Raw genomic sequence first — 60,629 nt, 5'->3', positions numbered from 1 at the left:
AAGTGCTCTCAGAAAAAAAGAATCCAACATTGGTGATTCAGCATTTTCAAGAAATACTTTGGTAAGTCCATTAATTAGTTAAAGCCAAGGAATTGTAAAAGCTTCCTATATTATTTTGCACATGGAAACTCAGAAGGAAATTTCATTAATTTTGATGCAATTAACTCTACGTTTTCAGTCTTAATCAAAGCTGAAATTGTTCACATTATGAGATGAAGTGGTCACAACAGCCATTTATCTTGGATGCTGTGCCAAGGTCTGAAATACAGTAAAAGGCAGCAGTCTAGGATCCAATGACTATAATTTTGATCACAAACAATTGACATGTATTTTGTATTTAAATAAAAGTAATCTGTGATAACTACTCAGTATAGATTCATCATGCTGCATCTGAAAATGAGTTAGGTGTAGTGGTTTAAGATGTGGGCCTAAAAACCAGAAGACCATGAGTTCTAATCCTACCTTAGGCAGGAAAACCTGGTTGGATGACTTTGGGCCAGTTACTCTCTCAGTCCAGTTTGCATCACAGGGGTTTTGTTGTGGGAAAATAGGAGCCACAAGAATTATGTATGTTTGAATTATAAAACAAGAATTATGTATCTTTTTATATATAAGCTTAGATAATATATATATATATATGTTTATATATAAAAAGGGGAATATAAAAATGTAATAATAAAATAGTAATAATGTACAAATTAGATATTTTTAAAAATATAGACCTATGAATTCTTGCATCTTGTATTTTGCCACTAATTTATTCTGCCACATCACATTCCACAAGGAGAAAGGGAGAGGTTACTTTCTCTCATTTTACTTATCTTCATTCCATATACTCTCTTCTTAAGAGTTCCACTTCCCATTTTTATTCCCTTGATCAGGAGCTGTGAGCCTAAATCTAATGAACTTCCAAATACACATCCAAGTATGAACACTTATGGTAATATTTTATTTTAGCTAAACAAAAGCTAGAATAGTTAATCACTGAAGAAAAGCTAGAATAATTCCTGACTTGGGGCAGATAGCTGGTTAAACAAAGACTGAATAGATGTAACTTGCTAAAAAAAGAACCTAGGACAAATGTTCAAGGAAACTGAAGACACTCAGGCTTTTAGTGTTAAAGTGTTTTAGATTTAATCAGTTGAGTCTAGTCCAAAATTATATTACTAGATCAGAAAAACAATACATAAAGCTGCCTATCTTGTATATATCTCACACTGGCATCCTAAAACCAGCACAACGTCCAACAGGTCAGAAATTATTGGAGTCTGTCTTCAAGGAATAACAGATCATGTTTGGATCACATATTTCATCTTGTTCTTTTCTGTACATATAAAGCCTGCTGCAACTTTATACAGAGGTGTGTGCATATATTAAATACTGGGGACAAACTAAGAAAATGGTGCTTATATTTTCAAAAGCTTGTTAAACCATCAATAGGAAGAAGTTTATCCCAATTATGTGTCAAACTTATAAAATTATTCAACAATTTTATTACAGTGATTTAAAATAAAACAACTGCAGTTTGACTGGATGAGAGCAACAGACACATTAAGAATAAAATAGGATATAATGATCAGAAGGGCTCTTAAGAATTCTCGCTGCCTGCTCAATTATAAGCATATTAAAATCCTGTGAAATCATCTTCTAGATTTTGAAGTGAATTAAACCAATTTGTAGGTATACTCAAGACATATTTATGAGGTGGGTTCATTTTAAAAAATTCAGAAAGATTTTGAACAACAGCTCAAGCTACAGTTCAAAACTATTTTTTAAATCCATTGATACATATTATCTAGTTTATTTTCAATCTGAAAGCAGAGAACAATTTAAGAAAAAGTCCCTAAGCCTGTTTAATGAACCTTTGGCATCATGATTCAGTTTTAATATTGATATAGAAAAACCTATTATATCTGGGACAGCAGTAACCTCCAGGTTAAGATAAGAGAGGGGGATATCTGTTTCGTACTAAAAACATTCCTGGGGAACCCAAAAGAATACTAATATAGAGAATGACTTTTGCTTAATACACAAGGGCCAAGAAGAAAAGGCTGCCCATCTTGCTAGATAGCACAAACCATTTAAATAAATACTAGGGAGACATCTATTCAAGGCCCAAAAAGAGACTGGAGACATAACAGTTTTTAAAAGGAAGCAACTGAGAGCCATAAGATATTCTCATGTGCTCTATAATTACCAATCTTACTTCCAACTTGAGAGGCAGTGTCCAACTGCAAATATTTCAAAAGTTGCTCCTTTGTCTATATTTATATATATTGTGCTTATGAAGAGAGCCAATCTCTATAGTAATACAGCTTTAAATTCTAAAGTAATACAGAAAAGAGATCAATACTGCACACTGAAATCTCTCCACTTCTTCTAGGTTTCCTCCAAATGCATTCAGGATCCTACATAATAAAGGGAGAGACAGACAGAAAAGTCTTTGAGATTTTGTTCACCTGAACTTTGAAGAATTTTGTATCTATAGGTAGTCAACTTACAATCACAATTAGGACTGGAATTTCTGTTGTAAGTTGGTGCACTCATAAAATGAATCATGTGACTGGACCTGATTTCACAACCATTTTTACCATGGTCATTAAGTGAAACATGTGGTCATTAAATGAATCACAGTTAACCTGGTTCCCAATTGACTTTGCTTGTTGGAAGATCACAAATCGCAGTCTTCATGTGACCGCAAGATGCTGCAACTGCATCCCACGTGTGTATCGACTGTCAAGCGCCTGGATTGTGATCACCTGACTGGGGGGGGGGTGTACTGCAACAGTTGTAACTTTGAGAAGAGTTTGCAAGTCACTTTTTCTGAAGCTGTCAATAACTCTGAACCACTTTTAAATGAACGGATGTAAATATAGGGCTACCTATATCAATTCTTGCCATAATCTGTTGTATGAACTTTATGCAGCAAGATAAACAGGGAAGGAATGCTACAGTCTTTCCTGGAGCCTCTAGTAAACATGAGCACATTTATCTTCCAAGATTAGATGATAGGGGCATGTTCCAGATACTGTAGACATAGAATCTACAAGAGCATGTTTATAAATGGAGAAGTAGCTTTGCACTTTTTCTTGCAATATATCTGGATAAAAATTGTCTCCAGTGACTGCACAACAAGAAATGAGACACCTCTTGAAAATGTACCTTCAGCTTCCTTTTTTCTGTCCCACAAAAGATAAATCTAAATATACATGAGCCCTTCTATTAGTCTTACCTATATAGGTTTGGGCAAAAACAGTGCAAAGCTTCCAAGTAGAAATACCAATAATGCTGACCTCTGACATAATTTAATGAATATTCAAACTGGATTCAAATACCCCACAATTTGGGGTCATTGCCAGTGAGATGAAAGAATGCTCATTTTCTCAGGCAATCTGGTTGCAAACCTGGGCCCAATTTGTGGTCATTCCAAGCCACACAGGAATGGGAATCCTTGTAGTCCTTATTGCCTTAATCGAGGATATTTCCCAGGATTCTCTTGCCTGAGGAATGCACAGCGCTGAATGGCTCAAAACCTTTTCCTATTACATAGGTACAAATTATAACAATTAAATATATGAGTAAATAAGTCTCTGAATATAAAATAGGGACAAAAGCTTCAAAGGTTCAAGAAGTTGGGAATAAAGAGAGCTAATAAATTTCACTCTCCATTCTTCAGCTCAGAGAGGCGATGCTTAAAAAAAAAAAGAAGCGTGCTCATGACAAAAAACAGGGTTATAAATATAAAAAGGAATCCATTGTCAAGCACCAGTAACATCACCAGCTTTCTGCAGGCAGGATGAGCTCAGAATTTCCCCCAGAAATAGACATTTAATCCAGGAAAAATGGGGAACGTCATTTTTAGCACTGCGACTATCTGGGCTACTCCTTGGATGGTAATGGAAAGTTATCCTTCTGTCAAAGAACAGCTTGTATTGAATGAAGAAACTCACAGCTAACGGCGAAGTCATCGAGCTGGTATGAACCAAATGCTTCATGAACTCAAAGATGTGCTCCCAAATGAGTTGGAGTTGGAGCCTTGGAGTTTGCCAGTAAAGCGAAATCTGTATGTTCAAGGTGCTACAGAGTCAGATAAGCTTATCTCATTTCTTTTTCTTCTTAAAAAAGTGGGATATGAAGACTGTCTGTTTGGCTTCTGCTGTGCTAGAATCCATTTTGGGGTGGTCACTGCAATCCTGCTGCAAGCTACTACTCCATAATGGCCCGGTACAGTGCAGGCTCAATGTAATCCTCACGATAGCGCGAGTTGATCACCCTCTGTCTTTTTCTCTCTTGTTTGACTTCTTTCTCTGTGAAGATCTCTGTGAAGCGCATGTCAGAGGCAACAGACTGCAAATCAAGTAAGGACAAGAAATGTTAAAAGGACAATGGAGAAAACTGGACTAGAGGAGATAAGTGATAATGATTCTTCACAATTTTCCTCATGCATAATAAAAATTTTTACTGGAAAACAACAGAGGGTAGATTTGGGGACTCTAATTATCCAGTTTAAAGTAGAGTACGTAATATAGATGCACCTCAAGTCCTGAGGCTCCAAGTGGTTGTTTACCGTTAATCTGCAAATTTGCAGAGTTCAATAATGAGCTCAACAAACAATATTCTGAAAATCTATTTTTCCTTTCCTTTGAAAAGACTTTTGGGACCTTCAGTTTAATAATTTTATTATATCTTTGATGCACCTGGAAGTGTCCCAGTGACAGAAGAAATGTCTAATACTCAAAGATCAGTTTCCTACGTGGGAACTGATGCTCTCTTGTGCGAGAAGAATTTCACGAATCAAAATCTACTGTTTTGACTTACCAGCCTTGACTTGACTCTTTTAGGAAGTTCTTCATCAAGTGTGTACACATCATCCCTTTTTGCCATCAGCTGGGATCCATCTTCAAACTCCACCTAGAATCAGATCAATCAGGTGGCTGTCAGATAAATATAGGCATCAATTACTATCTCTCTGTCATGCAATTCAATACAGAATGTTTTTCTGGAGCAAGATCCCAGCCAACTGACATGCAATTTCGTCTACATCATGAAAGAGGTTGTCAGATCAGCTGCTAATAACAGAAGAGAATATCTAGAAACTAGTTTATATAGCCACAACTATAATGCATGAGAATTAACATCGCTTTACACAAATGTCGATATATCAATCAATGTATCTTTTGGAACAGTCCAATTATATGTTATCTTGTTCATGGCAGGCCAGAATACAACCTTCAGGGATGTCAGAACTCCCAACCTACAGAGTTAAAAAGAGAGAAAATGAGAAGATCGATCTCATTCCTCTTACTTACCTGGTACATCTGGATGACATGAGAAGCCACAAATGTAGCTCCATAGACCTGGCCATCTGTCCATCTCACTTGAACAACTTCTCCTGGAGGTGGAGGACCAAGCTGGAGGCAATCTCGACTCTGTCCATGTTGGATAAAGTTTGAGAAATATAATCATCTACTTGAATAGCAAACAGAAGAAACATTGTCCAAAATAATGGACACTGGAGAAGCTTGCCAATTGAGCTGATACATGGCAATGAGGAGAGCAGAAAAGTGTCTGATTTTTACCAAGTACAATTCTGTTAACATCAGGAGTTAGTTGCAATTTTATCTTATAATCAGAATATTCCTGTCCTGAATAGATTACAAGATATACAAAACTATCCTTGTTCTGCAACTACTCATTTATTATATAGATATTTGTATGAACATAAAACAAGTAAAGATCTGACAACAGAATAGAATCTTCATCTGGAATTATTTTTTTCTCTAATGAAAGAGAGGGAAGGAGAAAGGGAAGAGATTGCTAATTTAGGAATCAAATAATCTATGCTATATTTAGCTTTGCATTATGCAGCTCAAAAGTATTGTCCGGATGCTTTAGAGATTTGACCCACTTCAGCAATCGGGGACTTTATGTTTCCTAGAACTGTATATTTTCTGGTGCAATAATTTTTTTACTGCAAAGCATACCACAATATCTTCTGGATATAAGTTATCACTGAAGGAGCCATCGTCAAAGTTGACCTCATAAAATGTTTCCTTCGTCAGATTGATCACTTCACACTGATAGAAACGTCCATTCTTGTGCTTGCTTATCACAGGCTGCCCCACAGCAAGATCCTGTAGACTGGCCTTAGCACGCTAAAGGAACAAAAGAGCTATAATCAATGTTATATTCAGAATATAAAACTTGGTTTAACAACATGGAATACTTTGAAGGTTGTGGAAATGCAAATGCTTCCTATGCATTATCTGGAAAGCACGGAAAGATTGTTTTTACATCTCTTTGGCAAAGCTTTTAAAGATTTTTATTATGTCTTTATATTTTTATTGCTAATGCAAACTATATACCATCAACTTTTAATGAAGGTATAAATAGAAGGTTCAGTAATATTAATAAGAGCAACAAGACTAGGAGATGCTTTGAGCAAACGTTTTAATATAAGGTACAAAGCAAGCATTTCCATTATATAGTGTGTATGTGCGGCCTCCTGAACACTTTTACTATTATCTTTCCACTGGCTTACTATTGATTAAGTAATAGTAATATTGTACTTAGGTCAAAAACTGAACCGAATATTAAGTCTCTATTTACTTACTTCTGCTTGAGATGGAATTTTATGTCGAAAGCAGGTAATGAAGACTACAAACGGCCAGTCGTCTGGCTGCATCATGACTCCAGCTGCCTGGGCGCAGCTGACATGGAAAGATGTAGGACAGCGGCCATGAGAGCACTGCACGCAACAACCAGCGATTCTCTTCCTTCTCTTCTTGCAGAAGACACATTTCTATGAAGAGACAAGTTTAGCACTTCAATCAAGGTAAAGTTCCAAAGGTATCAGATGCTTAAGACACCAAAAGACACACAGGCCTGTCCAATTCAGATGCAGATTGGTTATCAGGCACTGAAGTCACGAACTACGACATGAGTTTTTATTTTCAGGAAATCTGACAAACCTGCATTCCCTGTGTATTTCAATAGTACTTACAATCTGCTTCAATGGTCAGGTATTTTGTTTAAAATGAATACTACTACTGTACAATCTTATGAGGAAGAAAAAATGCATGCTATTTGGTTACTACACAATTACACAATATGTAATTACATTTCCCTGTAGAGTCTTGTAGGAATTGTCTTTACTCATATACTAAAATATATGACTATATATGGGAAGCCTCTGTATGCTTCCTTTTGTTCATAGTATATTACAGCACATACATTGGGTAAAATCAAGGCCCTGGATGTTTTTGTAATTTCATTTTCCTTTACATAACGGGAGAGGCTTTGTCCTATCCTGTGTTATTTAACATCTATATGAAACTGTTGGAAGAAGCTATCCAGAAAGTTATATAGGGTGAAGTGTCACTTTATGACTATTTTTGCCATGCATAATGAAACCATGCAATGGGATAAATAACACTGGCCTTCTTTACTGAATTATTGTACAGACAGGCCATGTGCTCTAAGCTATTAATGTACAAGTACTCAAACCTACAAGTTAAGTTACACTCCTTATTATACTGCATACGACTTTTCTGAATCTCTCACCTTCCAGATATGCTGGGCTCCAACTTCCATAATTTTGGGGCACCATGACCTTTGTCCCCACAGTCTTTTGTCCAATACTTTTGAATGGGAACAAGTTGGTAAAAGCTATATACAATCATCCAAAATTCCACCACTTGCGTTATCAAAAATTATCTAATCTGAAAAGATTTTTCCTATGTTCTCCGGGTTCTGATTTAAGAATCTCATAAACGCATAGAATAAACATGTATGAATGAATTCAAAGTACTGTTTATTTTCTTACCAGTCGGAAGCGTTGCAGTGGGATTTTGCTGACATCAACTGGACTACGTTGGGCAATGTTTATAAATTTGGCCTCCAGAACTGCCACAGCACACATAACATGTACCCACCTGAGAAAATTCAGAAGTCTACTTAAGTATTTAGTAAATGTTTATTAAAAATTGGCTGCAGGATATGAATAACCAAAACTGATATTGGTAAAACAGCTCAAAAAGTAAACTTATGAACAATATGACCTCCCCCACTCTCAATACAGCTGCATAAAGCATTTGAAAAAAGTGCTTTGCAAAAACATTCAGCACAAAAACAGCCACATACTCTGGAAGGCTGTATGCATGAACAGATAATAGACTTTCGGCAATGTGGCTGTCTATGCACACAGTCTTTGCAGCAGTTTATGAAAACTACATAGAACGTGGTTGCTTTAAGTATCTGAGGAGGGGATTTTTGCTTGCAACAGTAGGCATTGCAAAACATCTCAGATGAATGCAACACTTTACACAACTAGCATTGCATCTGATCAGGGGAACATCACTAAATTTTTGCTTATTATGAGTTGATGTCTATTAGTCCAGGGGTCTTCCATACTTAATTATCACAAAAACTCACTTGTTATCGTTGGCTTTTTGAAGTGCACCTCCACGAAGTGAGCATAAGCAGCAATCCTGATAAGACAAAAGAAAATCACATTTACTTATTTGTTCGTATTTGTGTCCTGCTTTTATTATTTTTACATAGTTCTACTCAGCAGACATATCCAACACACCTTCCTCCTCTTATTTTCCCCACAAGAACTACCTTGTGAGGTGAGTTGGGCTGAAAGAAAGTGACTGCCCCAAAGTGACCTAGATGGCTTTCATAGCTAAGGTAGGACTAGAACTCATGGACTCTGGTTTTCTAGCCTGGTGTCTTAAGCACGAGACCAAGCTGGCTTTCACGTTATTGAAATCACACCAATTAATACTGTACTATTATAGCACTACATTTTATACTATTTTTCTGAAATACATAAATATTCTGCAATGACAACTATACAAGTTAAATAATTATTCTGTGCATTAATTGTTTTTGTCTTACAGAAGATCTCATAGAAGAAACTAAACTAGTTCTATAGGAAACGAAAGGCTAGTGCTAGGTAGAATGCATTTTATTAAGTCTGTTAGGGACTCACATAGCAGAAAACTATCCACAACTATGCGGAAGTGATGTAGGACATGTCTTGATGATTGTTGAAAAGCCTATTCTATCCTATCTAGCAAGGTGATACTTCACCAATCATGCATGACAGCAGAGTTGCACATCAATGTCTGCACCAAATGAGCCAAATATACTTGCAAAATATTATCTCCTAGTAGTATTCCATTCCCTAAAGTGTCTAAAACAATGATAAACATTTTTTTAAAAATAAAATGTAATCTCAATATCTGCGTAATTGTTTGATTCAGGGAAGCTACCTCCAGTAGGGATTGCTAATTAAGCCAGCTTGAAGAGGTTTTGGTATCCCAGGACTAGATTCTGGGATACTGATGAATACATTTAATAATCAACCACACTATTCGTTTAAAATATTCCATGAAGTAAAGTCGTATCAGAAGCTAGCTCTTCTATTTTAATGAAATTCTTTCATACAAATAAATCTATTTCAATAACTATCTCACAACTGCAAACTTTCCAATGCTGCTCATGTATGAAAACAAAAGAATTTTAGTAGACACTGACACACCTCTTCTAAAGCATTGGCTTTGCATCTAGAACATTTCCAGTCTTCAGTTGCCTTCTCTGGGGCTACTCCATAACAACCTATAATAAAAATAAAAATAGAAGGTTTGTAGGCTAAGCAATAAAAATCAGCAATGTTTCAATTTTCATATCCCATTTTATTTTAACAAATATTAATAATGAATTTATATCCACAAAATAAATTTGACCAGTCTTGGAAGACCCAAAGAAACAATAGTACAGAATATCACCTTAAGCGTTATACCATCCACTTGAAACATACTAACAAAAAAGCAATACTGATCTATCCATAACCTGATCTCTCATTTAAAAAAGAAATTTCAAACCTCAAGCCATAAAAATGGTCACGATGGGTCAAATCTGTCTCTGGGCCCTGTCAATTCAGTGAACTTTACAACAGAAAAAAAAATTGTTATTATAAATTAACTCCAGACATTAACTATTATTACAGTGTTTTGGGTCTTTGAATTTCTTTTACTGCTTTAAAGTATTAGTGATATCCAAAGCATTAGGAAAGGAACTCATCCAAGCTGCTTTGTAACTGGCATTCCAATGAGATTTTCCCCTCTGTTTACTTCTATTATGGGCTAGTTTTCCAGTGACAGCATCTTAATCTTCACATAGCATGAAAAATACAGTGGTACCTCGGTACTCAACTGCGTTGAAAGTCATCAAATTTGGTAACACATTTTGACACCAAATTTTTGTCCCAGTACCCATCATTTGTTTGGCGCTCAACGCAAAAGCTAGAACTTGTCGTTGTCAGTTGCCTTGTGACTTACTACATTATTCCTTGTGGGGAAAAATTGTTTGGTACTCATCAGTTTTGGTACTCACTGCGCCTCCTGGAACCAATTAGTGTTGAGTACTGAAGTACCACTGTATCTGGAAGGACATATCTTGTGTTTATTGCACTTTAATTGTAGTCTTCACCCATGGTATTTTCAGATATTTTCATATGAATCGGGTGGACATTAAAGTGCAATTCCTTAACTTTTTTCTGTGGTCTTCCTTACAGGTAAAAAAATAACCAGGCATAAGCTGCCCATACTTACATTGCTCCCTATGGGAAAGTGGAAGGGTAAATAGTAATATTTTATTTGGGGAGTAAATGGACAATCAGACCTAAATTATACAGTACTCACTGGCATGGACCCGGACCTGACAGTGGTTGCATGTGATCAGAATACTGGTCCCATCTTCCTCCAGATATGGGGTAGAGAGATTGACATCTGTGCTACAGCCAGTGGTAGTAAAGCACATCTCAGGGATGAGGGGCTTAGTTCTCATCTTGCCATTAGCAGCATTTGGAACTGCTTGTAAGCTCTGACTTCCACAATCTGCCTGCCAATGAGAAATTACACATTTTAGAAAAGAACAGCGATACAGAAACAGAAAGAAATATATGATCAGGAAAGCATTCCATTTTTGTTTGCATACTGAAAGAATTGAAATAAATATTATTTCACTATGTTATGCTTAAGGTAAAAATGATTCCAAATCAAGTGCGATATTTTTCCTTCCAAAGAGATAAATATTTCTGCCAAAGAAATAATCAATAGGACATTTTTTTTCATGTCACAATAAGGGAAAAAAATTACGTTTGACAAAATTGATATAAAATAATCCAAATCTTCAAAATTAGATACTATGTTCATCTCAGGCACACTTCTGCAAATATGATTCCAGCCCTAAGATTTTTTTTAAATTATTAAATATGTTATTCCCAATAACATCAAAAATAGTCTTGATTTGTTTTAAGACTTCCTTGTTCTATTGAAGAACTAAAAAATAAATTGTAAATTTTTAAACTGTTTTAAACAAGCAATTAAAATACCACACTAAACAGTTTCTGTGCTGCGCTATTTAGTGAGGGAAAAATGGATAAGTAATAAAAGAATGTAAGAAACAGAATACATTTGTTTATAGAAAATATATTTGAGTTAGTTAACTATATAGATACTTTTTGAAAAAACTATTAACACCTTAACCACCATGGATCATTCCCATCTGAGATGAATGTGACAACTACTATCTATTATTACCAGACAGTTTCCCGTCTATGTATTAACCAGGCTTAATCTTGCTTAGCTTCCATAATCAGGTACTAGAATATGTACCGTATATACTTGAGTATAAGCCGAATTTTTCAGCCCACTTTTTGGGCTGAAAAATTCCACTTCGGCTTATACTCCAGTCAACAAAAAAAACTTACCGAGGACTTGTGCGCGGCCGAGGCTTTGGTGCTTCCGGGATCGCCCGCACCTCTCCCAAGCCACCGCCGTCCGAGACCTGCCGAAGTTTGGGGAGGTTTGGGGAGGTGCGCGCGCACCTCCCCAAACTCCGCGCCTTGCCTGCCTGCTTCTTTCCGCAGCGGAAAGAAGCAGGCAGGCAGGGCGCGGAGGAACGGAGACTTGCCGACGTTTGGGGAGGTTTGGGCGTCTCCCCAAACCTCGGCAGGTCTCCGTTCCTCCGCGCAGACCTGCCGACGTTTGGGGAGGTTTGGGCGCCTCCCCAAACCTCCCCAAACCTCGGCAGGTCTCCGTTCCTCCTGCCGACCTTTGGGGAGGTTTGGGCGCCTCCCCAAACCTCCCCAAACCTCGGCAGGTCTCCGTTCCTCCTGCCGACCTTTGGGGAGGTTTGGGCGCCTCCCCAAACCTCCCCAAACCTCGGCAGGTCTCCGTTCCTCCTGCCGACCTTTGGGGAGGTTTGGGCGCCTCCCCAAACCTCGGCAGGTCTCCGTTCCTCCGCGCAGACCTGCCGACGTTTGGGAAGGTTTGGGCGCCTCCCCAAACCTCCCCAGGTCTCCGTTCCTGTTTGGGGAGGTTTGGGCGCCTCCCCAAACCTCCCCAAACCTCGGCAGGTCTCCGTTCCTGTTTGGGGAGGTTTGGGCGCCTCCCCAAACAGGAACGGAGACCTGCCGAGGTTTGGGGAGGCGCCCAAACCTCCCCAAACAGGAACGGAGACCTGCCGAGGTTTGGGGAGGTTTGGGGAGGCGCCCAAACCTCCCCAAAGGTCGGCAGGTCTGCGCGGAGGAACGGAGACCTGCCGAGGTTTGGGGAGGCGCCCAAAGCTCCCCAAACAGGAACGGAGACCTGCCGAGGTTTGGGGACGTTTGGGGAGGCGCCCAAACCTCCCCAAAGGTCGGCAGGTCTGCGCGGAGGAACGGAGACCTGCCGAGGTTTGGGGACGTTTGGGGAGGCGCCCAAACCTCCCCAAACGTCGGCAGGTCTGCGCGGAGGAACGGAGACCTGCCGAGGTTTGGGGAAGGTTTGGGGAGGCGCCCAAACCTCCCCAAACAGGAACGGAGACCTGCCGAGGTTTGGGGACGTTTGGGGAGGCGCCCAAACCTCCCCAAAGGTCGGCAGGTCTGCGCGGAGGAACGGAGACCTGCCGAGGTTTGGGGAGGTTTGGGGAGGCGCCCAAACCTCCCCAAACAGGAACGGAGACCTGCCGAGGTTTGGGGAGGTTTGGGGAGACGCCCAAACCTCCCCAAACAGGAACGGAGACCTGGGGAGGTTTGGGGAGGCGCCCAAAGCTTCCCAAACGTCGGCAGGTCTGCGCGGAGGAACGGAGACCTGCCGAGGTTTGGGGAGGTTTGGGGAGGCGCCCAAACCTCCCCAAACAGGAACGGAGACCTGGGGAGGTTTGGGGAGGCGCCCAAACCTTCCCAAACGTCGGCAGGTCTGCGCGGAGGAACGGAGACCTGCCGAGGTTTGGGGAGGCGCCCAAACCTCCCCAAAGGTCGGCAGGAGGAACGGAGACCTGCCGAGGTTTGGGGAGGTTTGGGGAGGCGCCCAAACCTCCCCAAAGGTCGGCAGGAGGAACGGAGACCTGCCGAGGTTTGGGGAGGCGCCCAAACCTCCCCAAAGGTCGGCAGGAGGAACGGAGACCTGCCGAGGTTTGGGGAGGTTTGGGGAGGCGCCCAAACCTCCCCAAAGGTCGGCAGGTCTGCGCGGAGGAACGGAGACCTGCAGAGGTTTGGGGAGGTTTGGGGAGGCGCCCAAACCTCCCCAAAGGTCGGCAGGAGGAACGGAGACCTGCCGAGGTTTGGGGAGGTTTGGGGAGGCGCCCAAACCTCCCCAAAGGTCGGCAGGAGGAACGGAGACCTGCCGAGGTTTGGGGAGGTTTGGGGAGGCGCCCAAACCTCCCCAAAGGTCGGCAGGAGGAACGGAGACCTGCCGAGGTTTGGGGAGGTTTGGGGAGGCGCCCAAACCTCCCCAAAGGTCGGCAGGAGGAACGGAGATCTGCCGAGGTTTGGGGAGGTTTGGGGAGGCGCCCAAACCTCCCCAAAGGTCGGCAGGAGGAACGGAGACCTGCCGAGGTTTGGGGAGGTTTGGGGAGGCGCCCAAACCTCCCCAAAGGTCGGCAGGAGGAACGGAGACCTGCCGAGGTTTGGGGAGGTTTGGGGAGGCGCCCAAACCTCCCCAAAGGTCGGCAGGAGGAACGGAGACCTGCCGAGGTTTGGGGAGGCGCCCAAACCTCCCCAAAGGTCGGCAGGTCTGCGCGGAGGAACGGAGACCTGCCGAGGTTTGGGGAGGTTTGGGGAGGCGCCCAAACCTCCCCAAAGGTCGGCAGGAGGAACGGAGACCTGCCGAGGTTTGGGGAGGTTTGGGGAGGCGCCCAAACCTCCCCAAAGGTCGGCAGGAGGAACGGAGACCTGCCGAGGTTTGGGGAGGCGCCCAAACCTCCCCAAAGGTCGGCAGGTCTGCGCGGAGGAACGGAGACCTGCTGAGGTTTGGGGAGGTTTGGGGAGGCGCCCAAACCTCCCCAAAGGTCGGCAGGAGGAACGGAGACCTGCCGAGGTTTGGGGAGGTTTGGGGAGGCGCCCAAACCTCCCCAAAGGTCGGCAGGAGGAACGGAGACCTGCCGACGAGCCGCGGCCACACAGGGTATTCCTGTGTATTCAGGCTTGCAAAATGGCGGATCGAGCCTCTGCTGGCGGCAGAGGCTTGCAGAACGGCGGATCGGCTTATACTCGAGTCAATAACTTTTTCCAGTTTTTGGGGGTGAAATTGGGGGTCTCGGCTTATACTCGAGTCGGCTTATACTCAAGTATATACGGGTATATGGTTTATTTTTTAAGAAACCATGCGCTTATTAAGAGTAACGTGACAGATGCTGTAGAAAATCAGTCCCGCTTACTATGGAAACATTGGAACCAGGATTATACTAGCAATAATCAGTCTGAACACACTTACACAAACCACATTCTGTCAGTGCTTCTGTACTATGTAGGTCAGGAGAAAGAATAGTCTGCTTACCTGGTAGGTTTGGAAGAGCATGCACACTGCACAATAGGGGGTCTGCTGAGCCATGGCAATATTGTACTCCTTTTCCGCTTCAAAGTTGGGAGGTCGATTCTGCCACAGCTGGCTGAGAGGCTTGGCCCAGGCTTCCATCTCTTCAGTTTCTTCTTCAGGTGTTAACTGCTCTGACATTTCTGCAGTAAGAATCACAGCGTCAATCAAAATTTAGATAAATCATTTCCTCTTTTCTCCAGGCTGTCAAAAGAGCAGGGCTTTTTTTGTCATAGAACGCTCAGAAAGGAGTTCCGGCACCTTTTTTGGATGGAACCTTGTAGGGTAGGCAAGGCGGGTTGTATGACATGTGTGAGTTCCGGCACCTTTTTCTTTTACAAAAAAAGCACTGCAAAAGAGTAACAGATGTAAACTACGGGAAATATAACAACGTTCCTCATTTTTCAGCCATGCCCGCCAATGTTTTCTTCGTCTTTATTAGCAACCTTTACAAATGCTGCCTTTTACAGTGTATAAAAAAGTTCAGCTCCACACATGGCTGCTAAGCCCACGCAGTGAGGGGGGAAAAAATTATCTGATCCCCTGCTGATGTTGTACGTTTGCCCACCGACAAAGAAATGATCAGTCTATAATTGTAATGGTAGGTTTATTTCAACAGTGAGAGGCAGAATAACAATAAAAAAATTCAGAAAAACGCATTTCAAAAAAGTTATAAATTGATTTGCATTTTAATGAGTGAAATAAGTATTTGTGTCCCATTCCTGTTTGCAGATCCTCTCCAAGTCATTAAGGTTTCGAGGCTGACATTTGGCAGCTCAAGCCTTCAGCTCCCTCCACAGATTTTCTATGGGATTAAGGTCTGGAGACTGGCTAGGCCACTCCAGGACTTTAATGTGCTTCTTCTTAGGCCACTCCTTTGTTGCCCTGGCTGTATGTTTTGGGTCATTGCCATGCTGGAGTACCCATCCACGAGCCATTTTCAATGTCCTGTCTGAGGGAAGGAGGTTCTTACCAAAGATTTGATGGTACATGTCCCTGGCCATCGTCCCTTTGATGCGGTGAAGTTATCCTGTCCCCTTAGCAGAAAAATACTCCCAAAGCATAATGTTTCCACCTCCATGTTTGACGGTGGAGATGGTGTTCTTGGGGTCATAGGCAGCATTCCTCCTCTTCCAAACACGGCGAGTTGACTTGATGCCTAACAGCTCAATTTTGGTCTCATCTGATCACACTTTCACCCAGTTCTCCTCTGAATAATTCAGATGTTCATTGGCAAACTTCAGACGGGCCTGTACATGTGCTTTCTTGAGCAGGGGGACCTTGCGGGTGCTGCAGGATTTCAGTCCTTCACGGCAATTGTTTTCTTGGTGACTATGGTCCCAGCTGACTTGAGGTCACTGACAAGATCCTCCTGTGTAGTTCTGGGCTGATTCCTCACCGTTCTCACGATCACTGAAACTCCATGAGGTGAGATCTTGCATGGAGACCCAGACTGAGGGAGACTGACAATTATTTTGTGTTTCTTCCATTTGCGAATAATCACACCAACTATTGTCACCTTCCCACCAAGCTGCTTGGTGAGTCTTGTAGCCCATTCCAGCCTTGTGTAGGTCTACAATCTTGTCCCTGACATCCTTGGACAGCTCTTTGGTCTTGGACATGGTGGAGTGTTTGGAATCTGATTGATTGCTTCTATGGACAGGTGTCTTTTATACAGGTAACAAGTGGAGATTAGGAGCACTCCCTTTAAGGAGAGTGCTCCTAATCTCAGCTCTTTCCTGGGAGCCAGAAATCTTGTTGATTGTCAGGGGATCAAACTTCACTCATTAAAATGCAAATCAATTTATAACTTTTTTGAAATGCATTTTTCTGGATTTTTGTTGTTGTTATTCTGTCTCTCACTGTTAAAATAAACCTACCATTAAAATTATAGATTGATCATTTCTTTGTCAGTGGGCAAATGTACAAAATCAGCAGGGGATATCAAATAAATTTTCCCTCACTGTATAATTTGTGAAACCAATAATTTGGAAATAATACACAACCTCACAATTATAAAATCATGTTTTAAGTATGTGCTCTCTTTCTTTTGCCTCAGAGATCAAAGTGCTGTATTTGATCCAAACTTGGGTAGCTGAAAATTCAGCATCAAAGTATATCAAGTTCATACAGCCAAGTATACAACCTTCAAAAATTGTGAATCAGACCGTGATTAATGTTTTTGGGTATATGTTGTACAAAACACAAGAGACTGCTTTAAAAATGTAAAGGATGAATTTAGACATCAAAAATGCTTATTTCTACAGGTTGTCCTTGACTTACAATTAGTCATTTAGTAATCTTTCAAAGCTACAATGGCTGCATCCCTGTGGTCACATGATAAAAATTCAAACAATGAATTTGGCAATTGGCATGTATTTATTATGGTTGCAGTATTCCAGGGTCATGCGATCACCTTTTGCAAACTTCTGACAAGTAAAGTCAATGGGGAAGCCAGATTCACTTAACAACCATGTGTTACTACCTTAACAACTGCAGTGATTTACTTAACAGCTATGGTAAGAAAGGTTCATAAAATGGAGGAAAAACTCACAACTGTCTTGCTTAGCAACAGAAATCTTCAGCTCAGTTGTAGTTGTAAATCAAGCACTAGCTGTAATTCAGCATCACTAACAGGCAAACACCTCTATTACAAAAAAGGAAGAAATTTAGAACTTACCATCATCACTAAGGCTATCTTTAACCAACAACGGGTGATGACGTGGGAGTTTGGTCAAGGGCTGGCGACGTCCTTTCGACTTCTTATGATCCTTTACAGATCTGATGTACTCCTTTGCCATCTGCAGATATCAGACAGGATCAGAGAGACAGCTTGGTCTAGTGGTTAAGGCAACAGGCTAGAAAGCAGGAGACCATCACTTCAAGCCCCATCTTCACCATGAAAGACAGCTAGATGACTTTGGGCTAGTCAATCTCTCTCAGCCCAACCCACCTCACAGGGTTGTTGTTGGGTGGTAAACAGGAAAAGGATGGTATGCTAGATATGTCCCCACCTTGAGTTATTTGTAAAAATAATAAAAGTGAGATACAAATATATAAATAATATCAGTATCCACAACCTTATAGCAGTATAGTAGTAAGCATTAGTAGCAGATTTTGCAAGAACTGAAATCTGTAACAAGTAGGAGGAATAGCAGAAAGGTACATTGTTTTTCAACAAAGTATCTACTGGATGTATTCAAAAACTGAAACATTACTTGTACTTTCTGCACTGTTTAAGCTCCAAAGTATGCAAGACATGTATCATGGATAAAACAGTGTATTTCAGAATGCAGAAGTACATCGACTATAGATGTATTTGATATCTAATGTGGCAAATACAGTCCGAGAGATATTCTTTGTAAACTGCACATCAGCTGATAATGTCAGAAAATGAAAATTAAATAGAAGTTAAGATTAAAGGTAAAGGCAAAGGTTCCCCCGCACATGCGTGCTAGTCGTTTCCAATTCTAGGGGCCGGTGCTCATCTCCGTTTCAAAGCCGAAGAGCCAGCGCTTGTTTGAGGACGTCTCTGTGGTCATGTGGCCGGCATGACTAGTCGCCAAAGGCACACAGAACACTGTTACTTTCCCACCGGAGTGGTCCCTATTTTTCTACTTGCATTTTTACATGCTTTCGAACTGCTAGGTTGGCAGAAGCTGGGACGAGTAACAGGCGCTCACTCTGCTACGCGGCACTCGGGATTTGACCCGCCAAACTGCCGACCTTCTGATCAACAAGTTCAGCGTCCTAACCCACTGAGCCACTGCGTCCCTTAAGTTAAGGTTAGCAATTATAATATTCTACGATAAGTGTGTATTAAAAACTCATCCTATATATCGCTTTACCATTAAAATGTGTCTGAAGCATGCTATACAAGACAGATTGTAGGTATACCCTCTGATGGAATCTTACTTTTGCAAGCTCTTGTTCATCCACACGAGCTGTGGAGCTGGTTTTCTTCCGGGAAGGCTGTTCTATCTCCATGACATTCACCTCTTCCTTAGCATATCTATGAACCGTGTGCACTTCACTCTGCTCAACCAACTGCCTGGAAAGATCAGGAGGTTCAGAATCTGAAGAGCCAGAACAAAAAGAAGAGCTAGACTGAAGGCTGGATACCGGGCTTGGTTTCATAGCAGATTGGGTCAAAACTGAAGACACAGAATGTGAAATGGAAAGATCTAAAACAGCTGCTTCTGGTTCCTCTTCCTCCTCTTCCTCCTCTTCCTCCTCCTCCTCCTCATCATCATCATCTAGTTTAACATTTTTCAGTTCTTCAAATTTTACTTCAGAGGAATCTGCATATTCTGCATCAAAAACAATATTTGAAATGTTATTTAGTAACTGCCACCAAATAAAAATGCTCTAATTTAATAAAGCCTAAAAATTAATCTGAAATTAGGGCTTCCAGATGTGAACTATTAAATGGCCCTGTCTAACTAGAAGTTTAATATATATATTTTTAGAAAAATACTCCTATAATTTGAATTTCCTCTAGAACTTCATTAACACGTAACACAATATCATACCTTTAATTTCTCACTAATCAGGCACTTAATCAATTTTTAGATTTTTTTATCAATTTATCTGTCCCAATTCTGCTCTTTGGTGCTGTATTCTTTTTCTGAGACATATTTCCGAATCTTTTCAAGTTTAACAAAACAATACAAATTAAACATATTCTAATGATTTCATATTTTATGTCATAATTGAAAGTCTTGTGAACAATATTTGGATAAATGTGTCCCATCCTGGAGGCTACTCCTCAATTTTTGAATTTCTTCTATGTTTTAACTGACATGATTCTATTAGTTCCTTATTTTATGTTGCTCGTTAAAAGAACGTAACTTTAAAAAATTCATCGGAGATCTCTGCAGATCGCCCGTTTCTTCAACATATCCTTCCTTCCTATTCTTAATGAGGCATTACCATCAGTCTTCAACTTGATGTTTTGCTCTTAATGTTTTTATGTCTGCTGAAAGCAGAGGTTGAGTTTGTGCATCACACTAAACCTCATTTAGATTGGTTATATTCAGACAATAAATTAGGCCAAAACTAAACAAATTTCATTACAGCTAGGCCAGGGATAGGCAACCTTGGCTCTTTTATGACTCATGGACTTCAACTCCCAGAATTCCTGAGCCAGCATAGCTGGCTCAGGAATTCTGGGAGTTGAAGTCCATGAGTCATAAAAGAGCCAAGGTTACCTACCCCTGGGCTAGGCCATAGTAAAGTTCCAATGAGATTGGCCACCATGAACAGTAGCATCCAATAAGTTACCTGGAGGTGCAAGCCCTTCATCCCCTTGCTGTACAGGCTCTCTAGCAGGTCCAACTGGAGGGGCTGCTTCCTCCATCTCAAACTGCACTGGGAGCATTTCCTCCTTGGGAAAGGACTCGCTTTGGCTCACCTCATGAGGGACTTCTAAGCAGACTCGGTGCCGCTTGCTTCCAATGCGATGCTTCGGGACACTGCAAGAAGAAATAAACATGTCATCTTTTAAATCAAGCATGTCCAAACCGCAGCCTAGGGCTGCATGCAACCCTAGACAGCTGGTAATCCAGCCCTACAAGATTGTAAACTTCAAGCACTATTATATGATTTATTTACACATTTATATACATTAATCCTATTATATATTTTATGTGCGTCTGAAGATAATTCCTCTTAATTCAACTTGCACCCCAGGCAAGTTGCCCGTGTTTTATACGGAACTCAACACAACTTTAATATCAGATTGCTCTCTCTGAAAAAAATCAGTTGATTTTGTAACTTTTCTGAAGTACCTGAGAAAGCACAGCTCTACAAAGAGATACATTTACCACTAGGAAGAAAAAAATATAAAATTCTTAGGAAAAAAATTTCACGTTAGTTTGTCAAAAGATGACAGAACACGCAAGCTTTCAATTCACATTAATACTTGAAACTGGTTTCTTCTCAGTTGTAAGAAATCCCATTTAACCCAAGGATTCAAATAAGACACACTTACTATGAGATAACGGATATTTCATATTCAAAATATCTGTCATTAATATAAATTTACAACTGGTCAGAAGACAGTTACAAGAGAATCTAGGAAGATATTTTATTTAACTTAAGGCAACTCCTTTGAAATGCTTTCTCCAATTCTTTGGTCAACAGTCTGGTTCCAACCATTAATTTCTGGTCATATTTCACAGCCTACAGAGAACTGAAAATCACATACCCATTTTCTAAAACTTACTGAATTTGGTTATTAAACAATGCAAGGAGAAAGGGAGAAGAAACAAGTCCCAATGTTATTGGTATCCACTTAACATGAAAAAATAGAAGCTCCACAGATGCAACTGATTAGTAACACTAGCTAAGTCATGATGTATGGGGGAAAAGGCAAGCATACATTTTTTTCTCCATATCTTCATCTGCTTTGCATTCATCCTCTGTTTCAGTTTCTTCAGGGCACTGCTTCTCATTCTTAACTTTCTGAAGGAATTCGCCCTTAAAGAACTCAGTTGCTTCTGGTGTGGGAAGAGTATGATCAATGACTGTCACATCTTTCCCAGCTTTCCAGAGCTTGTAACGATCAGGCTGATATTTCCTCACAAAGACATCCATGGAGATTTTGACCATGTCCTTTCGGCATGAGCACTGCATGGAATAACAAAACAGCTGAGGCCATTTATGTTTTCGTTTCAATTCAGTATTAACTTCACTCTGCAACTATGCTTCCTTATAAGAGAATTATACCATTTCCTAGTAAGAATGAATGGTGACCTCAAAGATTGGAGGCTAAAAGTAATTACCTGGAAAAAGGGAGAGGAGAACAAAATAACAGGTATTTAATATTTATCTGATATCACCATATATATCTGTTGTGAGCTTTCTTTCTGACAAAGCATTTGTTGCTGTACTGAGTACTTTGAAATATTAATAAATAAATAAAACACTGCACAGAATGGCCTCTAGAAAGCTGAGGCTGCAGCTATATATCTGAAACAGACATGAACCTGATGAGTTAACAGAACAAACATTAATCATTAAAAATAGGATATAGGAAAGCTAACATATCTGAAAAATATGAGAATTAAACAAGTATTATCTTATTTCCATTTCAAAAGCTTTATTGTTTATATATCTAATGAAAAAAGTATCTTGAGAACTGTGCAAACAGGCATATCTTATCCTTAACTAAATATTTATACCTGGCACTGTGACATTTATATCAAAAACAGTAGTCCTATGTAACTAATCAGAGTGTTCTACATTTGTCCATCTGAAATCTTTCCTTCTTAAACTGTCTTAAAGGCTTTATTTGTATGAATTAATACGTTTTTATGGATGTCCAAAGTTAAAACGGTCAGACCTACTTCATAGTGCATGTTTAGCAGCAAAAAAATGTTAATAGGATGCATTCCATCAACCACAAAATATTAAATTGATAAATGTTAATCTGTAATTCTGTTTGATAAACATTTAGGAATAAGTAACAATTCTTACCAAAACAGACTGCTTTCCATACTCAATCCAACGAAGTGTGGCAAAATTAGTAGATTCAGCACAATTGAAGCCATGATTAAAACCAGCATGATATCCATAAGGAAAAGTTATCATGAATTCACCTGCTTCCTGAGTCACCTGAAAGAGAAGCAATCAGTATAGATTTCTATAGTTTATATAATCTCTAAAATTCATTTGATAATTTTATAATTTTCAGTACTACCAAGCTGGAAAGAGCCCATATTTCTAGCTTTTCTAAGAATTATTTAATGAAAATATATCCTAGCAAAGTAAAAAGTTGTATCCTTGGAATTTATGGATTAATATAAATTATGTGAAAAAGTATACACAGGAAATATTCTCAGTGTGAAGAAGAAATGACACGATTCCTGTGTGTTTTTAAATTCTATTTCTCTCTGGCTTTTTCAGAGTGCTCCCCACACTCAAGATCCTTTTTCTAGATATGTTTTGATCACCTGTAAAAATAGGAGGGATCTCCTGATTACCTCCCTACTGTGTGCAACTATTGCAAAGAAATTATAAGATGTTTTCTCATCTGGCCTTTTTATTTCCAGTTCCTATAATCTTATAAGACTCTCTGCCTTCAAAGATTTCTGTAAAATGCCATCAGTTTTTTCTTACTTTGTCAAATGGGATGCCATATTTCTTCAATATTGATGGTGAGATCAAGGTCATTTTGTGACGGAGAAAAGCTTCACAACTCTGAGCACTTCCAGGAAAGAATCCTATTTAAGAAACAGATATTCTGTTGAAAAGTTTTGTTGAAAAGGACTGCTCATACAACATTCATTGGATGCAGGATTGAATAATTTGGTATGGCTCTTTCCAAGGATGACAATGTATGAAAGGCAAAGTAACCACAAAACCTAGAGGCAAGTTTCAGACAAAAGTTGCAAATGGAGAAAAGAGAGGTACACTTTTCTTATCCCCTCTTGACACATAATGAAGCATCAGAGGCATTTATTTTTTTTAGAAAGCCTTCATTAGTTTTTTTCACATGTAGAGAGAACTTTAGGAAAGTTACTTTCTGAAATTCAGTATTATATTTGTGGGACTTTTATAAATAAAATGAAATGTTCCAGTATCTCAGGGGTTGCCACAAAGAAAAGGGGGTCAAGTTATTCTCCAAAGCACCTGAGGGCAGGACAAGAAGCAATGGATGGAAACTAGTCAAGGAGAGAAACAACCTAGAACTAAGGAGAAATTTCCTGACAGTTAGAACAATTAACCAGTGGAACAACCTGCCTCCAGAAGCGGTGAATGCTCCAACACTGGAAGTTTTTAAGAAGAGACTGGACAGCCATTTGCCTGAAATGGTATAGGGTTTCCTGCCTGAGCAGGGGGTTGGACTAGATGACCTCCAAGGTCCCTTCCAACATTATTATTGTTGTTGTACAAGATTTCCATAATTTTTCTAAATTATTGCTATTATATTACACATAGTCCTTGATTTATGACCACAATTGGGACCAGAATTTCAATTGCTACACAAGACAACTGTTAAGTGAGTCATGCCCAATTTTATGACTTTTGGGGCATGGTTGTTAAGTGAATCACACATTTATTAAAAGAATCTGGCTTCTCCCATTGACTTTGCTTGTCAAAAGACCCCTGGAAAAATGGCAAAGGGCAATCATATGTCCCTGGGATACTGCAACTTTGTAAACATATTCTGATGCCAAGTGTCCAAATTTTGATAAGACCACGGGGATGCCGTAACAATTATAAGAGCGAGAACTGGTCTTAAATCTCTGTTTTCAGTGTCTTTGTAACTTGAGTCACTAAATGAATGGTTATAAATCAAAGAGTATCTGTAGTAAAGTCAGATTAGGATTACAATTAAGTTAAAAATTTAAAAAAACAAACAGCTGTCATTATTCTTTAGAGGCAATCAACTACACAAACTCATTTAGAGAGGGATGTTTACCTTTAGCAAGACGTTCCAACCGCTTCCCATGCTCTGGAGGAATAGAGTACCTATGGTGGCACGTAAACAAATTACAAATACATTCACACACAAAAAAGATGTTTTAGGCTTATATTATATAACAACGCTGATATGTAAGCAAATTTAATCATTTCCCATCTTCAGCATTATTCCTACACTTGAGAAAATGTTAAATATGACTCTCAATTAAAAATGTATGCACATCTTGATACATACATACACACGCGTACAAACACACACACTGACACAGGATATCTCACCAGGACTTGGGTTCTCCAAAATGCAGATAATTTATACTGTACAGGTCCATGTCCTCCGTGTGCCAGGCAAAGGACGTTTTCCACATCCCAAAGTAGAGATAAGGCGTATTCACTCCCTCAATGGTAATACCACTTTCATTTTCTACTATATCCAGAATTGTATTCAGATGACCAATATTCCACTCATCTACATGCTAAAAAGATTAAAAACAGTTTTTTTTAAAAAAGCAGTAAGCTAATAACATATATTCCAATATCTGTATAAAAAATTCACTCTGAGGGTGCTCAATTTTATGAATATTGTAGATTAATTTTGCCGCATATATTCTATCCATGTACACATTACACATACCTATTTCAATTTTCAGGGGTCAACCTAGGAAATTCAATAACATTAATGCTGAAAACGTAGATGAATTTTGAATCCATGCGAAAAACAAGTTAACACCAGCTAACAGATACAGAAGCTGTTATGTCTCATTACTCCTCTTTTACCTTGTCATAGAGTGTGCCATTAACATCTGCCCCATAGATGGGAGCATTGAAAGTGAGATTCTTCCAGTACTTGCGTTCAAGATCTTCAAAATCTGTATACCGAGGAGTACAGTACCTAAGGGAGCACAGGTTGACTGTCTTAATATAACTTGTCCATTCACTTTCTTTATTCACTGACAAATGTCATGAGTTATCACCAATTTTAAATAACATATAACTGTAGACAAGCATCCTGGAAATCAGAATTTAAGAAGATAGTCATGTACAAACATCCTAGATGAAAGAGCCAGAGTCAACTACTCGATCATTTAAATTTTGTAATACAATTAAGATTTCAACTGAATCATACTCAAAGGCTGAAACTGTTTACATAAAAAGATGCTGTAACTTCTACCAATATTATTTCATTCTCTTGGTTTTAGTTAAGGCGGACAGCAGAAATAGGTGTTACGTCAGCCGTATCTTACAGTATCTGACAGAAATGTGTTTAAGAAACAAGGTTTTGATCTAGAAACTATCACACAAATATGCAGTTTTTCAGAGATGACCCATTCAAATATTTGCTATTGAAATAGTGCAGTCCATTCATAAGAATTTTTTTTGGAGCTGTAAGACTAAGATACAGAAGCAAATATTCTCAAGAAATTATATTCCAATTTGAAATACACTTATGCCAGATACTGGCAGGGACTTTGTTAAATTAAGATGCTTTTAGATTTGAACCATTACAAACTTATATTACCTATATAAATACATACATATAAATATATATATTTGGAGTTTTTCAAGTTTAGATCATCTTTTCTTACTTGTCGCTATTTGCTATCCTCCTGAATTCTCGGACTGACATAGCTTTCTTCTGGATGTTATACTGAGTGAAGAGGCCTGACTGGCCAGTAACCACTTGCTGAATGGGAGCAGGGATGACCACATCATCAATATCATCGTACCATGTGCGTGGCTTCCATTCCTTAGGAGGAACAATCTAGAAAATGTAATTTTTATATGAGTAATTAACTGGAAAACTACAAGAATAGAACATTCAAAGGTAATATAATAATACTTCAAATAGACTGACTCTTCAGTGTAGGTATTTTCTTATATCTTTGAAACCAGAAAGCACCCAAGGCAGGCTTTGCTTACTGGCTACACATACACATGCTTATTGAAAAACATGCAGCTGCTTTATTGATTCAACAGAGGTGCCTTGCATATGCTACTTCATGTTGTGAAGCCCAACTTTCAACAGTTTGGCACAGACCTAAGGAACAATATTATTGCAGTGTTCTTTTTAGAATTCTGCATATCCAAAGTAATAAATCAGTTTGTTTAGAAATTAATCATCATGATGGCGCATACCACAGAAATAAAAGTTGTAAAATAGTTATATGGGTCTCCGAGAAACATTTAGGTTTCATTTCAAATCCTACGTCAAACCTTCAAATGATTCTGTCTGCAGCCATCTTTACTTCGTTTTCGGTTGCCACAGCCGTGGAGAAGGGAGATGTGTTCTTTTAGTTTAGCCATAATAAATACTTTCCTGTGGGAACCAAAGTCAAGCTGCCTAAGTTTTGGCAGGCTGGAGATACCGTTAGAAAGCCCACCAAAGTAGTTAATTGGGATAGGGAGTTCAACTTTTACACTGTAACCTTGGGGGGGGGGGGGACTTTCAGTCTTGGGTTCACTTTTGTCCATGCCAATACTATGTAGCCATTAAAAGTATTCTTTGATGAAGCAATTGCCTCAAGAGTTCTTATTTCTACTGGTCTCATCTATCGGAACCATGACATCCTATGTCAAATAATTAGTTAAAATAATGTGCAACAAAAGAAAAATCTAGAACTTCAACATTTTCATTAAATGTTTGATTTCCCCCCAGCAAAAATGAGTACTATTTCCTCATCAATGGGATCTAATAAAATCTCGCCATGAAACAGCTTGCTCATTTGTATGCTGAGATTACCCATCAAATATGTTATATATTTCTGAATCAAATTTAATTATACTAAATATAAGTTGCAGCATTATCATCATTGTTCCCAGCCCTTCTTACTTACCTTTGCCAGTCCAGCTCTATGGGCTCCTTGAGACTCTATGTAGGCAATATAACGGCTGAAATTTTTAAATTCTTCCACAGTTGGATGGAATGTCATTATTCTGGCACCTGGATTTAGGTTCTCCAATTCGGACCCCATGTTTTTCCCCCACAATCTTTCTTCTCATATGTGAACCAGGAGAACCAGTGCACTAATACAAACAATTATAACAATTACAAATTAATAGGTATTATCCAGTTATTGAGCATACCATAAAGATTGAGGAATAGCATCAAAATATGTTCACTGCTGTCCTAATTAAAACTATATCAAACCCAACCCTTCTCAATTTTTATTGTGACTATTTTACACCTTTATACTCCTAAATATCAATTTCACATTCAGATTTACAAAAGAAGCCAGGTAAAGTACATGTACCAATTTTATTATTTGATAAAAATGCCTCAACCTTAAATAACAGAAATAATTTGAAACTAGTTACAGAACAAGCACTCTCAATAGCTGTTGACAAATCAAAACCTGCCAATGTGAACTTCTCTTGATAAAAAGTTCTGTCTTAGATTGTGATATCACTTTCCCTCTTCCTGGAGGCTCGCTTCATATTAAAGAGGGCAGCACCCTTTGGATCTTGTTTTCCACAGAAAAAAGCAAGTTCCTACTCTGACATCTGTTTAAACACAATAAATACCCCAGATAACTATCCTGTTATAAATGTCTAAACCTGGCACTGAATCTTCTCCCACAGCCAACTAAGGCAACAGGTATTTGTGTCTGAAAAAAACTGCTTCTCCAAAATGTCTATATCCTTGCCTTGCTTACTAGGCCCTCAAGAGAGATGGAGAAAAGAAAGGTGACAGATAAAACTAAAATTAACGTAGGTGTGTTTATTGAAATAGAGGAGCTAAGGGGGAATGAAACTTATAGTTACTTTTTAAATATTGAAACTCTTTTCAAAGCTTTTTTTTTGAACAACACTGGAAGGAAGAAAAAGTTTATCGGGTTTCCCCAAAATTCTTTCTTAATTTGTTCTTCCTATATATATTTTTTTACTTTCAATTTATCCACGTCTACATATCTCAAGTCATCTGCCTAATGTTAACACCAGTTGTATTTGTTTACCTAGTGCTCTAAAAGCCCCGAACATTTAGAGCAGGGGTCTTCAAACTTGGCCCTTTTGTGACTTGTGGACTTCAACTCCCAGAATTCCTCAGCCAGGCACGCTGCCTGAGGAATTCTGGGAGTTGAAGTCCACAAGTCATAAAAGGGCCACGTTTGAAGACCCCCCTGATTTAGAGGCTTTTCCAAAGTCTTCATTTTATTTCCCTACCCTCATTCCTTTCTTTCCTTTGTCGTTGTTTTCTTGGCAACGCGCTGATGCAGGATCGGGGGAGGGGGAGGGGAAAAAAAGCGTTATCTAAGAACGGCCTTTGCGCTAAACGGAAAGGAGAGAGAGGAGCTCGTTTCGTCTCAGAATTTCGAAACGGTTCCTCGACGTTCTTCCGCCTATTGCGATCCTAGCCCTTCCTCCTAGAGACGGATTGCCCGGAGTGAGCTCCAAGGGGCAACAGCTGGTTCTGGGCATCTCTTGCTCCCTCCCCTGGGGCTGTGTTGTGCGGGGAAGAGGCAACGGAGGAAGCGCCCCAGATAGATAGCCCAGAAGGCCCGGCGTTGACATAGCCACTTTCGAGCCTTTAAGGCAGGGGGTCTTCAAACTTGGCCCTTTTATGACTTGTGGACTTCAACTCCCAGAATTCCTCAGCCAGCTTTGCTGGCTGAGGAATTCTGGGAGTTGAAGTCCACAAGTCATAAAAGGGCCAAGTTTGAAGACCCCCTGCTTTAACGTTTCGCAGGATGGAAGGACGCTGAAAGAGGGAGAGCATCCACCGTCCACCTCGGGTTTCCATCCCTTCCCCGGTTTCGAGGAAGTCCACCCTCCCTTCGCTTTTCGGTTCTCCACAGCGCCCTCCAGGTCGACCGAGGAACCCCGCCCGGACGAGGCTCTCCTTCCTCCCCGTTTATAACTCTCCCAGTCCTCTCCAAGGCTAACTCTTCCCCGTGGTCCCCCCCCCCCCCTTCGACCGCATTTTCACTCACCGAAGGCCTCGCGGGAGCCGCCTCCACTTTCTGACAGGGCCCGAAATAAGAGTTCTCTATCAGCCTGGGGCCAATGCTGTCTGGGGGTCCCGCCCCCCTCACGTCACGTCACATCCTTGACGTTTTCTGCCGCGACCCAATCCCCAAGCGTTTCCGCATCCGTTGTATCGTCTCATGGGTTGCGCGAAGTGCCCATCCCGCCCCTTTGGTGCGTCGCGTAAGCGTCGCGACGGCAGAGCGATTCAGGACTCCCCGCTGCGAAAGTAGTTCCGTCGCGGATTTACGGCCGGAGCGCGACGCGGTTACGCCGGCTATGCGTTTAAATAAAAGATGTAGACAGATCCCTCCGCTGGGGGGGGGGGTGTCGCTTCGTCTTCTTTTTATCTCGGCCTCTTAACCCCGTTTATGCTAATGCGTCGTTCCCTTTCCCAAGTTTCGCGTAATTGTTGCTCAGACCCGGTCATTAAGAAGTGCCTTGAATGGGCCAACCAATCAGTGAGAAAGGAGCTGTGTTGCTAGGCGGATATTATTTTGATGAGAGTTAGAAGGGGCGGTAGAAAAAGCGAGCGAGGAGAAGATGCTGATGCTGATGAAGCTATTATCTAACCCAGGGGTAGGCAACCTCGGCTCTTTTATGACTCATGGACTTCAACTCCCAGAATTCCTGAGCCAGCACAGCTGGCTCAGGAATTCTGGGAGTTGAAGTCCATGAGTCATAAAAGAGCCGAGGTTGCCTACCCCTGATCTAACCGTTGTGAATGCATTGCCAGTATCGCGTAGGATTGGTGGAGAACGGTTACGTTTGTTACTGTTTCCCTCCCACCCCGTCCCCCTCTCAGCTTTTATTTTGAATGCTAAACAAATGTGACACTGGATTCCTTCTCTCCTGCAGCGGAAAATGGCTGATAAGCTCCCTATAACTATTGAGTTGACGCCTTTTGAAATTTTGCAGGACTAAGCTTGAAGCTCAGATTCAGGTGAAATGCCGTAAGATGGTTGGAAATCTTGGGTCAGAGAGGGTGATGGAGGCAGTGTGGCTAACGCTGTTATCGAAAGAGAACGTTTGAATGTGGTTCGCCAACTCTAGGTATCTGGTGGTTGAGGCAAAATAACCAGCACTTTTTTGCTATTTTCATTCAAGCGCCAAGTAATCACCAGATTTTCCTCCAAGGTAACAAGTGACAAATCCTAATAGATTTTACCCATCTTAAGACTGCCCTTCAACAGTTTGGAATAAGGCTAAAAAGCACACATTATATTGGATATAAGATCATTATTATGCTAACACCTAATATTTTAATTAGCTTCTTTCCTAATAAATTGTTGTGAATTTAGCCCATTAGCCACATCTTAGAAATTCCAGACAGGATGTTGATCTCTTTCTCCTCAAATGTGATTTTAATTTTTGGGGGCTATACTTAATTGAATTTTATTTTAATTTTATACTGTATTGTTTTTAAATTTTGCTCTGTAAACCGCCCTGAGTCCTTCGGGAATAGGGCGGTATATAAACTGAATAAATAAATAAATAAATAAACTTTTATTGGCATTTCCATTCTTTTACAAGCTTTTTACCCCTGTCTTTTACAAAATTTACTGGTACTCTGATAAATTCATTATGGACTGGGATGAAAATAATGGATTATACACCTGAGAAATTAAATAAATCATAAAACTGATTAACAGTAAATCCTGAGAGGACCTCTGTACTTTTAAAATTTGAATGGCACTAGGTTGGCTGAAATGTTTTTAAGATTATGTAAAATCCAACGGTGGCTCAGTGGGTTAGGACGCTGAGCTTGTCGATCAGAATGTCGGCAGTTTGGCGGGTCGAATCCCGAGTGCCGCGTAGCAGAGTGAGCGCCTGTTACTCGTCCCAGCTTCTGCCAACCTAGCAGTTCGAAAGCATGTAAAAATGCAAGTAGAAAAATAGGGACCACTACGGTGGGAAGGTAACAGCGTTCCGTGCGCCTTTGGCATCTAGTCATGCCGGCCACATGACCACGGAGACATCCTCGGATAAGCGCTGGCTCTTCGGCTTTGAAACGGAGATGAGCACCGGCCCCTAGAGTTGGAAACGACTAGCACGCATGTGCGGGGCAACCTTTACCTTTATCTAAAATCAACAGGTGCATCTAGCAGTCCTAAAATATACCATATTTGCTCATATCTACAAACATTTCCATAGACGGTTTATTTTTGCCTTATCCACAAGCAGCCTCCTCTGTGGGATATGATGTAAGATATTGCTTAGAAATGTAACACGCTGCTGTGTAAATCCTGGTTTACAAGTAATGAGACAGGATTTGTCAGATATATTTCTCTCACCCTGAGACTGCTTATGATTCAGTCATGGCAACATTCAGTATATATTGACTTAAAAGGAAGCCCTATTAGGCTCAAATATATATTCTCAATCATAAACTAATGTGGCATCTGATACTTTGGCAGCACAAATTTGTTTTGAATTTCTGCCTTGATTGTAGCATACAGCTTGCTTGTTTGATCAGCCTGGAAAAATACAGTATTGGTGTAGAACTGAAAACAACTGAATGCCAGTTGTGAATCTAACTAAGATTCTGAATTTAATATTAAAAGAGCTAATATATTTTTTGCCTGTGCCTTAGTATGTGGTATAGAAAAAATCCAAAACTGATAATTGTCAATTGTTATATTTAATTAGTTCAATGTTTAAGTTTTTAATTTAGAAGCTGGTAGGTGGCATCAAAGTAACCATTACCTATTACAAGCTTCAACATTGTAATAATTATAAAACAGGGATTCACGTAATTTAGTTTTTTTCTGGTGGAGGTTCTACATTCTCATATTCAAAATAACAACAACAACAATAATAATAAAAGTTGGAAGGGACCTTGGAGGTCATCTAGTCCAACCTCCTGCTCAGGCAGGAAACCCTATACCAGGGGTATTCAACCTCGGCTCTTTTATGACTCTGGGACTCTGGGAGAATTCTGGGAGTTGAAGTCCATGAGTCATAAAAGAGCCGAGGTTGCCTACCCCTGCCCTATAACATTTCAGACAAATGGCTGTCCAGTCTCTTCTTAAAAACTTCCAGTGTTGGAGCAAATAACAATATTTGGTTCAATAGATATATTTCAACTCCTACAAACACACAGACGAGTTATGTGGGATAATTTGACTTTAGAATGATTCTTGGAAGGAGGAAAAGGGAAAAAGATGAGAATGTGCCTCACACTGAACTTGAGCTCCTCTAGTTGTAATAAACCACAAAAAAAACCAAACAATTATTCCTGCCTTGTCATATTTATTTGTATTTGTAGATCATCAAATCAAGAAAGGACTTCCAGCAGTATTTACAGCAGTAATAATAGTAGTTGTGTCTATTTTGAGTTCCACTCTTTGTGAAATCATGGAGACAACCATGTTTTCATATCAAGAATATGAAAATGGTTTATAGCATACAAACCTGGTATTCCTCAGAGGTCTTCCATCTATTAATTGCAAATCAACTTAGGGAACTGAGTGCTGCCATTTGTTGAATCATATTTATTTACAGGAGGTGTTACATCATAGTTCACTGCCCCAATATGTCATTGCTGAAATTAAACTATCCAGAAGAGGCTGCCAGCACCAATAATACAGGTAGTCCTTATTTAGCAACCACAATTATGACCAGCAAGTTGGTCATTAAGCAAACTGGTTGCTAAATGAAACTGCCATTGTTCTTATGATCTTCAGAGCTTTACAGACTTGCAAAGGTCATAAATACAAGGACTGATCACAAATTTATCTTTTTCATCACCATTATAACTGCAAACAATCACTAAACAAGTCATTTACTAAATAGAGACTACCTGCATATTATAAGCCTTTTGAAAACAGGGATTCATGTACACATTTAAAAATGTTTATTCTGAGCCACTGGCGTAATTTGGTATAGAAATCAAATGCATGTTTATAACTATATTCCAATAAGCAGATATATGCCTAGTATTCCAGGCGAAAGATGCAGGACCTTCTGGGCAAAATTCCTCTTTCCAGACATATGCAAAATATGATCTAACTGAATCTTTCCAGAACAAATCCAGAAGAAAATGGATATTTTTTCTTCAGCAACTGATAAGAAATGTAAGTTATTTTCAAGATTTCCTAATGCTCAGGTGTGTGGTACCAACACATTTTAGCTCAGAGAAAAGATGGCAAGAAAATATTGTGAGTTGGTCTCCAAAGACTTCTAGAGATATGGGCTAAAATTTTTGTGATATTGAAAGAGCAAGCTGATGACCGAGAACTAGCTGGGAGGGAAATGTCCTTTCCATTTTCATAGGTTACCAGGCATATTTTTTTCATTTGCAAAGTCCTGGAGCAACTTTTAATATTGTGCAAGATGACACGAATCATTTTTTAGACTGATAAATGGTCTAGCAAAGGAAGTATGTGATGCTGGTGACACTTATTGTTACCATGGCTATAGAGTCTGCTTATTTAAAAAAAACAGTGAGAGGGCAGCAGTAGACAGTTGTTGGAAGGAACCAGAATTATCCCTGCACTCAAAACTATTACAACAAGGCTTGAGTGAAAGAAACTCTGCCTTTAGGGAACTCATAAATGAAAATAAGTGAAAGAAAAAAGTATGATCCTTCTTTGATTTGGTTTCCTCTATAAACCTTTCCATGTGGAGCAGACTTAATAGATTGCAATTTAAATTTACAATAATGCTTTCTTGATTGAAATAATCACACACTTCAGCAATACCAAATAAATTTAAAATGTTTATATTTGGGGTATGTTTTTTTTTCTTAAGGCAATATTATATGGGCTGTAGCTCTCTTATTCTCTTTTTATGTGATGCATTTTTTAGTTTTCCCTCATCTGAATTTTAACTCTGAGCAACCTAGTTTGTAACCGCTGTGGGGTTCAGTGGTAATTTTGATAATGAGAGGAAAAGCTTTGGTTCCTATTGGCTGAACTGACAGGCCTTATTATGGCTGTAAATATGCCATCTGCTAAAGAAAATGATCAGCTGTGTCTTTGGTTTCACCAGATGAGGTAAATGTTTTTCACAAGAAAAAAGTGATGAGTGAAAAAAGCTTGATGGAAAGAGGACCCAGGAGGTAGAAAAGCTGAAAGGCAAATGCTGAAATACAGGGAAGCTGAAGAAGCTGATGGAAGAGGAGATAGCGGCAGCCTTGACAAATGAGAAAATTATCAATTCCTTGCTGTCTTTCAAGAAGGGAGGGAAGGCAAGATTAAAGAAAGGAATGGCAGTGCAAAAAGAATCATCATGCACGTGTTTTACATGAGGAAGGAGTCAAACGCTCAAGTGGTGAATAGGGCCCTTGGGAAATGCATGATAAAGAAGACTTGAGAAAGGTAACAGCCAAACATACGCTTTCTGATTTAGCTTATAAAATAAGATTAATCTTTATTCGTAAAGGGGCAGGGAGGATGCACATCCACCATTTTTGTCCATTCCACTGCTTAGAAAGGCTGTAAAGTAATGCAATACTACAAAGATATTAGTTAGTTTGCAATAAAAAATTGTAAGAAATATTAAAAACAAAACCTTGATCTTATCTGGTTTGAAAGCAGTACTCAAACATGAATGAGAGAGCAGCCTTTCCAAAACTAGGACCGTTTAGATGTATTGGTCTTTTCACATAAGATTGGGAGACTCCAGAATAGAACATACAACAGACTTCAGGCATCTCTAATGACGTGAAATAGAAACAGGATGGGGATCAGCAATGGAGACAGCAGACCTACACTGATACAGATTTCTGCCTCTTCAAGATGGGTGGACAGTGCTTTTAACTCAGCAATAGTGAAAGGAATAATTCAAAACCTTCATAATCAAGTTTGATTGCATTTTTTTCTGAAGGAAGAGTAAAACAAGGAGTTTTGTTTGCAATTCCATCCTGGAAAAAGCGTTCTTGACTGAATTGGGCATTCATAATAACTTAAAACATCCTGGTGCTGAGAAATTAATAAACATCGGTAGTGAAATAAAATCCTATTGTTTTATTTAGTGCAGAGTTGACAGCCCCTTGTTAATTAATGCTCCAGTAGAGATACCTTCCCCCATTAGAGGTTCCTTTTGAAATTCTTTTTCAGTGACCGCTTTACGAGATGCATTGTTTTTCTACCATTATAATTTTTCTCTTCCTTAGCTAATGTTGCGTTATACTTTTACTGTACATTAAAGAAGAGTTCTTTTCTATGTAGAAGTTGCATTTGAGTTTGGTGTATAATCTGTGTTTGCATATCTGGTCTTTAGCCTTTATTTATTATTTATTTAGCTATTATCCCATCTTTATTATTTATTATTTTTATAAATTAATTCATAAGTAATATTCCTATTTTCCCTACTGCAACACCCCCCCTCCCACCGATAAGGTAAATTGGGCTGAGAGAGAGTGACTGGCCCAGAGTCACCCTGCTGGCTTTCATGTCTCAGGTGGGATTAAAACTCAATTTTGTGGTTTCCACCTGCTACCTTAAACACTAGACCAAAATGGTGAGTTGTTAGTGAGTATCTGTATTAGATTATTGACTACACGTAGTCCTCAACTTGTAACCACAAAGGTGTTTTGTTGAGCCATGGAATATTTATTGGTCACTCTTCCAGAAACTGAGCCAAATGCCCATTTTTATACTTTATTATCATTTTCTTACATTATCAGGGAAGATGGAAATTTCTAGAAACATCTATTTCAGAGTAACTTTTGCTCTTCCCTCTCCACAAAGTAGAACACTAAATTAGTTTGAAAAAGAAAGCACTGGTTTTATTTGTTCATGAGTATTTCTATTCAGTATAATGGCAAAGGCTTTTAAAGTCCCTGGGGTCCTTGCTTTATATCTGTAATTTACCTTCATTGAGTTTTGCAGATGCCTGTTAGAGCAAATTCTCAAAGTGCAGTAGCATTAGATGGGAATGCAGAAGAAAAATTACAAATACAAAATACATTAAGAGAATCAAGAAGTGGGATGAAACTCATACAAAAAGGAATAAACCCTGAATACATTATAGCGAATGATTGTCTGGAGGAAACTAAAAGACTAAAAGAAGGACTTGCAAAAAGGTTCAGCTAAAACTTGTCGGAAGAGGTGATACCCTGGAAAAGAAGATAAGGTGACGTATTAATGAAGGTGAATAATGGGGAATGTGCAGCTTAATAAAATTTATATAAAGAATGTTAAATTAATGGGATTATTTAATGGCATTTTTCTTGTGTGAATAAGAATGAAATGTTAAGCACTATTCAGTACAAAAAGAATATATGAAACTTGGGTATGTCCAGATTTGATAATATATTTTTCCCCTCTTATCCCATGTAGCTTGCACAATGAAGTCTCCATATTTATGCTACACGGCAGATTCTGATTGTCTGGTTTGTCGCTATCTGACAGTAATAATGACCACAATTAAGAGCCACAATCCAACATTCTCTTCCTTTTCCCACAGTTAATATTCCCTGTCTTTCTTTGTGCTGAAACAGAACTTGAATGGTGCAACCCTAAGAATTGGAGATGCACTTGGGATATATTGAGTCCTACGGGAATAGGGTGGTATATAAATCAAAATAATAAATAAATAAATAAATAAATAAATAAATATTAGCAGCCTCTCTTCCTTTGGTGCCTCGGGAAGTGCTTTTCACCCTATTGACCTCTGTCATTAAAAATAACATTTTCTCGCTTTTACTTCTTGACCAAAGAAGAAATTCACAAAGGCTTTGCTTTGGTCTCGTCCAGAGTAGATCAAGGGAATGTAGAGGAATATATGTTTTCTTAGTTTCCGTCACTGATAGCCTTAGGTAGTGTTAGAAAAGGACTACAAGTGAAGAGTGCATTTAGGGGGGGGGGGAATAGCGATGGTAGTTGCTCCAAGTAAAGCTCTAAGATGAATTCTGAATGTGGTCCTCCTAATTCTGTTAGATCTTTATTTTAAATAACAATAATGAGCTTGAAACTTTGAATCTTCATTAGATTTGTTTGCAGCTCATTCTTCCAATGTTAAAGCAATATATACACCGCACATTCCCTTCCTTTAGACCAGGGGTGTCAAACTCAATTTCACTGAGGGCCGCATGAGCATTACGGTTGCCCTCAGGCGGCCGGGTGGGTATGGCCAAGGTGGGCGTGGCTAGAGTGTGTATGGCCTACTGGGTGGGCATGGCCAGCTCTACATCGTTCGCATCAAGGGTGCCTATGGGGTCCTGGGCAGGAGTGGGGCAGATCTGAGGGTCTCTGGCAGAAGGAGGGTCTCTGGGCCAGGGCCAAGGCAGTGGGGGCCGTTCCCTCACTGTTTCCAGGATGGCTTCGCGGGCCGCATGAAACCACTTTGCGGGCCGCATCCAGCCCCCGGGCCTTGTGTTTGACATGTCTGCTTTAGACTGAGCTATGAGCATGGTTATGAGCTGTGTAATGATAAGAAGAAAAATTGGTATGAGACATGCTTCTCAAGCAAGTTTCTTCCTTAATGAACTGTATTTAATAGTATTGAAACTCCACTCTCAGCTGGCTTCTTCAGCATCTCGTTATTTTCTTCTACCTAATAGCTTCATGTTTTGGAGCAAAATTGCTGTCTGACTAAAGAACAATTCTTCCTATTCTTACATAAGGATAGCCCAAGTGCTGTAGCTTGGATTTGGAGTTTTGTAACGTCCTAATGGTTTTTCTTAGGCCACAAGGATTTTTTTTTGATCTGCCTGAACAGGGATGGAAAAATATGTAGCATTCTGGATGTTGCTAAACTGCTGAAAGCTAGAGTGAGAGTCCAGTGGCATCTGGAAAGTCAGCTGTACTCCCAAAGGAAGGAGGCTGCTGATCTAGATCTATCAAAAAACAACCGAAAGGAATGCAGTCATTCAATTTACTCAGTTTTAAAAAGAAGAAATTGTTGGAAGTTGCATATTAGACACGGAAAACTCTTACTTTCAGGATCTAAAAAAATAAGTATTTTATTTTAGTTTCTTTACTCTAGTTTACGTTATTTGTAAGTATCTTAAGCCACAAGGCAATGAACTTCACGATTCCCCCTATAATTATTAAATTATTTGTTTGTGTTATTTGTGAGAATATGCTAAATGTAAAAACAATGAAGCTGGAGAGTATGGAGTTAACGTTTCTTCTAGTATCTTGAGAGAATCAGAAGATGCCACAAAACCAATCTGTAGGTGGCAAAATGCCGCCTAACCTGAATAGGGAGTAAATGGGGATGACTTTAATATGAACAATTTATCTCCCTTGAAATAGGAAGTTAGTATCAGAAACTAAAATTTGAAGGGATTAAACTTCACTTACCTTATATTTTATTCTTGGTGTAAAACAATTGTTTTCTATTGGGTAGCTTTTTTCAGTAAGTTCTAAAGTTCACAGGAGGTCCAAAAAAGTCCTCTTTGGAAACTAAAACTTAGAAGGTGGATATCCTACTTACAAGGAGAACTGGAAACGTAAGAAAATTTTGCTGCCTTATTTATTAAATTTGTTGCTGCCCATCAAGCCACAAGGCGATTTGTGATACTTAAGAGACTGGGAAATAGAATTAAATACTGTGCATAAGTGTAATTATATCAGAGCCACTATGATATAACGATTAAAGTGCTGGAGTGAAGACACTTAGGTTCCAATGCTGCCTTGCAAACTGAACCTGGCTTTGGGCCACTCAGTCAGCTTCAACGTGGAAGTCAAAAAACATCTACCTTCTAATCCACACTGCATCAACATAGTAGATTTGTGGTTGATAAGATTTAATGAAGAGGCATTCTTCCTGCAATGGGTTAAGTCAGGTTGATAATAATTATTATAATTGGCGAGCAAGATAACGTTCAAACTTGTGAGAGAAGGAATGGATGTAAAGTTAGTTAATGGGTATAGTTTGAATAGGAGGAAGTTTACATAAGGGTGTGTAATTGCAGTTGGGCTTGAGAGCCAAGTGTTTCTGCTAGCCAGCTGTGTATATCACTTTGAATACATGCTGCCTTTTAAAAGTTATGTAACTAAGGATTTATGAATCCTTATTATTAGGACAGTGGGAGATTTGAAATTGAAGGGATAACATGCAATTTACAACATGAGTAGGCATGCACATGGCTCCTGTACGGAACATCTTAAAACAGCTGAGGCTTATCTTAAGCTCAGGTGGCTAATTATGTGTTCCATTATATGCATGCACTTGAGCACCATGAATCACAGTTTGTCCATAAAATTCAGATCTCTTCAAAGCTCTGTTATTTTACTACTATTTACTACTGTAATGAATTCCATAGTTTTGACAGTTTTTACCTTTTAATTTCGTTTCTATTATCTACATCATATAAATTGATCAGTATTGCTTAACCATGGTAAAATAGATAGGAAATGTAGAATCTAAATGCAAGTAATAAGCAATAGCGGTAGAGGAACTTCTCTTTTTAAGCTATTCACTTCAATCCTGACCAAAGTACAGATAGTCTTTGACTTACGACCACAATCGAGCCCGAAATTTCTGTTGCTAAGTGAGACGTTTGTTAACTAAGTTTTGCCCCATTTTACAATTGTTAAGTGAATCACTGATGTTAAGTGAATCACTAACATTAAGTTAGTAACATAGTTGTTAAGTCAATCTGGCTTCTCCATTGACTTTGCTTGTCAGAAGGTTGCAAAAGGTGTTCACATGACCCTGGACCAGTGGTGGGATTCAAATATGTGAACAACGGGTTCTCTGTGTGGATGCCGCTTCCAGAAGTCCGTTCTGGGCCTGGGCAACAAAAAATTAGCTGCCGAAGTGGTGCGAACCAGCTGAATCCCACCACTGCCCTGGACACTGCAACTATCATAAATATGAGTTAGTTGCCAAGCCTTTTAATTTTGATCATGTGACTATGGTGATGCTGCAGTGGTCATAAGTCACTTTCTTCAGTGCCGTTGTAGCTTCAAATAGGTCACTAAATGAACTGTTGCAAGTCGAAGACTACCTGTAAAAGAAGTGTGGGGAGGAATGTATTTTCAATTTCATTTTCTCCCATAACCTAATGCTAAGGCTCTGAGCCCCTCTCCCAAAAGCTCTCTGGGTCTTCACATTCCAGTCCCACTCCTTGCTTTGGGATAGTGGGTTTACTTGTTTCTGTTGATATGACCTGTCTTCTCTCTGTGTGTATCTGTGTTTGTATTAGTGTGAAAAAGGCCTTTCACACACCTCCTGGCCTGTTTTCTGATGATTAATGAGTAAAATAATTGCAGGAATACTTCCTCTTTGACCACGTGGTGTAATGATATGATGCCTAAAGGATTCAGCCCTTCCTTTCCTCACCTCTTTACCTTTCATTTTGTTTAAGGTCAGGTAAACAAAACCAAACTTTAAAAAGACAAAGTATTTTTTTCACTCTGAAGTCTTATTTAGCACGAAAGGAAAGATTACAGAGCTGCACATAACATAGAAATACAGCAGCTTGGAAATTAAATGGGGAGAAAAGCAATATCTTGGAATACCAGAAATAAATAAAAAAAAACTTTGCCCAAATCTCTAAGGAGCCTGGAGAGAGTTAAAAATATTATAGATCCCTGTTTAATAAAAAAAAATCTTCATGTAATTACACAGCCTAAAATTAAGCACTGATTATTATAACTTGTGCAGACATACAGTATGAAGGAAATAAAACTTATTACAGTGTCAAAATATAAATTAAAAACCTAGCAACCACGTTCCTTGCTACAGGTATTCTGTATTTCTGTAGGAATATACTCACTCCTAGAGAAATGGAAGAGTTCCTGAACAATATTGCCATCTGTTTCCGCTTCCTGGACTTTTCCAGCTCCTTGGAGATTCTCAATGATGATCACAGGCTGCTGGGAATGATTGAAACCCTGTAGTATATCCAGTCTCTCATCGCTCTTATTTTTTTTCCTCTGTCCCTCTTTTTAAAACAGACCATTTTTTCTTATATCTAGCAGAGGGAGGGGCTGAGGTAATTTGAATCTGAATCCATGTACGTGCAGAAAGTCATAGCTCACTTCTGGGATGCTATGGTGGTAGATAGTTTGTTACCCTTTGGACAGGTGAAGCTTTGAGTTCAGTTTTGTGCATATGGAGGCTTTTTGCTTATCCACAAATATTTCCTCAACCTTTTGTGGTGTCTGGATCATAAGGCTGGGAACTAATACACATACGGTATATTATGGAACGCATAATTAGCCACATGATAAAAACAAAGGTGGAAAAACAAAGCAACCTTTCAGGATTTCCAGTACGTTAGGGGTGCTCTCTGAGCTTGGTTGTTTGGTTCCATACGTTTTATTACCCAACATCATCAGTACTAGTGAGTGAAGAGTTTGCTCCCTATTTATTTACTTGCCCTGCCAGTATTGGTGGAGATGTGGTTTTCTGTTTAATAGTTCCTTAATTAGGATATTGTCTGATGTTAAAATCTCCTTATCTGGGTGTTGGTTGCTGGAGTGTATGTGTTCTGATTTTTTTGTTTTCTTATCTTTCTATTGACTCTTTTATTGGAAATGCATTATGTGTGTGTATGTATATGTATGTATATATGTCTATATGTACATATATATTCATTCTATCTTAACTGTCTTGGTTTTGGTTCAAACTGTCCAATTCAGCATGTGTCCAGTAATAATTCCAGAGTGTATTGTACTACAGGTTTAGTCAAGATATTGATGGCTTTAATGGTGTTTCCACAATTCAAATTTGTCTAGCACTTTTCTCATTCTTTGGATGTATTCACTAATCACATTTTTAACTTGTCCATGCTTGGTGTTATCCAACTATCAAATGCCAAGATACCTTTAGACTTGATTCTGATATCTCCTGATGGCTTTGCTATTTGATATTTCAATTCATTATTTGTTTGTGATTTGACCCCAATTTATTGCTACTATAGCACATTCCTCTAGGCCAAATGACATTGCAAAATTTGTGGCAATTTTGTTTATAGTATTTATCCATGACTGGATTTTGAATTTTGATTTTCCATAAAGCTTCAGATTATCCATGTAAAGCAAATGTGAGATTTCATTAGCTTTTTTTTGCTGTTTATTAGCCAAAAATTTTTTTCTTCAAAAATTACTTAAATTGGAGTGATACTAATAACAGTTAATAAGGATAATAAGGTAGTGGTAGTGACAGATTTTATTTTCCTGGGCTCCAAGATCACTTCAGATGGGGACTGTAGCCAAGAAATTAAAAGACGCTTGCTCCTCGGGAGGAAAGCCATGGCAAATCTAGACAACACACTAAAAAGCAGAGACATCACCCTGTCAACAAAAGTGCGTATAGTCAAGGCTATGGTCTTTCCAGTTGCAATGTATGGCAGTGAAAGTTGGACCATAAGAAAGGCTGAGCGCCAAAGAATTGAGGCCTTTGAACTATGGTGTTGGAGAAGACTCCTGTGAATCCCTTGGACTGCAAGGCGATCAAACCGGTCAGTCCTAGAGGAAATCAACCCTGACTGCTCTTTAGAAGGCCAGATCCTGAAGCTAAAACTCAAATACTTTGGCTACCTAATGAGAAGGAAGGACTCATTGGAGAAGAGCCTAATGCTGGGAAAGATTGAGGGCAATAGAAGAAAGGGACGACAGAGAATTAGGTGGCTGGATGGAGTCACTGAAGCAGTAGGCATGAGCTTAAATGGACTCCAGAAGATGGTAGAGGACAGGAAGGCCTGGAGGAACGTTGTCCATAGGGTTGCGATGGGTCAGACATGACTTCGCAGCTAACAACAACAAGAAAGATAATAATAATTGTCACCCTGGACAATACTTCTCCTAATGCTGATAAGCCTGTATTTTTCATTTCCAATCACCAATTCTGTCTTCCACTGCTTCCACTCATTTTTTTCTATAAACATTCTAATATTTTATTGACACCAGTTGTTTCCAAACATTTGATCCAACTACCGTAGTTTCCAGTGTATAAGACTACTTTTTAACCCATGAAAATCTTCTCAAAAGTCAGGGATCGTCTTATACGCTGGGTGCTGAAAATTTAGGGACAGGGCTGTCTGGAATACCTGGAGCGGATCTCCCATTTAGTCTGTGCAGGGAAAGCGGGACCAATTGGAGAAGAAGCTGCAGTCTGTGATTTTTTACAGACTGGGGTCTGGGTGTCTTTCCTTCTAAAGTTGAAGAGCAGCTGTTGTATATCCCAACTTGAAAGGCAGGTGGGGAAGGCAGCAGCCAGAGCAGCGGCTTAGCTCTAAGGACACATTTGACTCAGGAACTGGGCGGGCTGGCTGGAAAACCTGGAGCGGATCTCCCATTTGGTCTTTTTTTTTAAAATCCCATTTATATCCTGCCCTTCTCCGAAGACTCAGGGTGGCTTACAATTTAAAGAACAAATCAATGTGCTTAGCAATAGCCTTCATTCTGTGTATATGCCTGTTTATTAGGGCTTCCACCCCCCCCCCAAGCAGCATTATTAGAAAGTCAGCTTATTGCCCCCAACAATCTGGGTCCTCATTTTACCTACCTTGGAAGGATGGAAAGCTGAGTCAACCTTGAGCCTGGTGGGATGCGAACCTGCACTAATTGCAGGCAGCTGGTGTTACTTAAGGCTCTGCGCAGGGAAAGCTTTAGAGTGAATTAGGAAAAGTGAAAAAGTGAATTAGGAAAATAGGGAACGGTTGCTGGAATTGGGTATGTGTAGCTTAACGAAGAGAAGGGTGAGGGGTGACATGATAGCAGTGATCCAATATCTCATGGGCTGCCACAAAGCAGAGGGAGCCAAGCTATTCTCCAAAGCACCTGAAAGCAGGACAAGAAGCAATGGATGGAAACTAGTCAAGGAGAGAAGCAACCTAGAACTAAGGAGAAACATCCTGACAGAACAATTAACCAGTGGAACAACCTGCCTCCAGAAGTGGTGAATGCTCCAACACTGGAAGTTTTTAAGAAGAGACTGGACAGCCATTTGTCTGAAATGGTATAGGGTTTCCTGCCTTAGCAGGGGGTTGGACTAGATGACCTCCAAGGTCCCCTCCAACTTCTTCTTCTTCTTCTTCTTCTTCTTCTTCTTCTTCTTCTTCTTCTTCTTCTTCTTCTTATTATTATTATTATTATTATTATTATTATTATTATTATTATTATTATTATAGTTTAATCCACTTGCACTGTTTTATGTTTACATGTTTGATGACAAACAGCCTTATGTTTATAAGTGACAGTTTTCCTACTAAGCACCTGCATGTCATAAGCATTTGAATTAAAATTACCATATTAAAATCAAATCTGATGTTTTTTAATTTTTATTTGGTGTGCGTTGGAAGAGGGGTAGTCTTATACGGCGAGTATAGCCCAAACCCTATAATTTAACAGGAAATGTAGGGGGTCGTCTTATACGCCCAGTCGTCTTATACGCCAGAAAATACGGTATGCCTGTTTATAATCAATCTAGACACAGATAAATTGGTTTTTCATCTTTTACAATACTCTAAAACCATTTTATCAATTGGAAGTTGATCTTGTTTTCATATGCACTTTTATAAAATACCTCTCAAGGTATGGCTGATTAGAAAACTTAGTTTGTAGAAGGCAAACATGAGATTATTTCTTGCCTCTCTGTAGCCCCTCTAAATGTTTTTAACATTCTAATGTTCTTCCTGAATAGGTAGGCAGATATTTGCTAGAAATTTACACAGGGAATATGTGACGCCCAGAAGCATTTTTATAAAGTTAATTATAGAATGCCAGCTTTCCGTTTATTTTTTTAAAAAGTCAGCAAGGAAGTGAACTTGGTGGATACCTAAGGAAGTTTTTGCAGAGACCTTGGTACCTTTGAGCCTAACATTGCTTGTCCCTGAGGAATGGAATGGCAGAATATAGAGATTCCCAAGGTATAAAACTATATAGCTGTACGCCAAGAGATTAAAGATTGCTTCAAGAAATTTAATGTTTCCTGTTGCTTTTGCAAATCTGACTTAATAAAAACAAGACTTATACATTACACTATTGTTTCATTGCACAGTAAATGGTTTGTTAAGTCATAGCTGGCTGGATTCACATAATAGGCTAAACCAGATGCCATGGTTTACAATAACTGTGTTTACACATTTTATTAAATCATAATGTAGTTGCCTTATTGGTGGCTTAGTGTGATATGTGAAGCTACCACTATGTTTAAATAAATCATGATTTAAAGCTTAAGAGTTTTTTTAGGTTTAATAAGCAAATCATGATTTACATCTTCGTAGCTTACGGTAATGTATGATTCATATCCTGACAACATTGCCTTAAGATTTTAATGAATATATGTAAGTTCTTGAAGTAAGTTGTCAGCTTTCCTGAATTAGCAAGAAAGAGGTTTCTACTGTTAAAAGCCATTATGTTATACTAGTTGAGATGTTCAGAACCACTGAACTACCGTATTTTCCGGCGTATAAGATGACTTTTTAACCCATGAAAATCACCTCAAAAGTTGGGGGGTCGTCTTATACGCCCAGTCGTCTTATACACCAGAAAATCAGTGGGTGGCGTCTGGCGGGAGCCGGCAGGGCAATCCTGCGCACGCGCGCACTCCCCGGCTGCTCCTTAGCAGCTGGGGAGTGCGCGCGTGTGCAGGACTGCCCTGCTGGCTGCCGCCCGACGCTCTTCCCTCTTGAGGCAGCATCACTCCCCGGCTCCTAAGGAGTCCTCGGGGATGCTGCCTCAAGAGGGAAGAGCGTCGGACGGGAGCCGGCAGGGAAGTCCTGCACACGCACCAAAGGTATCCCAAAAAATCCGCTTTTGGGATTTCCTTTTTTAAATCAACGTCATTAGGAATGCTAATGGCCCATCTGCCGCCTTTTTTTTCTTGTGAATTCTTCTTTGTGGGCAACCCCGCTGGCTTTAGTTGCCCTGTCGAAACGCGCATACACCAAGAAAGGAGCAGCAACCTCAGTGGCTCGCTGAGCAAACCGATGGATCTCGCCCGGTTATACTTTCCGCACTAGAAGCAGGTAAAGAGACGGCTCGTTCGTACGACCGTTACGCCTCTTGCGCATCTTACGTGGGATCTTTCTTGCCCCCCTGCAGCAGGTCAGCCGTACAAACCCTCCGCTCCAGATCGCATCAGAAACATAACTCTACGGCCCGGTTCTGTCCCTAGACTTACGTACAGGCGGACCGGAAGCTGCGCCAAATGGCTGGCTCAACGGCACCTGCACGCTGTCGCTTTTCGCACCCGGCTTCGCCTTGCGTAGAGGGAGAGGCGCCTGTGTGCGCCTTGGGCCCAAGAAGGATTTTGGTACCGTGTAGGCCGGCTCTTTAGCCGGCCGCAGCAGCAGGTAGTGGGGCTGGTGGTAGGTCAGCTATGCGCGCCTGATTCGAGGGGCCGGCCTCGCCTAAGAGAGTGCGGCCGCTGGGCTGCCCCACCCTGCGCCGAATGGGAGAAGTTCAAGGCCTGGGGGGGGAAGCAGGAGGGGCGCCAGCCGTGGCGGGGTGGCGGCTGCCCTCCGGCGCTGCCTGCCGCCCGGGAAACGCTGCACCTCGGGGGCCGGCGGGAGCAGCGGGAGGGCCGGCGGGGCCAGTTGGGCCTTCGCCTCCTCTGCGACAGACAGGGAGTATTTTCCGGCGTATAAGACAAAAAACCTTGAAAAACTTCTTAAAAGTAGGGGGTCGTCTTATACGCCGGGTCGTCTTATACGCCGGAAAATACGGTATATTTTTCAAAAATCCTGGAGCACTGGGGAACTACAGGAGGATTGAAAAAGAACTGATGTAGTTCCTATCTTCAAAAAAGGGAAAAAAATGGATCCAGGAAATTACAGATCTATCAGCCTGACCTCAATACCTGGGAAGATTCTGGAAAAGATAATCAAACAATGAATCAGCGAGCACCTAGAGGCAAACAAAGTTATTACTAAAAGCCAACATGGGTTTGTCAAAAACAGATCATGCCAGACAAATCTTATTGCATTCTTTGACCAAGTGACAAAATTAGTGGATCAGAGGAATGCTGTGGATATAATTTACTTGGACTTCAGTAAGGCATTTGATAAAGTACATCACAAACTACTACTTGATATAGAAAAATGTGAGTTAGACGACATCACCACCAGATGGATTCGTAGCTGGCTGACTGGCCGTACTCAGCGTGTGGTCCTCAATGGAACTGCATCTACATGGAGGGAAGTGTGTGGTGGGGTGCCCTGGGGCTCTGTTCTGGTCCCAGTGCTCTTTAACATCTTCATCGACGATTTGGACAAGGGGATACATGGGGAACTCATCAAATTTGTAGATGACACCAAGCTGGCAGGAATAGCCAACACTCCAGAAGATAGGCTTAAGATACAGGAGGATCTGGACAGATTTGAACACTGGGCGCTATCTAACAAAATGAAATTCAATGGTGAAAAAAGTAAGATTCTACATTTAGGCAAGAAAAACCAAATTTACAGGTATAGTATAGGTGGTACCTTGCTCAATAGTAGTAACTGTGAGAGGGATCTCGGAGTCCTAGTGGACAATCATTTAAATATGAGCCAGCAGTGTGCTGCAGCTGCCAAAAAAGCCAACACAGTGCTAGGCTGCATTAACAGAGGGATAGAATCAAGATCACGTGAAGTATTAATACCACTTTACAATGCCTTGGTAAGGCCACACTTGGAATACTGCATCCAGTTTTGGTCACCACGGTGTAAAAAAGATGTTGAGACTAGAAAGAGTACAGAGAAGAGCAACAAAGATGATTAGGGGACTGGAGGCTAAAACATATAAGGAACGGCTGCTGGAACTGAGTATGTCTAGTTTAATGAAGAGAAGGACTAGGGCACAGGTCGGCAACCTGCGGCTCCGGAGCCGCATGCGGCTCTTTGAGCTGTCTCTTGCGGCTCCCAGCCGCCCGGTGCGCGCGCACCTCTTCCAACGGGCAGTGGTGCGCGCGCACCTCTCCAAATGGAGAGTGGCACCGCCCGTTTGGAGAGGTGCACGCGCACCTCCCCGAATGGGCGGAGGTGCGCGCGCACCTCCCCAAACCTTTGGAGAGGTGCGCGCGTACCTCCGCGCGAATGGGCAGCGGTGCCGCTCTTTCAGGAAGCCCGCCTCGGCCCGTCTGTGAAGCTGCCGAAAGCGGCAGCTTAGCAGACGGGCCGCGGCAGCTTCCGCAAAGAGCGGCGCCCCTGCCCATTCCGAGAGGTGCGCGCGCACCTCTCCGAACGACCGGAGGTGCGCGCGCACCTCCCCAAACCTTTGGGGAGGTGCGCGCGTACCTCCGCGCGAACGGGCAGCGGTGCCGCTCTTTCAGGAAGCTGCCGCTTTCGGCAGCTTCCTGAAAGAGCGGCGCCGCTGCCCCTTCGCTTTCGGCAGCTTCCTGAAAGAGCGGCGCTGCTGCCCCTTCGCACGGAGGTACGCGCGCACCTCCCCAAAGGTTTGGGGAGGTGCGCGCGCAACTCCGGTCGTTCGGAGAGGTGCGCGCGCACCTCTCGGAATGGGCAGGGGCGCCGCTCTTTGCGGAAGCTGCCGCGGCCCGTTTGCTAAGCTGCCGCTTTCGGCAGCTTCACAGACGGGCCGCGGCGGGCTTCCTGAAAGAGTGGCACCGCTGCCCATTCGCGCGGAGGTACGCGCGCACCTCCGGTCGTTCGGAGAGGTGCGCGCGCACCTCTCGGAATGGGCAGGGGCGCCGCTCTTTGCGGAAGCTGCCACGGCCCGTCTGCAAAGCTGCCGAAAGCGGCAGCTTTGCAGACGGGCCGTCGCCATCGGGCAACCGGGAACCGGTTCCATCTCATTTTTTTAAAAATGGCAGCCGCGTGCGTCCGCGCATGCGCAAAAAACCTTTTTGCGCATGCGCGTGCATGGACACACGCACGCGGCTCCCTCTTTTTTTAATTTGTGATGGAACCGGTTCCCAGTGGCTCTTTTTCTTTTTTAGGTTGCCGACCCCTGGACTAGGGGGTGACATGATAGCAGTGTTCCAATATCTCAGGGGCTGCCACAAAGGACAAGAAGCAACAGATGGAAACTAATCAACACTGGAAGTTTTTAAGAAGAGACTGGACTGCCATTTGTCTGAAATGGTATAGGGTTTCCTGCCTGAGCAGGGGGTTGGACTAGATGACCTCCAAGATCCCTTCCAACTTTATTATTATGATTATTATGTTGGATAAGTTCCAGGGAGACCATTCTTAACTATACAAGCTCACATAGAAGCTCATTCTTTTATAGCCTCATTGGTTGGTGGTTCTGGGACAAACTGAAGAAGGGGATACTCTGTACACTGTCTTGATAAAACTCTGACACAAATAGAATTGTTAAACTGACTCATAACTGGGGTTATGGCAATTTGCCACTTTTATTATCCAGCAGATTTTCTTAGAAAGTACAATTGGTATCAGATACTAATATTTTAACAGATAGCACATTTAGTCAGGTGTCCTAGATCCACGTCTAGGTTAAGCTGTTGAATTTCTTCAGGTACATGCTCTCCATTGTAGTATGTAAAATTGCACCATACAGATGCTCCTTGAATTACAAGCATAATGAACCTTGCCCATTATAGCTGTAAGTTGTAATGATCATAAAACAGATTGGTCCCATGACAGGCCCAATTTTACAATGTTTTTTGCATTGGTTATCAAAAAAACCTGATGCTCAGAAGGTTGAATGTTGTGGTTGTTAAGCAAACCCATTGTTCTCTGATGCCTTTTTGCCAAAACTGAAGTATCTGATTTCCAGCAGAATTGTTGCTAGGCAACCAGTTGTGAATTGAGGACTATCTGTAAATTTATATGTAACTGTTAAAGTGCAATAAATTTTGATGTCCAGGAATATCAGATTGTTTAAAATATGAATGAAATTTTTAATAAAATATCAACCTATTAAAATTGCTATTGCTCATAAAAGAATGACACTGTCAGTTTCATTTAACATCATATTAAATACAAAATGAAATAAATGGACAACATTAATTGATTAATGCTTTTAGATTGTGATCAGATTATTATTTTCGCTAAAAACTGTCAACATTTTAAAATTTGATGGTTTTATATTCATTATATCAAGATGGTGTAATTGTCAGATTTTGATGAGGAAACCCACACTACGTTCCATTTAGTCATAACATTCAGAATTACCATAAAATAAATTGGACTAGGAGATAGTAACTTGTCCAATGTATTTTATGGTAATGCTTTGAGGAGAAAATGAGATTCTAATGGTAGTCTCATGGATTTTCTTTTTTTTTATTGAAAAGTTTTAACATACAGTTTATCTTTAACAAGGAAAGCCAAGATATAAATTATATGTCTTCGTTACTGCAAAAAAAATGCAGCATGGATAATCCATGTATTTTAAGAGTATTTAATTAAAAACATCGTAGCAATTTTTCTGTGGGTGATAGGGAAATAAAACATCCTTCTATTTATTTCTTTAATTTTATAGCTATTGCTATAAACTATATATACTAGGAGCTATTGGTACATCTGCACCTAACACACAGTGCTGTTTTGCTGAACTAAGGAAACTGAAGGGATTATTTATAACATATACTGTACTGTAATAAGGAACCTACATACTAATTTGGAAACTTACAACTATTTTCTCTTTTCTTGTAAAACATGACCATGGGATTCGTTTTAAATTTTCGGACTTTAGGATTTCTTCAGAGCAGTGTTTCTTAACCATTTTTTTCCTATCAGAAATCCTTTTAAAAATTATGGAGGACCACAAAACAGCTTTTGTTTTTATGGGTTTGTATGGTTTATTTATATGTGAATATTTGTCAATACATAGTTATCAATATGTAATTAAAAATTAAAATTGATGTATTCACTGCTACTAGTGTTTCTCACTATTGGTTTGATGGGATTTTATTACTGTATTATTTTTCAAAGTAGACTGATACGATTTTGATTTTGCAGATCCCTTAGGGAGTTTGGGGGGGGAACCCCAGGGATTTGGGGTCACATTTTGGAAACCACTACTTTAGAATGTCTTGAGGCACACCTTGATTTCTTACTTTCTTTAAAGTTATGAGCTGTGGCGGCGCAGTGGTTAAAATGCAGTACTGCAGGGTACTTCTGCTGACTGCCGGCTCCCAGCAGTTTGGCAGTTCGATTCTCACTGGCTCAAGGTTGACTTAGCTTTCCATCATTCCAAGTTCAGTAAAATGAGGACCCAGATTGTTGAGGGCAATATAAACCACTTAGAGAGGGGCTGTGACACAGTATATAAGTTTCAAGTGCTATTGCTATTAGTTAATAATTTTATTGGACTTTTAATCTGAAATGATAGTTGTTGAGTACTTTATGAGACTGCTTGGAGTTTTCCAAGAGCAGCCTCAGTTCCCTATGATGTGATGAGATTTATTATTTTTACTTAATTGTCATTCCTCCTTTGTTATTTGTATGAATAACTCAAGACAGCAAACATACGTAATATTCCTTCCTCCTCCTATTTTCCCCACAACAGTCTTGTCAGGTGGATTGGGGTGAGAAAGAGTGGCTGGCCCAAAGTCACCCTCCTAGTTTCATGTCTAAGGTGGGAGTAGAATTCACAGCATCCTGGTTTCTAGACGAAACTGGCTTTCCAGAGATTACCAGAATTGGGGATTATAACTATAGATGTTAGCATGCAATCCATTCAATTAGCTGAGTAAAAGAATTTTGAGGATCATTTTCCAAGTATTTCTCATTTAGCAAGCTATCAAAATAGAAGAAGGGTAGGATTCAGCCCTGCTTTCCTTGAACTGGAGGTTGGTTTGGGATCCTTCCTCTGCAGCCTGCTTGGGAGATTCTCTGGACTAGCAATGAGAAGGGGGTACAGGGAAGGAATTAGCAGTGGTTGGATTTTCTTCCTGTTTCTCCAAAAAAGGAGCCTCAGCTGGATTTTGGTGCCCTCGTTAAACAGGACAACTATCCAGTTCAGACCCAGAAGCCATTTTTTTTCTCACAAAGGATAGGAATTACTTCCCTGGAATCCTCATAGCACTGGTAAGTGCTTTTACTCAAATGGGAATATACGTAGTAATTGCAAATGGTTCAGAAACTTCATCTGTTAATGAGAACCTCCATGCTCATAACAACCAGTTAGCATACCTGACTATATTTACCTGTTAATTATATTTGTAATATGCAGAAATATTAATGGACTTTCGCTGTATGTGAATGCTATCATTTAGGTTTTCTTCTTGGAATCAGTAGGAACAGTACTGCGGAAACGCAATTAGAAAATGAAGAATACTGCATTCACACACTTTTTATTTTTGTATACAGAGCCAGCTTTTGCTTTGGCAAGCCTTCAGAATGGCATCCTTCTTTGCACAAAAATGCAAGCTCATTGGATTATGCTTGAGAGAACAAGTAATGTTCAAGTTTAATGAAACCTACTGAATTGTAAAACATGTATCATCTCCTTCCACTGCTGCCCCCAATAGGTATGTTGCATTTCATGGGTGTATGTATAGTAGCACAGTAGGCATTCAGAGATGTATTTGCACTAGTTTGTGCAGCTTTCTTATTGTGCTCTTCAGAATTCAATCAGGAAATCGTGTGTGACTGGTATATTAGCTATCACTGTTTGGGCCTCATTTTTATTCGTCCACTATTTAATTAGCATGTTAGAATGATCTTTTTTTATGTTTTTCTAAAAAAACAAAATGGGGGAGAATTGATTGGATTCACAAGCTAGTTGATTGTTTTGGATGCCACTCTGTGTGCAAGCCTTTAAAGGGCTGCAGCATTTCTATAGCCTGAATAACAACGCTCTATCCTAATGGTGTACAAAAATTACCTCATCGTGTTTGAGGTCATTCCCCCCAAACCCAATGCTACTGAAATTACTGCAAATATTTCACAGAACAAAGGGCGTGTTTCTTATGTACTGTGCAGAAAATAAAGTGGCCCAGTGAACTAAAAAGCTACAGTGAAAGGAGAGGTCAAAGACCCACCATTGTGGTAGAGCTAGTAGAAAATTGAACAGCAATAGACGAGGCTGCAGTAGTTCTAAATTAAAGGACTGCCTTTACAAAGGAAACAGTGACGGCTTTGGCTGTTACTGAAATAATCATATGGAAATGGGAAATTTTCTTCCAGTAGCAAAAGCTGTGGAAATTCTGGTGCAGATTAGCACAAAAGATGGGCAGGAACAAAAGCATAAAAGCCATTCCTTCCCTCAACATTTTAGTGATCCACAACTGCTCATCTCCACTTCCTGTTTAGATTTCATCTACAAGTATATGAAATTTCACGCATTCACAACTACTATTCCTTGACCATGTGAATGTTGCTTTAATTTGGCTGTCAAATGATTTTTAAAAGAGACAAGTGTTATGTTAAATGTGAAATCTACACCATCTCAATTAAGCTGGATTCTAGATAGTTTATAGTCTGTATAAGGTAAAGGTGAAGGTTCCCCCGCACATGCGTGCTAGTCGTTTCCAACTCTAGGGGCCGGTGCTCATTTCCGTTTCAAAGCCGAAGAGCCAGCGCTTGTCCGAGGACGTCTCAGTGGTCATGTGGCCGGCATGACTAATCGCCAAAGGCACACAGAGCGCTGTTACCTTCCCACTGTAGTGGCCCCTATTTTTCTACTTGCATTTTTATGTGCTTTCGAACTGCTAGGTTGGCAGAAGCTGGGACGAGTAACAGGCGCTCACTCTGTTACGCGGCACTCGGGATTCAACCCACCAAACTGCCGATCTTCTGATCGACAAGCTCAGCGTCCTAACCCACTGAGCCACCGCGTCCCTGCTAGTCTGTATATTAAATAATAACAAACATAACAGATAAAAAACAATATAAATAAATATAAGTATCAGGCTGATGGCAAAGGCCCTCTGAAAAACCAGGTTCTAACTGCTTTGCAGAATGCCAGTGGGAGTTTTCTCCTCTCAGAAGGTGCTGTAAAGCAGGGCTTTTCAAGCAGTGGTACAGGTACCACAGGTGGTACATTGGCACCTAGCAGGTGGTACTCAACCATTCTAGAAAAGTAGCGGGGGAGGGGAATGAGCTGATCCGGTGGTAGCACCGCACAAGCCTGAGTGAGAGATGGCTGGAGCTGCAGGGCTGCCAGGGCCCAGCGGAAGCACCAGGCTGAGTGCGAAGCTCCAGCTGGAGCTCGGCGCTGATTCTGGCACTTCTGAGCCCAGAAGAAGTGCTGATCAGCTGGAATGTTGCAGCATCTCCAGGGTCTTGTGATTTACATTCAGATGCTTGGCAACTGATTCATATTTATTTTTATTTATTTTATTTTAATTCCATTTATATCCCGCCCTTCTCCGAAGACTCAGGGCGGCTTACAAGCTTAGCAGTAGCCTTCATTCTATGTATATACCTGCTTATTAGGGCTTTCACACACACCCCAAGCGGCATTATTACAAAGTCAGCTTATTGTCCCCAACAATCTGGGTCCTCATTTTACCTACCTAGGAAGGATGGAAGGCTGAGTCAACCTTGAGCCTGGTGGGATGCGAACCTGCACTAATTGCAGGCAGCTGGTGTTACTTAAGGAGGCATTAGTCCACTGCTCCACCAAGGCTCTTGTTTATGGCGGTCACAGTGTCCCTGGGTCATGTGAAGTGACCAAAACCTGCTGCAACCACTCACCAGACGGGGGAGGGGATAAAAACCAAACACCCCCACCCCACCCCCGCTGCCAATCCTCAACAGAAATGCTCACAACAATAAAAACCTTGGACAGGAGGAAGAGCGCTGCTGGGTGGGCAGGCAGGTGTCTTGCTCGGCTGTGGCTTGGTGGGCACTTTTTTCCAGTGCCAATGTAACTTCGAACAGTCACTAAGCAAACTGTTGTAAGTCGAGAACTACCTGTACATCACTTTTTTTCTTTTGGTTATGGGATGTTGCCATATCCTAAAAGTGGTACAATGGGTGAAAAGGTTGAAAAGCCCTGCTGTAAAGCACTATGAAGCAGTACACAAGCCTAAGTGCTATTGCTATAAGCTGTTTATTCATTTGCTGTATTTATAGAGCTGTCCATCTCACAATCAAATGACTCTGAGCAGCATACAACCAAGTCAAAACTATATAAAAACTAATATTAATATTAAAAACTTCAAAATGATAAAAAGCACAAAACTAAAACAGAATAAAAAAGTGGTTGGACAATGAACAGATGTTAATTAGAGAGGATGCATCTCAATACTTCACCACTCCCTGGAGTCCCCAGGCCTGCTGACAAAAGTAGGTTGTGAGGAACTTCTGGAAAACTAAAAGGGATGAAGCCAACCTCCCTTCGGAGGAAGGATGTTCCATACTGGAGGGACCACAGCGGAGAACACCCACTGCCGAGGGCCCAGAAAATGAACCTTTCTAGCTGATGACACAGCATGCTCTCTCTGCTGAATTGGGTGAGACAGATGAAACGGGAGTCCCAACAGAAGATCCTGTCACACCTCTTGGTAGGTAGGTCCATTCCTGATACTGAATGAGAATCTATGTTCCTCTCAGTTCCTGGAATAGCTAAATATAGCTAAATTCTTATTTAGACTTTAGACTGGAGGGATGCTATTACTTTGCGTGTTATAGCATTACCCATGTCCAATGCTTTGTTCAGGGACCAGTTTCAAAACTTTTCTAGTTTAGGAGGATGGTTCATCTTATTGTGCAGCACATTTCTGAATTACAATTGCTAGCTTTTACTATTTGTAGAAGGGTCCCAAATGAAGCTCCTAGTACACATATATAACCTTTCAGCTGCTTCTTTTAGTAAGCAAGAGTATAAGTTGGCAGGCATCACTTTAAACTTCCAAATGAACTGTTGTCTCAGAGTTTTACTAGAATGAGAGGCATGTGCAAGGAGCAGAAAACTAAAATTCTTAAGACTGTAGATAAATCACTACAGCATTAATTTACAAATAATTGAAATTTGTAGTTTATGTATGTCATGGATATCCCAAGTCATACACTTAAGTTTATGAAGCTCATTTTCTTGTAGGAATCATTTATAGTATTCTCATGATGCTTTTTCTAGAGCATTGTTGATTGTAGGTGGGTAAAATATCTTATTTAATTAGTTATAAATGAATTCATTGAGAATAATAATTGCTGGATATGCCTAGAGTTCAGTACCCATTAAAACTGTGTGGCAATTGGTAGACCGGGTTTTTAAACTAGTACAATGAAAGCTGTGTATAGATTGCAAATATATCTTATTGGCTTTGGCACAATAATCCATTACCCAAATCATCACTGCAGAAGTAGTGGGCATTTATGCATTTATGCCAAATGCAGTTACCTCATTTCACATCTCAGTATGGTGCTCTTAAGAAAAGGGCCAAAATTAACAGGAAAGCCCTTTTTATATCTAGTGTGCAACTATAGTACATATTAAATTTCTAAATCATGCTAATCATTTATTATGGCTATTTAATAATGGTCTAAAATAGAAGCTTCTAAAGCCATGCAGTTGACTGTTCCGTACCTATTTCTTCCCAAAAAGTAGTACTGGTTTCTCCTTTATTGATGGGGCTTAGCAGGAAAACCAGAGAGGTAATTTTTATTCATTTTGCACTACTACCTTGCAATCTGGAAGCAAGAAAGGGTAGCAAATGCTGAATATGTAAAGTTCAGTTGACCTAATGAAATCTTGGACTATGGCTTGGTAGACAATAAGTGACACTTTGCTATTTGTTTTTTATCTTTGAGGAAAGCCCCCCCGAAAATAACTTTTGTATCTAAATGAAGACAAATATTTTATCAACAGACCCACAAGCTACAAGACTCATGTCAAGACTGATGCCATTATTGTTGACAGTTCTGCCACTGCCAGTTCTATAAATAAAACAGTAGACAAAACAAATACAATGCTGCTGGCTACTAGTGAAGTTATTACTCACTGTTTATATTGCTTGGACTGTGGCAATGGCACTAGATAGCACTATGCAATATTTCCTGGTCTCCAAAATGGCACCTTGGTTCATGCAAATAAATGTAGCTTCAGATTCTTCAACAGCGCCTTTCTTCTTTTGTATTGGTGCAAAAGGGAGATTATCAGGTCTAGGAAAAGATGCAGCTGCTTCAAAGCGCTGTAAACAGATGCTGAGATACTGAGATACTTTTTTGAAATCAATCCTAAAGGGCTGCACAATTATGGCATTTTATTTTACATTGTATAGAGTGGAAAACTGATCTGTAAAATGCTGTGTTTCTTCAGCATACTTCTATTGTTATATATGCAGTGTGTTTGTGTATTGACCCCTGTAAAAATTATGCTAGATAATCAAAGTCACCCATCTTTAAAAAATATTTAGGGCTTAAACATGCACTCTGCTTGCTGTGGCTCTGAAATATTATGCTTATAGTTGAGGATGGGCCCTCACAACATAGCCTCCATCTTGGTGGCAGCCTTGATCCAATAGCAAGGTGCTGTTTTCCATTGAAAAATGCAATAAAGCCTACTATGCAAACATTCTGTGTCATGTGGAAGAAGCTCAAATGTAAATTATAGTAAAAGAGTAAAGGAAAAATGGTGGTAATTAGTTTTCAGAACAATAGCTTATTTATGTATTCCTACAACAATAACCAAGTGTTTTGTGACACTTCAAAAATTAACCAATTTATTTTTGCATAAACTTTGTGGTATGGTCTGTTTAATCAGATGCAAGCTGTATGCTCTTGTGAGAGATTATATACTTGCACAGTTGCTGCTACATATTTCTTATGTGTAAGAAAGCAGTCTTTGCTTCTAAACAGCTATTGGAAAATGAAAATATTACATGCCACATTTATACAGGCATGAGCCCCAAACCCTGTGGCTGAAACAAATGCCAGTCCTTCGTTTGCATCTATGCCGTCAATATGTAGGACCAAATAATGCTACTCACACTTTCAGAGACATTAACACTTGCTCATTCTCCAACATATGGTATCACTGCCTCTTGCCCTGGACAACTACTCAATATTTATGCAAAAGGAATGGATACAAATCAGGAAAGGCAATAGCCCAAAGCTATCGGGGGAACATTTCAAAAGTTCCTGGGCCATTTTATTTCAAATTTCAATAGCAATTCTTGAGAAATTACAGGGATTAATTTTGTCATAAAGCAAGTGAGCTGGAATTAATAGTTTTGATGTAATTTCTCCACAGATCAAACAAAGAGATATGTTAACTATGTATTAAACGGGAGGCTATCATGCTTATTTTGTGCATGGAAACTTTTATTATCTTTCCTCTCATCATTCCCCATTTCCCTTTCATTCTGGTCTGTCACTTGAGCTATATGTCTGTGTTGCAATGCTTTATTCACAAGACTTTGATGAAGGAGATTATGCTTCACAAATAGTTCTGTGAAAATGTTGCTAGCTTTCAAGATGCTAGAATATATTATAACTGATTTAAGCCAGTATTTCTCTTGAAATAACATTTTTAGTTTTAATTAGACACCTGGGAAAATAATAAAAGCGGAAGATAAATAAAAATAAAAACTGAAAAGAAAAACAATGGTGAAAGAAATTACGGCTATTTTTATTTTTACAAAAAGTCTGATCTCAGCGAGCTGGATCTGTTAAGCTAGTTTACTAGAAAGGAGATTAGGAAATATTGCTGAAATAGTGTTAGGACATAAAGCTACTTGAAAAATCCAATTCTGAAAAGAATTGTTTTTCCCATTGGTTAAAAAAACCAAAACATTTATATCAGGGCTGTCAAACTCGCAACAACACCTGACGTGTCGCGATGTATCACAACTTTTCCCCCATTGCTGGAGCTGGGGTGGATGCGGTTTCAGCATGATGCATCCGGCCCGCGGGCCTGCAGTTTATATGCTGCTTTAAAGGATACAACTTCTTGGATTTATAAAACAGCAAATCGAAGCAAAAGAGAATTTCAAAAGTCAGATTAAAATAATTGGCTTTGACCAGTTTTTAAACCAGGCACCCTTTTTGTCCTTCTGAGTGAGTGGAGACAACTATTTTACCCCCACCCACTTTTGGTAGGTAACACTTGACAAGCTGTGTAAGCACTTGTGTAGTCTTTGAACCAAGATAAATGGTAGATTCTAGTATATTAGAAAGGGATGCAGTGGCTCAGTGGGTTAGGATGCTGAGCTTGTTGATCAGAAGGTTGGCAGTTTGGCGGGTCAAATCCCGAGTGCCGCGTAACAGAGTGAGTGCCTGTTACTTGTCCCAGCTTCTGCCAACCTAGCAGTTCGAAAGCACGTAAAAATGCAAGTAGAAAAATAGGGACCACTACAGTGGGAAGGTAACAGCATTCCGTGTGCCTTTGGCGTCTAGTCATGCCGGCCACATGACCACGGAGACGTCCTCGGACAAGCGCTGGCTCTTCGGCTTTGAAACGGAGATGAGCACCGCCCCCTAGAGTTGGAAACGACTAGCACGCATGTGTGGGGTAACCTTTACTTTATAGTGTATTAGAAGCCTTGAAAAGAGATCAAAGGCAGTGTCACTAGTGCTTCCCTGGAAGATAATTCTGAAAGGATGAATGCAGTTCACCTTTTATACTGCAGGTGGTATTTTTGGTGGCAATCTGATTTTTTATCGTTTTGTAATTTTGACAGTTAAACCTAACCCTAGGATTCAGGAGCCTCTAATCTTTACAACTTTATTGTAGGTTTGGGGAGTGGGATATTCAGGGATCAGAAAAATAAATTCTGTAAATGCTCAGAACTTAATATAAATTTATTTCATAAATTTCAGGATTATGAATTTTGATTGAAGTTGGCATAATAATTATGAGTGCTAATAGAGAAGAAAAATGTATTTAAAGTACATCTGCCTGCTAAAGCAAATCTAGGGCATGTACATAAATATAACAATAAGGAAATTAAGTACTTAACTACTCAAGTCTCAAAATCATTAAGTAGCTTTTTTAGAAATCTTGCAAGCATAACAAATCTGTTTCAAATCATTATTTTTGTAGTGTCGGTGGATTCTTGTGGTATTTGAATGTCCCAACTCTTCTGTATTCAGCTTACTTGCTTAGATTGGCTTTTATTGAAAAAGTTCCTCAACTGTGCATGGATTCTGTGCATTTAAGTGATATGTACTGATTGACAACCAAGTGGTAGGTTAATAGATATAAAGGATTTTGTCAGGAAGAGACAAAGGAGATCCCCACCCCACCCCACCCCCGGGAACAGCCCAATGAGAGTGCATCTTTTTCTTTTTCGCTTCAACACCTGCTTTGTACTGTAAGAGTAGGTCCAATTCTCCCAAAACTATGATTTTACAGAGCTCCTTCCTGAGCATTTTATCTTTTTACTTATTTCCAAATAAAAGACAACATATAACAAATATGTAGGAAAACCTGATTATTCAAATTTATTAACATCAAGAATTATGCAATGATGCTGTAGAATTTTATTAACAAATAGAAAACAGACTGTATACAACAGTGACCCCTACAGCACTATGCTATCACAAGGTAAAAATGAATGTTCTCTCCAACATCACCACCCAGGATTGTTGATTTCAATGCAGTTTGGATACATTGGATAATACAGTTAAGAGACCTTTCCACCACCTTTATTTTTAGAGCTTTGCACCTGGGA

The 60,629-nt window shown here is 40.2% G+C and overlaps 1 protein-coding gene across 7 annotated transcripts; it reads right to left on the bottom strand.

Moving 5' to 3' along the window:
• Positions 1-926: 926 nt before the first annotated feature.
• KDM4A (lysine demethylase 4A) lies at positions 927-29,315 on the bottom strand. Of its 7 annotated transcripts, none has more exons than XR_014492303.1 (23): positions 29,219-29,315; positions 27,125-27,314; positions 25,877-26,052; positions 25,068-25,182; positions 24,573-24,766; positions 24,292-24,341; positions 22,986-23,089; positions 22,344-22,481; positions 21,247-21,494; positions 20,148-20,338; positions 18,780-19,174; positions 17,545-17,665; positions 14,829-15,007; positions 10,710-10,908; positions 9,548-9,624; positions 8,434-8,489; positions 7,826-7,934; positions 6,614-6,802; positions 5,985-6,155; positions 5,310-5,429; positions 4,819-4,911; positions 2,502-4,347; positions 927-2,408 (listed from the first exon to the last, which is right to left on the bottom strand). XR_014492303.1 is itself a non-coding variant. In XM_083361104.1 (22 exons), exons 2-22 carry the CDS (start codon positions 27,260-27,262, stop codon positions 4,207-4,209), a joined length of 3,204 nt encoding a protein of 1,067 aa, XP_083217230.1. In that variant the 5' UTR covers positions 27,263-27,314; positions 29,219-29,315; the 3' UTR covers positions 927-4,206. The 7 variants fall into 7 exon arrangements, 2 of the variants coding, with proteins under 2 accessions (XP_083217230.1, XP_083217231.1); XR_014492304.1 differs by having other exon boundaries at positions 3,233-4,347; XR_014492305.1 differs by having other exon boundaries at positions 3,951-4,347.
• Positions 29,316-60,629: the final 31,314 nt, after the last annotated feature.

The sequence above is a fragment of the Vipera ursinii genome (genome assembly GCF_947247035.1).
Source record: "Vipera ursinii genome assembly, chromosome: 3".
NCBI lineage: Eukaryota > Metazoa > Chordata > Lepidosauria > Squamata > Viperidae > Vipera > Vipera ursinii.
Note: the sequence above shows the minus strand (reverse complement) of the source record. Positions and strands in the feature narration are given on the sequence as shown.

What these genes read in the sequence shown, in the direction of transcription:
- KDM4A (XM_083361104.1), bottom strand. Translation starts at nt 27,262, where the DNA reads ATGGGGTCCGAATTGGAGAACCTAAATCCAGGTGCCAGAATAATGACA. An exon ending in ATGGCACACTCTATGACAAG is followed by an intron (nt 24,767 to 25,067) that starts GTAAAAGAGGAG and finishes TAATCTTTTTAG; the next exon opens with CATGTAGATGAGTGGAATAT. An exon ending in TCAGGTCCGGGTCCATGCCA is followed by an intron (nt 9,625 to 10,709) that starts GTGAGTACTGTA and finishes TTTTTATTATAG; the next exon opens with GTTGTTATGGAGTAGCCCCA.